This window comes from Poromitra crassiceps (assembly GCF_964638095.1).
Source record: "Poromitra crassiceps genome assembly, contig: HAP1_SCAFFOLD_492, whole genome shotgun sequence".
In the NCBI taxonomy this organism is placed as follows: domain Eukaryota; kingdom Metazoa; phylum Chordata; class Actinopteri; order Beryciformes; family Melamphaidae; genus Poromitra; species Poromitra crassiceps.
In genome coordinates this window covers 16,634-88,722 of record NW_028151916.1, presented here as the reverse complement: position 1 = coordinate 88,722, position 72,089 = coordinate 16,634, and the positions used below count along the sequence as shown (strand labels likewise).

At 45.9% G+C, this 72,089-nt stretch overlaps 2 protein-coding genes across 4 annotated transcripts; one reads left to right on the top strand and one right to left on the bottom strand.

Moving 5' to 3' along the window:
* Positions 1–23,231: 23,231 nt before the first annotated feature.
* Positions 23,232–64,102, bottom strand: LOC310771273 (H(+)/Cl(-) exchange transporter 5-like). Of its 3 annotated transcripts, XM_083663923.1 has the most exons (7): positions 64,027–64,102; positions 63,789–63,944; positions 41,669–41,840; positions 33,103–33,175; positions 32,863–32,947; positions 23,450–23,660; positions 23,232–23,331 (listed from the first exon to the last, which is right to left on the bottom strand). In XM_083663923.1, the coding sequence occupies exons 1-4, from the start codon at positions 64,076–64,078 to the stop codon at positions 33,142–33,144; spliced, it is 414 nt and encodes a 137-aa protein (XP_083520049.1). In that variant the 5' UTR covers positions 64,079–64,102; the 3' UTR covers positions 23,232–23,331; positions 23,450–23,660; positions 32,863–32,947; positions 33,103–33,141. The 3 variants fall into 3 exon arrangements, with proteins under 3 accessions (XP_083520049.1, XP_083520050.1, XP_083520048.1); XM_083663924.1 differs by lacking the exon at positions 23,450–23,660 and having other exon boundaries at positions 23,233–23,331; XM_083663922.1 differs by lacking the exon at positions 23,232–23,331 and having other exon boundaries at positions 23,391–23,660.
* Positions 64,103–67,773: 3,671 nt separating this feature from the next.
* On the top strand, positions 67,774–71,542 carry LOC310771275 (cell division cycle protein 20 homolog; the record flags this gene model as incomplete). The annotated part of the gene is made up of 10 exons (XM_083663925.1): positions 67,774–67,870; positions 68,028–68,164; positions 68,254–68,350; positions 68,448–68,597; positions 69,049–69,248; positions 69,510–69,604; positions 69,732–69,951; positions 70,397–70,522; positions 70,648–70,765; positions 71,361–71,542. The coding sequence occupies 10 exons, from the start codon at positions 67,774–67,776 to the stop codon at positions 71,540–71,542; spliced, it is 1,422 nt and encodes a 473-aa protein (XP_083520051.1).
* Positions 71,543–72,089: the final 547 nt, after the last annotated feature.

Sequence of the window (72,089 nt, the reverse complement as noted above, 5' to 3'; positions counted from 1 at the left end):
TTGTTCTCTCTGTTTCAATTTTTGTGCCACTGATGATGTCATCAGTGATGTCATAAGGGGGCACACACACACACATAAGGAGGTATTGTGACATCGATGACGATGTCATCAGTGATGTCATAAGACTGATGACATTAGGGCTGGGCGATATGACGATATATTTCGTCTGGACGATAGAAAATGTATTTCGTCTCATATGATGCTCTATCATTTATATCGTGTTGCAAATCACACTCACGGCAATATTTTCCGTCATTTGGATGACGCTGTGCTTGCTTCATTCGGTTTTCTTTTTTACTCACGTCCACAGTCCACACACGCACCAGACTCTGTGTCAACAAGCCCCATTGCGTCCCTTTATAAGTGGGTGAGTAGGCTAAAGAGCAGGGAGATGTTACCTCCACTCCGTCCGCCTAGTCTACCCAGGCATTTGCGCTGTGTTAAGTGCGCGTTTGATCCATATATGAGTGTGTCCTCCTGACGTTAAACCTGGCAAAACATCTCCTTCCATCCTCATCATCCCAAGAAAATCCCTTGAGGGCCGACAACAAAACGTCTATCGTTAGCTTTAGCTTTCCCTGGGTGAGTTGTGTTGGTTGGATAACCGTGAAATCCCGGAGTGGAGTACTTTTGTTGAGTGAACTGAACTGGTAACATGGAAATCCCGAAATGGAGCATTTTTGTTCCTTTATAAACGAACTGAGAACTGGACTAACTATTCACCTTATGTAGCCACGCCCATTTGACCTGGTTGTGTGGCCGTATCAAAACTTCCGGCTAAAATAATAATAAAATAAAATAAAAAATGGCTGCGCTGCTCCAATATCATCTAACTCTGAATAAACTAATAATTTAGCCAATTGTATGTAACATACCAAATAAAAGCAAACGGCAATGTCTAAGAATGCAACGCCATGTAACTGGCTCGTTAAGTCTCGCATTCCAGGGAATTACGTTAACGTCTGCGGGTCTTTATTGACCTTAGTGGCTCGCGCTGCCTCTGAGGAGAGAAAACTATCTGAAGCTTTCTTTGTTGGAGTCCAGGTATGTTTTACAAGAAAGTGCTCGTCATTGTCGACGATAACGTTATCTGACCTGGCTAACAGTGGATACTCGCTTGCTTGCTGTGTACCGGCTCAAAGTAGTAGGCTACGTAATTTATTTTACCCCTTCACTGTCCGCTCCAAAAACAACTCTTATTTTGCGCCGTGACCGCTGGAAGTGTTAAAAGGACCCGGAAGAATTTGGTCCACTGTAAGGTCTGAACATAAGGTGAATAGGCTAAATAACTTTTATTTTACCCATTTTGCTCTAATGTAATCTTTGAAAATCGAACTGGTGGTGTGGTTCAGTTTGTGTTTCATTCTACTGCCCCGCAACTAATTATTATTATTTGTGTTGTAAAGAATAGCCATGCTTATCTGTATTCTGAATGCATGTATCCTTTGTGAGGTTTGACAACATTTTAACTGGTTTAACTGCTACATAAATAAATGGCCGTGTGGTTATTTTATATAAACTATAAATTGAATTTACAGAAAATATGATATATCGTGATATATATCGGTATCGGGATATGAAATTACCTATATCGGGATATGAGATTTGGGTCATATCGCCCAGCCCTAGATGACGTCATCAGTGATGTCATAATGGGGCGCACCCCCCCCCCCCACTGATGATGTCATCAGTGATGTCATAAGGGGGGGCACACAGACACACTGAGGCATTGTGACATCACTGATGATGTCCGGTAGGTTACTTGTACATGCAACGGACATACATTTTATAAGCCTTTTGTGATTTATATCTCACCTGTACAAATCATTTCTTTATCTTCTTTCTATGATCCCTGAGGTCTGGCATATTAAGGAGCCAAAGTCAAACAGAGTGTGTGTGTGTGTGTGTGTGTGAGATGCAGCCTTCCGACCTGTTCCCATGACGCTGTGCTCTCTGTTGTCACGGTGATAGGTGTTGCTGTTCTGGTTCTCCTTCCTCCTCTCTGACAGAAAGTCCCGCCCCTCGGAAGATGACCGCTTCCTCCTACAACAACCAATCACAGTAGGAAGCATTTGGTTTCCTCTAGTGCAAGACAATTGAACCAGTGACATCCTGTGCCTCCTGTTCTGTGGGAATTGAACCGGCAACCGGCCAACATGTGGAGGGGAGTTTGACCTTCTGCTGTGGGATTGAACTGTCAACCGAACCTACCACGGTGTCTCCTGCTCGCCACCCGGCTCCTCGGGTCGCCGGTCAAAGTGGTAGTAATTGATGTGTGAGTGCAGCAGGCTCCACTTCCTGAAGGACTTGGTACAGTCCAGTGCCGGGCATTTAAACGGGTTGTGGTCCAACTCAATAGACAGAGACTGGGTGGAGGCTGATTCTTGATCACTCTGTACACTAGAGAGAGAGAGAGATTTAGTTGTATACTTCCTTCTGAACTGCACCAGGTATGAATAAGTAATAAGTACAGTGTGTGTGTGTGTGTCTAAGTAAGTAATTCTTTATTTCTATATCACTTTTCACAGCACGAGGTCACAAAGTGCTTTACAGAGAAACAGAGTCGAAGTTACAATGAAACAGTGAGGTAAAAAGCATAAGAAGCAACGATGAACAAGAAACACACATGATAAAAGACACAGGGAACATAAACAATAATAACCGGTTATCCGAAGGCTTGCCGGAACAGAAAGGTCTTTAGCTGTCTCTTAAAAATATCCACAGAGGCAGAGGCTCTTAGGTCCAGGGGGAGAGCGTTCCAAAGCTTTGGAGCTACGTTTTAAAAGCGCGGTCACCTTTTGTTTTGAGCCTGGTCTGGGGTACGACCAGGAGCCCCTGGTCGGAGGACCTCAGTGACAATGTACGAGGGAGCTTCCCCATGCAAGGCCCTAAAAGTGGTCACCAGAACCTTGAAATGAAACCTGAAGGCCACAGGGAGCCAGTGCAGTGAGAACAGGATGGGAGTGATGTGACAGGATTTACGTGAGCGGGTTAACAGCCTGGCAGCAGCGTTCTGTATCAGTTCAGTTGTAGACGGTCCAGAGATGATTTATTGAGGCAGGTGAAAAGCGAGTTACAATAGTCCAGTCGGGATGAAATAAAAGCATGAACAGCCAATTCCAGTTCTGAGTGGGAGACAATGGATCTGAGTTTGGCAGTGTTTCTGAGGTGGAAAAAGCAGGTGCGGGTGAGGGATTTTACATGACTGTCCAGGAGCATGGTCTGATCAAAAATGACACCGAGGTTTCTTAGGCTGGAGCGAATGTTCATCTTGTCTGCATTTAGTTGTAGAAAGTTATTTGCCATCCAGTTTTTAATGGCAGACAGGCACTCATGAAGGATGTTAATTTTTTCTATTTCTTCTGGTTTAAAAGACAGATACAGCTGGATATCGTCTGCATAACAGTGATAAGAGATGCCCTTAAAACTGTTGATGAGGAGGCCTAGAGGCAGCATATACAGAGCCCATAAAATGGGGGCTAAAACAGAACCCTGGGGCAGGCCACATGGTAGAGGGGCAGGGTCAGATGTAAAAGGGCCGACGGCCACAGAGAAGCTTCTCTCAGAGAGATAGGATGAGAACCATTTCAGTGCACTCCCAGAGTCACCCACCCAATCACTGAGTGGGTCCAACATGATGCAGTGGTCTACAGTGTCAAAGGCTGCACTTAAGTCTAATAGTACCAGGACTGAACATTCATCAGCATCTGAAGCCATCATGATGTCGTTTGAGACTCGGAGCAGGGCTGTCTCTGCAGAGTGCTTCTGACCAAAACCAGATTGGAATTTGTCCAAAATGTCATTATTTGTCACGAAAGAGGTCAGTTGATTAGTGACAACTTTCTCAAGCACTTTAGAAATAAAAGGCAGTTTAGAAATGGGCCTGTAGTTTTTGGGGAGGGACGGATCCAGATTGGGTTTTTTGAGGAGGGGTTTGACAACAGCCTGCTTAAAGGAGGATGGAACACAGCCAGACTGCAGTGAGGTGTTGATGATGGAAACCATGCTAGGGCCAACAGAGCCGGAGACTTCCTTGAGCAGGGAAGTTGGTAAGGGATCTGAAGGGCTGGAGGAGGATTTCATCCAGCTGACTAACTTGGTGAGGTTTTGCAGGGTGACACAGGTGAAGTTGCTAAAAGAGACCAGGTGGGAAGGGGGGTGGGGGAGGTTGAGGTGGTGATACTGGCCCTCACATCAGAGACTTTGTTCACAATTGTATTTTCCAGTCCTGATTGGAAAAAACCGGGGGTGAGGGGAGAGGTGAGCTAACAATATTATGAATAGTTTGAAAGAGTACCCTAGGGTTACGCCTACTAGCTGTGACTAGGGTTGCAAAATAAGAAGCCCTTGCATTCTTTACCGAGTCATTAAGATCAGTTAACAGCTCCTTCAAATAAAAGCGATGGACCTGGAGGTTTGTGGATTTCCACAGCCGCTCAGTTTTGCGGCATTTGCGCCTGAGGCTGCGGATCTCATCTGTTATCCAGGGCGAGGAGTTTACAGATGGGATGCTACGCGTTACTATGGGGGCAATGTCATCTAGGCGTGATTTCTAACCCCACATAGGATAAGCAATAACCACGCCCTGTGGCGCCGGGATTGGCCAGGAGCAACACTGGAGGGCACGCAGCCCAGCGATTTCATGAACCAACTGAATAGCTCTGGAGAACGGACAGCGATTTCGAGAGCATAATAATTGTAATCTACACAATGTACACTATCTACAAAAACATGCAATAAACGGTGTTGTGTTCACGTTCATAGCTCATATAATATAATGTATCACCTTAGGTTAAGATTTCCCTTAGGGTCCAAGTTCAGGTGTCCATAAAATCGAATCGGCTGCACAAAACACCCTTAAGAAGTAATCTCTCCCATTTTTTATTCGCAATAAAGTAAGTTGGAAGACAGATGAGTGACAAACACATCGGAGGTTAATTCCCCCTCGAGTCTTACCAAAGGATGTTTTAAAAAAGGAAGAAAACAAAAATGAGTTATCACAGTTTGTGTCGTGTCTTACCCACCGACTAGAGGGCGCTGGCATCTCCAAGCCAATCACCTGGGAAAGGAAAGGAAGCAAGGACACATTGTAGGAAACCACATTTCGGAATGGAATGCCCCCGAAATAATTCAGGTCCTCTGAAGCAGAGGCACTGTACTACATTCTCAGAAAATGCTATAATTAGAATGAGATTTCATTACTGGCACACAGAGAAAAAAAACACGTCACAGACAGCTGATCGAGCTAAATTTAAAATAAAGCCACTATAAAGCAGACGAACAGCACAGGCTGAAGAATGAAGGAAGAGGGAGGACTGCCAAATAATTTGACACGTCTGGTCTTGCAAAGAGGTGCGCTCACCGAGTCGGGACAAAGTTGGTGTGTGTGCGTGTGTGTGTGCATGTGTGTGTGCATGTCCATCTGCCAGGCTTTCTCCGTGTCTCTCGTGTTAGTGGGAGTGGCCTCATGGCAGGGACACTGGACAGGGACACTGGACAAACCTTTCTGGGATTGGTGTTTCTCGGTTTTGCCTTGGTAATCAAAGCCCAGTGCGCTCTGGTCCACGCGATCTGCCTGTACGCCGTATCGCCCCCCAAACCCAGTGGAGTAGTCTACACAGCAAAGCAGGGGGCAAGGGTCAAAGTTCAAGGACAAGCCGCAGCAGAGCAGCAATGATCAAGAAGCAGCCCAATTCCAAAGCGCCCGTCAACACAAACCCAAGGGGAGGGACAAACACTTGGGCAAAGAGCTAAAAATCAGAATCAATTCACTCAATGTAGTTGTTTAATTCAGTTCCTTTTCAGGATTAATCAGTGCATCAATTTGGAAAAACTACACATTAAAAACTACAATGTCCTGCTGGTGGTGCAGAAAAGAAAAGGCATCTGTACCACTGTTAAATAGTTATTTAAAGGAACACTGCAGCAATTTTCAACCAGCTTTGTATCATTACATCAATAGTTTATCAGAAAACCAGTGATGTCATTCATGCACAAATGACATAACCGCTCCACAACTTTACTCAAATCAACTGTCAAACTAAATGAACGACTGCAAAACTGTTAACAGTTTTCTGATAAACTACTGATGTTGTAATGATAAAAAGCTGGTTGAAAATCACCGCAGTGTTCCTTTAACCCATTGATGCAGCATTTGCGTGTATATCCCTCATTTGTGTGTGTATCCCTTTAAGACCGTGAACTGCGTGACGCAGTTCACGGTCTTAAAGGGATACACACACAAATGCTGCATCAGGTATCAATGGATTAAGAACAGAATTGGAATTGGGCAAGTCTTCTGCTCTCCTGTGCAACACAAGGATGGTGACAATATATGTCGTCATGGGAAGCAGGCAAGCAGCTAATGAGCACTGAGAGCTAAGGGACTGGAGTGGACTCCCACAGCACTGAGAGCACCCTTCTTCCCATCCATATACATTATAATACACCAAAAAGCAAACGGCAAAAAAACAGCTAGCCTTTTCTGGCTCTACAGTAGCCACCAGGCAGAACAGAGATCAAAGAATTCCACTCTGGGACCTGTTTTCACTTGTTTGCGTTTTTAGGCCCCAAGAACGCCGTTCCTGTGTAAAAGGAAGGCACTAACGCTAAAAAAAAGTTTGTCGTTTTATGCAGGGAGCGTTGCCGCGTAAACAGGGCCTATGTCTGTCTGGCAAGTTTCTCTACTACAAATTTTCCACTCTCAAAATCCAAGTGGCAAAATAGTGAAACTTGATGGTGAATTTTGGAATGTACAGAAGGATGCCTTCAGTCAGTGAATTAAAAAATATATATATTTTAATTTCCTTTTCCTGAGTAGGGTGCACATTACTGTCGAACTGTATGTGTAAAAAGGGAGTCCCGCACACCGTCCAAACTTGCAAATAAGAATTTATTCTGTGACGTTTCGGTCACCGACCTTTTTCAAACAAACTGTTGGAACTGTACGTGGAAAAGACAACCAGGCTATTTACTTGAAACAGAGGAGTGGAAAGAAAGCACATTGCGACATCACCTTTCTGCGAAGCGTGTTTCTCTGTCTTCCCAGCGTACTCAAACCCTACAGCAGACTGGCATGAGAGAAAGGCAGAGGCAAAACAATGATTATTACAACGCCTCATCCCTCTGTGTGTGTGTGTGTGTGTGTGTGTGTGTGTGTGCATGCGTGCGTGACTTAGAACTATCTTAGTTCAAATTTTTAATCTCTCAACAGAACAAAAATATGGAAAATTTCAATTTTGTCATTCCTGTCCCACCCGACAATCAGATTTTCAATGTCATTTTGAAATACACCATCTGCACATTTTTCTTAATTAATCCAATGCAGAACCAGTTCTACTTTCAGATGAGTGTGAACCGTAGTGGTGCACAACAGTTGTGCATTTAAGAGCAGGAGTTATTGCGCTGTTTTAAACAGCATCAGTATTTTTTATTTATTATGTATTGATTTTATTTTTTCAGAATGTTTTGTGATTGATTCTTCTTTAGGACTGTTGATTTACAAGATGCATTACAGTTTAAGTGGGGCTGCTCTGCAAGCATACAATGAATTAAATAATTGGGGGCGGGGCTAGAGTTCAAACACTACTTTTATGACAAGAAATAAGAAAGAAAGTTCTCGCATAGTTTTTGTTCAGATTCAGTTTTGGGAGAAAGTCTCATCCCAGTGTTGTGTCGAGAGAACTGACATTTTAGATTGTTGTACACAGCCAAATCATAAAAAATAATGCCATTTGAAATCATAAGAGATTAATTATATGATTATCTATGGTATCAAAAAAAACACGAATTTCCCCAAGGGGATCAATAAAGTATCTATCTAATTTAATCCATTTAGGTGTTTAAATGTGTCTGAACAGAGTGGTCCAGTCACAAACGGCAGGGTCGGGGAGGGAATACCTGGTCGACGCGGTCAGCCTGCACGCCAAACTTCCCCCCGAAGCCCTTGGACGTGTCTGTCTGGGAGCAGTGCTTGGACAGCTTGCTCTGGTAGTCGTGGCCCACCGCAGACTGTGGACACACACACAGAGACAAGGGACACACACACAGACAAGGGACACACACACACAGAGACAAGGGACAGAGACACACACACAGAGACAAGGGACACACACACAGACAAGGGACACAGACAGACACAAGGGACACACACAGAGACAAGGGACACACATACAGAGACAAGGGACACACACACAGAGACAAGGGACACAGACAGACACAAGGGACACAGACAGACACAAGGGACACAGACAGACACAAGGGACACAGACAGACACAAGGGACACAGACAGACACAAGGGACACAGACAGACACAAGGGACACAGACAGACACAAGGGACACAGACAGACACAATGGACACACACACAGAGACAAGGGACACACACACAGACACAAGGGACACACACAGACATAAGGGACACACACAGACACAAGGGACACAGACAGAGACAAGGGACACAGACAGACACAAGGGACACAGACAGACACAAGGGACACAGACAGAGACAAGGGACACAGACAGACACAAGGGACACAGACAGACACAAGGGACACAGACAGACACAAGGGACACACACAGAGACAAGGGACACACACAGAGACAAGGGACACAGACAGACACAAGGGACACAGACAGAGACAAGGGACACACACAGACACAAGGGACACACACACAGACACAAGGGACACACACACAGACACAAGGGACACACACAGACACAAGGGACACAGACAGACACAAGGGACACAGACAGACACAAGGGACACAGACAGACACAAGGGACACAGACAGAGACAAGGGACACAGACAGACACAAGGGACACACAGAGACAAGGGACACACAGAGACAAGGGACACACACAGAGACAAGGGACACAGACAGACACAAGGGACAAAGACAGAGACAAGGGACACACACAGACCAGGGACACAGACAGAGACAAGGGGCTGAGATAAGAGGGAGGGACAGAAAAAGACATGGAGGTAGCACTTCTACTAGAAACCCAGTCAGCGGTTTGGAGTGCTGACTGTAAACAGTGTTTGGTCATCACATTCATGCTGCGCTGACCGCACAAGAGAGAGAGAGGGGGTGGGGGGAGAGAGAGGGAGAGAGGGAGAAAGAGAGGGAGAGAGAAAGCAAGGGAGAGCGAGAGAGAGGCAGAGCAAGGGAGAGAGAGAGGGAGAGGGAGAGAGAAAGCAAGGGAGAGAGAGAGGGAGAGGGAGAGAAAGCAAGGGAGAGCGAGAGGGAGAGAGAGGCAGAGCAAGGGAGAGAGAGAGGGAGAGGGAGAAAGCAAAGGAGAGCGAGAGGGAGAGGGAGAGAAAGCGAGGGAGAGGGAGAGGGAGAGAGGAAGGAAAGATTATCAAGTGTGAAATACCCACTACTGATTCGCCCTGTTCACACTGATAAGCACATTACAGAAAGTGCAGCACAGGTTGAAAAGACTTTCTGGGATCATTTAGAACAACATTTGTGAAAATGTGCATTTTCACATTTTCAAACAGAGCTCATCTTCAAACAGGGCTGTCTGTCTTTGAAATACAGGTACTCTTCTTTGTATTGCAAACCAGCAGGGATGTATCTAGCAGACATCAAATTTAGCTTCAGCTACAGCAAAACATGTATTCATTTTATATATATATATATATATATATATATATATATATATATATATATATATACACACACACATACATATACATACATACAGGAGAGAAAGTTCTGGTGGTATTCGATCACAGACCAGCAGCTATGCTTCTGTAGCTCCAGAGTAATGGATAGATTAGAACAGCTCAGAGCACAGACTGAGGCAGGGGATTTTAAATGTAATAAAGAGCAGAATGATTTGTAACATTAGATCAATCGTTGTTGTAGGGACTGATCATACACACACCACAGATCCTGTAACAGCGGAGCATAGCCTGAACAACATCACTGAAACCAGAGATAAAACGTCTGACCACACAGCTATCACTCACATACCCCTAAACTGAACCGAACCGATGGTGATAATGACACAAAGTAGGGTTGTCACGATAATAAAATGTCTAACTTCAATACGATAAAACCTTTTGCACTTACAGCAGATTAGCCCTGCTCTAGTCATCAGCCTATCAGAACACTTTGAGCTTGTTGAAGCAACAGATAGCCACCAATGACAGGGAGGGAAAAATCTGTAGTATTTTAGATTTCTCAATCGGAGAAAGCACTGCTGGTATCGATACTGTTGCAAATGAGTATTGTATCCATTTAAATGTATCAGTATCAATACTTATCGATACTGTCGATAACCTTAACCGAGAGCTACGATGAAACAACTCCCTGGTGGACATGAATCATAATTATGATGATAAAATGCTGCTGTGGTGCAGCTGAGGCTGGATGGTCATAACGGCTTTCTTCAGCAGGCACCTCTTGCTGACCATGCGTCAACATGGAGTTGACACATGACTACTGCACTCTTCACTCCTCTCCTAAATTAATTTAATAATTCCTACACTTCCTATTATTTATGGCAACTCACTCTATCACCACTCCAGCAGGCACGGTGTAATAAATTAATCTGACATATTGTGCATTCGTGTTCTATCGGATTAACACATTTCCCACATAGAAATTTCACATAAACTCAGAGGATGAAACTAATCATAGTTTTACTGGTGAGTTTCCAAGTTATGACACGACGACGGTGACCTTTAACCTTCTCAACAAGCCAAAAAACCTCAATTTCAGTCAACAGAAACCTTCATTTGTTTGAATTAAATGTGTCAGATTAGCTTGTTAAACTACAGGAGGTCCAGGTCTGATGTTCGGACAAAACTGCGCATGAACAATGCTGTTTCGCAGCCAACTTGGAAGTCCGTTAGGCCAGACTTTCCCACCAGCACATGAAGACAGAAACAACTCTTTGAAAGTTACAAAATAATATATATATACAAACGGCCTGATCCAGTTGAACTGAGCACAACAGCTGTAAAAGGCTCCAGGGTCTCGCTCACCTTGTCCATGCGGCCCTGCTCCACTCCAAACTTGCCCCCGTAGCCATGCGAGGCCTTGGGCACGTCGTCCATCTCCTTCTGCTTCTGGGAGGTGTGCTCAGTCGACACGTTCTCACGCAGCTGGTGGATACTGAGCAGGAGGAGGGACAGCGTTAAGATGACACCTTTGGGGGCTTTTCACATTACAGATCCCATTATGAAATAAAGAAGAAAATCCCTGCTTATTGTAGTGAAAATCGATATCTAAAAAAAAAAAAACACTAGTCTCATAGTTGCTCACTTTATGTGCTCCTGATGGCCTGAGCCAGCCACCGTCTTCGCCCCCCCAGCGCTGCTCTTTCTCCGACACGTCATTCTAGAAAACGAAACCAAAAAAACAGGACAGAATGATCAGAGATGGTGGACGCATGAAGAACGAATAGAGACATGTGAGGATTAGATGGAGAGGGGGAGGAAGAGTGACGGGAGAGGGGGAGGAAGAGTGACGGGTTTATGGAGGGAGGAGTGATGGTGTCTTCCTAATAGTTTCACAGCCACCTCAAAGTCGGGGTCGGTCTCCCAGTCGTCCCCTCCGTCGTCCACAGTCACCTTGACCGTCTGTCGAGCCTGTGCCACACACACTGAAACACACAAAACAAATAAAAAAATGTATGTAACGTGGCTCACTTTACATTAACTCATTCATGGCCAGTTTAGGACTGCCAATATTTAGCACAGGCCAAAGATTTTCATAATTGTTGGTCATCTTTCAAGACCCACAGTAAATTATCTATTAGCATCAAAGTGATTTGCAATACCTCAAAATGAAGATGTACGTCTCTGGGTTCACCAGGGAAAAAAAAGTGAGCTTTTAGCATGTTCTGTACTCTACTTATAGCCATTTATATACACCCTGTTTTCACCAAAAAGGTCTCTCTTGAGAAGACAAATAGGAGAAAAGGCCATTTGTGTAAAATACACAATCTCAGGCAGAACTCGCTCTCAATTCTTTTATTTTGAACTGTATTGACATCAGACATGTAAATATTATTCGTTATGACACAAATGACAAAAAATATATATGAAGTGCTTTTTTTAGATTCAACAATACAGTACACACACACACACACACACACACACACAGAGAGTTCTGTCCACAGCTGCTGCTGGATCGCACCTCTTCCCAGGGAATACTACTGATCGCCCCGCAAATTAGCATAGGAGGGGAGAACACCAAACTGCTCTGAGATCAGCGTCTAGCCTCCTCTGCACTGCATCGTTTTCCTCCTCTCCTTCGGGCTGGGACGAATGCTGCGACACAGGAACGGGGTCGGCTTGGCTTTGGGACAAGGCGCTGGAACCGGATCGATCATGTTGGTTTGACTTCCGCGAAGAACTCAATCCAGGTTCGCCCTGCAGCAGAGGCAACCAGCGCAGCGCGCCGAGGGGTGTTTCAATGGCGTTTCTCCTCTATGCAACAGGCAGCGTTTCTCCGTTTTCTCCTCCTCTTCCATTTCAAAACAACAGCTGCGGTATGCGTTTGATAACGTGTTGTCGGCTTGTCTTTGTTTGGACCTGATAACATGTCACAGGCTGGGGAAGTCTTTGAACTACGCGCTGTACTAATAAAAACAAAAACACGTCAAACACGTCATTGGCGGGGAGGGCTATTTCTGATAACACGTCAAAGACGTCTTTGGCGGTGAATGAGTTACAACTGTTCAAGGGTGTCCAACCAACAAAAGTGTTGTCCGACAACGCCACCTAGGTTGTTTGGTAGAGCCTAGGACTCAAATAAAAAAGCTGCACAGGTTCTTTAAAAATCAGGAGTGAGCAGAGTTAAAGTTGACCACCAAGGTAAAAAGGAATAACAATGTTTATTACTACAAGAATATTAAAATGTTGTCGCGGCCCAGCCCCAAGTCCACTGCTGGAATCAGAGTCCGCTAGTCCTGTCCTCCCGCTTTGGTCCTCCGGTTTTCTTTAGGGGACCAAGACAGCGTCAGCCACCGCCACTCACTTGACACAAAATCCACTGCAACAAATATCCACTGCAACAAATATCCACTGCACTGCAGACTGGTCACTGCACCCTTTTGGCCCATTTCCACCGCTGGTATCAGCGCTGCCCCACCCAGCTCGTCTCGCGTTTTTGTCTCATTCCACCGATCAAAAACCTGGCCAGCCCGGGTTGAGTCGGCGTTGAGTCATGCTAGTTTTGGTCCCTGCTCTGTTGAGGTTCTAACGCTGTGGACCCGGTACCATACGGTGACGTGAAAACACTGCAGACGACTGATTGGTCAGGCAGAATCGTGTCTACTCTATCTACTGTCAATGCTGGATACCAGTTTAGTGGGGATTACCTTCTCTTCTGTTATTTCCATCAGTCTTTTGTGTTGCTGCCTTCGGCTCTGGTGAAATAAAAGCGATCTCCTTACTCAGCTTAACACATTCACTGCCAGACGTTTTTTTTTTACTGTAGTTAGCTTCTGCCAGAGGGGTTTTTTGAGGATTCTGGCTCATCTTTCAAGACCAGAGGATTCTTTTCTGCTAAGATTTTGTGAACACACAATATCTCAAAAGAACTAATAGAATGTGTGCTTTCTCTGTCTAAAAGAGTTAGTTTGTAGAGTTAGTAGTTATGTAAGCATTAGCAGTTGAATACAGCATGGTTTCAGCGTCAGAAAAACGGCTTTTTGTGAAATTCGATAGAACAGTCACTTTAACCATTCATTTTTGGCATCAGTAAGACGTCAGACATCTAAACAATAGTTTTGAACAGTAATTTCCTCCATAACAGCAGGAAACCCCCCTCTGCTTCCAACTCCTCCCTCCGTGGGCGTTCTTCTTGGCTGCAGCGGCCGTCACAAGCTTGTCACCAGTCTCACTGCTTTGCTGCTGCTGCTGCCTGTCTGCGCGGCCGCTGTTTGAGGAAGTCTGGATGGACTCGCTCGCATCTTGGAGTTTTGGTTGAGAGAAGCTTTTGCGATTCTGGTCATATTTATGCTGCGTGTTTCAAAGTGTGTTCCACCTGTAATCTATTATGCAAATTTGCAATCCCGCATCGCCAGCAATCAGCGCGAAAACGAAAGCGTTTTCCTCCATCCATTTTCATGAGAATGGCTGCTTTTTGCTCAGTATGAGCCAGAAGCGTCCGGCGAGCGGGGTAAGCCTTCCTCTAGTCAGGAGAGCACTGTCGCCACTTAGTGGCTCGGTGGAATGGGTTGTAAATGTTCGGTGGCTCCAATAATTATATAAGAGATGTAAAAGGGTTAGATGCACATCCCACGGTCAAAAAAAAAAAAATCATTTTTTTGACATATTAATACGTCATTGGCAGTCAACCGTTGGATTATTTTTGACGTATTAATACGTCATTGGCAGTGAACGTGTTAACATGACGGTGCTTTTCAATTGTTTTGAGAGAAAAAAAAATCCGCTCCTCAGGAAGCCCTTTGTAGCTGTCTGCAGCATCGGCTCCGCTAGGCCGCAGGCGGGGCTTTGGTGAAGCCGCGGTCTTACCTGGTGAGAGGCCGCCGGGGTAGAGGCTTCACTCTGTAGCGCAACCCCGTCCCTCACTCCCGTCCCTCGCGCATGCATGCATGTGAGTTTGACTAACAACAAAGAGATATCCATTCTCCTGGCCGATTGTCACATTTGCCCATGTACACTGTAGGTCATTTAGAGGCACCAGTATTTCATAAACAGTTTAAAAGTTCTGTGGATGGATTTAATTGTAACGTTATATGTTATAGCCTACTTCGGAATATGGGCGGAGGGCAGATATGCGGTCGCTATGACGACCAGGTGTGGGCGGGGGCAGATGACCAGCGGTGGAAGCAAAACGTCCATCGGGTTAAAACAAGTAGAGCCGAGTGGTGACGAGCTGTGCAGGGCTGTAAAATGTGGTGGAAATGAGCCATAAGTGCACAATGAACTCGTAGGTAGTAAGCTCGAAAACACATGCAGTCAAACACAGCACTCTGATCGAGATTAGGGGGTGATCTGCTGTTAGCAGCCCAACAAAAGTCCCGGCGGCCTTGGCAAGGGGGTAACAAAATAAAATAGGAAGGTGGGACAATTAAAAGTGGCTGAGGATAAAAGGGCCCATTAACACATTGAGTGCCACAGCGCTTCAGTAAAATTGTCTGCAGCCTGTGCCAGATTCACTTCCATTCAGTTGAAAACAGCTATAGAATTTTTTCTATTAGGGCTATATTGACGGGGCTGGACTTTAATGAAACATTGAACACTCCTGCTTCTTCCAAAGAAGAAATTTTGTTTCTAGACAGTTCCATTATGAAATGACAGCCTCTGAAAAAAGTGCACTTTCAAGGGTTTTCTGTCGGGTTTTTTTACTTTCCAAGATATAGTCACTTTTATGAATACCTTTTGCACTCTAATTTCGAGCACATTCACTGACTCTGGCTGGTGTTTTCTGATGTGGTGGCGTGGTGTGGTTTCTGTGCAGCCTGCGTGCCCCCCCCTCTCCCCCCCTTCTCCACCTCTGAGCTGTGGGCTCCTCCCCACACGCACAGAGTTTGTTTTCTCGACTCCGTTTTTGCCCCGGACGGATCCCAGCGCGCATCAAGGAAATGCAAAACGCGACTGAACGAAAAGGCTTGGCCGTTCGGCTTCGGATGCTGGCTTTCTGGCAGGGAAGCGTGTGGAGATAGATAGAAGCATAAGAGCTCAGTTGTGAGCGCGGATGCAGCCGAGCCCACTCTCCGCTGCAGACAGAGCAATCTATAGGCTCTGGCTGAAGCATGCATCGGTTTCCTCTTTGATCACGTCTTTCCCTGCTGTCTCATGCACAAAGTAAAGGATCTGAGGTGGGTGGCGCAGCTTCCCTGTCGATGTTTAAGGTGGCGCCGTGTGATCCCTTGAAGGGATTCATGCTCACTGGCTAGGTACGACCTTAAACAGCAGAATTATGGAATAATATGAATTATGATTTTAGGACGTCCACAGACGTCCTTGGCACTCCTCGTTACATTTTTTTAGGACGTCCAGAGACGTCCTTGGCACTCAATGTGTTAAGATAAAAACAAGGAAAAAATGTCTAAGATGAAAACGTTAAAAGGGGATTAAAATCTGGCAATCGTCGTATTCAAACAGTATGCTGGAAGGAGGAGGAAGGAGCCAGGGGTAAAAAAACGTGTACTTAACTCGAGAGAGGGGCTCGTCGAGACGCCTCCCCTCTGCTGTGGTTCAATGGCTTCCCCCTGGCTTTCACCGATGATTAGACGCTCCGCTCCACCGACACCTCGCCCGGATCCAAGGTCGTCACGGTGCCACACACCTCGCCTGTCTCCTGATCGTTGGGATGCTGCTGCTGGCTCCTCCGTCTTGGACTGCGTCGAGCCGTCTGTTCTGTCGGCCTCCTCTGTCTCACTGGTCTCTCTCTGTGAAACAGGTGTGTTATATTCCCCACCAGCGCTGCCCACACAGGTTTGCAGGTGAGGCCAGTTCCACTGATTGCAGTGTGGCCTTCGAGTGTGATCGGGAATCTGGTGTGTCCCACAGTCCATTAAAATACAAAAAGTGCCCCTGTCACATCCCCACAACGGACTGGGGGGACTCCTCGGTTTGGTCTACCAGAGCGCCGCACTGATTGCTCCTCTGGCTGTGCGGGCACGTTCCTATGCGGGGCTGGGACACAATAAAACATGGGCAGGCCTTCAAGTCCTTCCCCAGTGGCTTGTGGGGCTGCCGGTTTTTGTTGCAATGGGGGACCTGTACACAGTTTCAGAGAATTCCTATGTAAAACTTTGTCCTTCCCTCCCCTCTCTGGTTTCACCCTGTACACCAAGCCTGTGTCTCCCACAGTTTCCAGAACAAGGTGAGATTCAGGATCCCACCCACCATGCAACTTCCCTTGTCCTTGCCTGTTCCTGTCTCGAACCCATACTTGCTCGCCAATCAGCAACGGGGTTGCGTTGGCTCTTTGGTCATTTAGTCTGTCCGGCGGCTTTAGACATTTTGTTGCGTGCCACATCATAAGCGTAGGTCAATCTTCTGTGGTGTTCACGAACCAACCCGGCCAAATCACCATTTGCTTTCTCTTGCCCGACCCCGAGACCAACGTCCACCGGGAGCCTAAGGTGTCGGCCGAACATTAGGTAAGATGGAGCAAACCCAGTGGCACTGTGCACGGTGTTGTTATCCGCTTGCAACAGCTCAGGTAAGTGGTCTGGCCACCTACTTTGTTTATCAGCTCCCAACGTCCGGAGCAGATTCAGTAGGGTTTGGTTCATCCTTTCAACGTGCCCATTACCTGCCGGATGGTATGGTGTAGTTCTAGGGCTGGGCGATAAAACGATGTCAAAAAATTTCACGAAAAAAAACGGCCACGATAACGATGATAAATTTATGAGCTGTAATTTCAATAAAATATTTTCAGTGTTGCGTTCAAAACCCCTCAGAAACATGACCGCAGCTTAGCACAGCAATGCTTATTGTGAATAATGTGTCGTTTTGGGGGGGTATTTGAAGGCAACACTGAGTGAAACCAATGGCATCAATGGAAAATAAACCATGTGATGCACGCGTTTGCGGAAGAATCCCTTTTTCTGCAGAGCCTCGCAGTCGGCTCGGCTGGCTGAGTGGCTCCTAATCAGTTAGAGCCTGGCCCAGCAAAACAAGAGTAACATAAACAGATGCAATTAAAATATATGTCAGGCCGTGGATTTGTAGCGTGTAGCGGTAGCTGGCTGTCATGAATGGTATCAAATTAGCATCTACATCGCATTAGCTAACGCTAACGTTAATATCTTCATACTTGACAATCTTGCTAACGTTATGCTATCTGTTAGATAGACCATCTATAGCAGCTATCCGAACAACATTACACATCTATGGTTTAAACAGTCTTTGCTTCCTTTATCAAACCAACAGCAGCTAACTATAGCTGCATAATCAACACCTAGCCTTGGACCAAGACGTTCATTGCATTGAAACAACATAATGCAATACACACAACAGAATAAGCACACCAAAGACCAGTGGTATAAGGGAAAACAAGTAACAAGCATAGGACAATTATAATAAGCTGAAAATGCAAATGGATCAAGTTACATTAAAAAGCCATAAGTGAATAGTATGGACAAACAGATGACTAAATAAAGAGCTATCATTTAATGACAACAATAGCCAATGAGCTGCATTGAGCCTCTCTCATGAGAATACTTTGAATTGAATTCAACTTCATTGTAACCGGTCAGAGATTAATAGAGTCCTATCGAATAGATTCTATATCGCTCTGCATTGAATTTTAATTGTGCCCTTAAAATTCTTCATGTGCTTTTTATGTGCAATTAGTATTATTGATAAATTTATATCGTGATAAATATCGACATCGATCGATATAAGAAAACATATCGTGATAAAAAAAATTGCCATATTGCCCAGGCCTACGTAGTTCTACTTTTAGCAATACCATACATGTCACAGAGTTGCTTCATTAGCTCAGATTCAAAGTTCGGGCCCTGGTCTGAGTGAAACCGAACAGGGCATCCGAAAGTGTGGATGATTTGGGACCAAATCGCTCGCACTGTGGTTTTGGCAGTCTGGTTGCGAGTGGCCACAGCCCAGGCATAGCGAGTAAACATATGGGTCATGACCAAAACATTTTGGTACGAGTGGCCAGGCCTACCGAGAGACAGGAAATCTAAGGCCATTACCTCTAAAGGGTACGTGACAGTGACTGGGTTCAAGGGAGCCCTTTGTTCCGCCCTGTCCTTCTGCAGGCTGCATACAACACAACCGGACTGGAAACCCCTCACCTCTTGCTCCATGTCGACCCAGAAGAAATGGCGTCTCAAGGTGGCCAGAGTCCTTCCTGCTCCTGCATGTGCTGCAGCCTCATGGTACAGCCACCACACTTCTTGACGCTTGGGACCTGGGCACACAATCTGAAACAGCTGCTCATGGGTGTTTGGGTCAACAGTTTTGCGGCACAGGATCCCCTCATGGACACAGAGCCTCTTGAATCGTTTCAGCAGTATAACAGTGCCCTCAGTGAGTGTTCTCTGCTCAGGCCCAACAGGGCATAACCCTTGCTCCACATACCTTCTCATAGCCTGCAGGTCAGGGTCGGCCTGTTGTTCTACCGCCCAATCATTTTGTTGTAGAGAGCCTTCATCCTGTTCTACTGCTGCTGAGGTGATGCCGTCTGTAGGGGGAGCAGTAGTCTGTGCTGGTGGGTTCCTAACTGCAGGGAATCGAGAGAGCGCATCTGCATTTGCGTTTTCCCTCCCGGCGCGGTACTTCACTTCAAAGTCAAAGGATGCCAGCTGTGCCACCCAGCGCTGCTCCACCGCACCCAACTTTGCTGACTGCAGATGAGCAACGGGATTATTATCCGTATACACTGTGAACTTTGCTCCAGTCAAGTAATCTCTGAATTTCTCGGTAATGGCCCACTTTAGTGCTAGGAGTTCCAGTTTGAAAGAACTATAATTTGCATCATTACGCTCTGTGGGGTGCAAACTCCGACTTGCATAAGCAATTACTCGCTCCTTACCCTCCTGGACCTGGGCCAACATCGCTCCTAACCCATGGTTGCTGGTCCAAAGTGGAAAACCACTTTGCTTGGGTCATGGAGGTCAAGGTCTCCTCAATCCTAGGGAGCGGAAAGGCATCCTTACGAGTGACAGAATTGAACTTTCTATAATCAACACAGAATCGCCAGCTGCCATCTTTCTTTTTCACCATAACAATGGGTGCGGCCCAGGGGCTGGAACTTTCTGTTATGACGCCATTTTGCAACATACCTGCTAGCAGGACCCACATGTCTTGGTAAAGCAGGGGTGGTAGAGGTCGGAAGCGCTCTCTCACGGGGGCCGCATCGCCTGTGGGTATGCAGTGCTTCACAGCATCTGTCCTCCCAAAGTCCTCCTCATGGGCTGAAAAGACTCTCCCATTTGTTTATCAGGGCTGTTAACTGACCTTGCTCCTCCAGGTTCAGGTCCGGCCGGTCGGCCAGTTTGAGCGCCTCAAACACCTGGTCTTGCTCTGTCCCGTCACAGACGTCAACCACACTGACTTCGACCACGCCATCCGCATCAGGCCTCAGGCTGATATCCCGCGTTCCATGGATGTCCGTGTCGTTAACCTGAAACAGCCTTGCCAGCTTTGTGTAGCGGCCTAGAGAGACAGGAAGAGGCAGGTTATGCACACTGACAGGTACTCAACCCTGCTTGACTACAGATATTGTTCGTGCCGCTGCAACTGCACCAGGTTCTGGGAGTGCCTCGACCAGCCCATGGTAGTCACGCCCTCGCATCCCAGGTCTGGCACGCCCCCAGACCACCACTTCACTCCTTGCTGGTATGGTAACTCGGTGGGCTGGCCGGATGTGACCCAGGGACCCATCTCCAGAGGTCTCCACGGTGCTGCAGCATACTGTAAAGGCCATCCTCCAGGCATTCTGAAACTTGGCATTCTGGCAAGAGAAAGACCTTGGACCATCTGGGTTTTTAAACACGACATCAAAGACTGCTTGTATGACATTCATGCCAATGAGGAAGGGGTTAGACAAACAATCATCTTTTACAATAAAGACTCCTCGCTGGCCAATATTGTGGCCCTCAACCACAAAGTCAAACATTGCATAGCCCAGAGAGGGGATATGGAGACGGTTGGCAGCTTTAAGCTTAATCATAGAGGGGAGCTCTTTGACCGCATAGTCTGGAAAGTACTGAGTGAAAAGGCTATGTCGGATTAATGTGATTTGTGAGCCCATGTGGAAAAGTCCAGTCAGTTTAATTCCTCCCATCACCACCTCAGCCTGTGGGCATTGTCCAATCAATGCCTCCATTGGCGGCCCTTGTAACACCTCCTCCTGTCCTACCCCCACCACCCAAGCCTCAGTAGTGGGGTTAGTTAGTTTCAATATTGTGTGGGCTGGTTAGAGCTCAGTAGTGGGGTTAGTTAGTTTCAATGTAGACTCAGCCCTCAGTCTTAATCCGTTTCACTCCTGTAAGACTGAGAATATTACTATTTAAATCTTTGCATAACGTTAGGTGGCGCTGTTGGAAGCCTTGCATCGGAGAACCAATCATGAGTGTTGTGGGCGGGCCTGCTTTCTGGGGGCAGTGACGCTCATGCAGAACCAGTGTCTCGCAAAACATCGCCGCGTTTGCGGAGAAACATATTAATCACTTAGAAACAAACATAACCTGTTAATAGGACGTGTTTCATCCGGCCCCGGCGGCTAGAGGTCTTTTCCCCAGCGATAAACCCGACTCCCGAGGCTAACGTTACAGAGCCTGCTGATGACTCACAGTAGCAAGCGGACCACTTCCGGGTAGGAAAAATGATTGTAAAATAAACAACAGGTATAAACTCTCTTTGCAGCACATCGGTGTCTTGCTCTATATTGGAACTATGATAAATGGCATTGCCGCTACCAAATAAAATTCTAATAATAAATGTAGGCGTGTCTGCTGCCGGCCGTTCTCGCCGGGCTCTGACAGACAGTTTCTGACAGTGAAATTCCCAGACGTTTGGTGGCGCAGCTCACCAAACGTCTGGGAGCCGAGACTAGTTTCAATGTTGTGTGGGCTGGTTAGAGTTTGGACAGAAACCAGCTATATGGCCCGCTTGGCGGCAGCGCCTACAGATAGGCTTACCATCTGCTGCCCACGTGTTGGAGGATGCAGGTGCTTCCCAGCGGTGTTCTGGGTTACGGCGTGGGGCATAGCTGCTCTGCCTTGTCGGGGCGGGCTTCTCGGCCTGGCTTCTTGGAGGAACTCTTGTGTCCATTCCTTCAATTGGTCTTTCAACTCTGACATAATCTCTTGTTTAAATTCCGCCTTCCAATCGGTTTTCTGGGGGTGAGAATGAAAGTTATTTGCCCCCCCAACCGCTGTGCATGTTACCTCAGACCAGCCATGTCCCCGTCTATCCTCCTCAAGCAATAGGGCTTCTTGGTGAAGGGCATCAAATGTTCGCTGTGGGTTTTGGCGGGCATGTCTCCTCAAGGTTTGTGTCATCGGGCCCTCCTCCAGACCTAAGAGGAACTGTTCTTTCAGGTGTTCATCCGTGGGGGCTCCATCCGGGTCATGCTGCAGCAGCCTGTTAAAGAGCTCCCTTAACCTGAGGGCATAAGACTGTATGGGTTCGTCAGATTTCTGTCGACACCCATAAAACTGTGATCTAACCACCGAGACTGGGATCCGTACTTTATAGATCCTATCAAGTGCAGTAAATATTTTAGCTACAGTGTTACGCTCGTCTTCTACAAATACACTAATGTGTCTCTTAGCTTCCCCAGTCAATGCTCCCATCACAACGCCCACTTTTTGTGGTTCAGCTTGCCCAGCATATTGTGCCAGCACCTGTAACTGTTCTTTCCAGTCATTGTATTTCAGTTCTGAATCAGTTCCGCCAAACTTAGGCACCCATGGTGCGCCCAGGAAAACAGGGGTCATCATCATTGTATACGTTTAACAGCAAAAAGTAAAAGAATAAAACAAAACTCTTAGGTTTCAACTCTGCTCAGGTCCTGATCCTGCCGACGGACGCCAAATGTAACGTGGCCAACTTTTACACGTTAAAAAATGCTTAAAAGGGTCCTTAATAAAATGTTGCCCGACAACGCCACCTAGGGTTGCAGCAGAGCCTAGGACTCTAGTTCTAAAAGATTAAAAGCTGCACAGGTTCGTTTAAAATCAGGAGTAAGCAGAGTTAAAACTACAACCAAGGTAAAAAGGGAATAACAATGTTTATTTATAAAAATAGGTGACCCAGCCCAGCTCCACTGACTGAAGATCCAGGTCCACTTGTCTCAGTCCTCCCGCTTGCTCTCCGGTATCCTTTAAAGATCAAACACAGCGTCAGCCACCACTGCCACTCAAGTTAACTTTAAGGCAAATATCCACTGCAAAACGTACTGCAAATTAATAGCCACTCTGCATGCTAATCACTCGTAATAGGAACCCGTAGGTATTATTAGGCTCGACAAATCTCACAGTAATTGGGTCGAGGCTAGGGGGATGTGCTGCAATAGCAGTCAAAAGTCCTGGCAAGGGGTAGTGACAGCAAGTGGAACTACGGAATATTTTAAAAGTGGCTGGGGGTAAAAGGGCCCATTAAAGATCAACACTATAAATAAAAATGTCCCAGATAAAACGGTAAAAACAGGTCTAAAATATGGCAATCGCTGTGTTCTTATAAAATGCTGGACAGGAGGAAGGGAGCAAGGGGTACTTAACTCGAGAGCGGGGCACGTCGCAACGCCACCCCTCTGCTGCGGTCCAATGGCTTCCCCCTTGCTTTCACAGATGACGCTTGCTTCTCCGACGCAGCTCGCCCAATCACAGGCCTCGTCCCAGTGCCACACAGCTTGTTCTGTTGGAGGACAGGAAACCCACAGCTAATCTTCTGTACACAAGCACAATGCTCTCCCCACCCTGCCTGGCCCCGCAGCCGGCCTCAATGTGTCCGCCACAATTCAGTGAGTACTGACTCTTGTCCCGGGCAATAACAGGTCCTGTTATTGGCCCAGGCTGGAGTAGTAAAGCAGAACGGACACTGGCTGCTGCGCTTCAGGTTCCAGAGTGGTCCTAGGCTCGTCTGGATAGGTGCTGTGTTGGCTCTCCACTCTCCTGGGTCTGTCCTGGTGCGCTGTGTCGCCTCACTGCATCGGCTGTCTTCTCCCTCGTCTCACTGGTCTCTCTCTGTGAAACAGGTGTGTTATATTCCCCACCAGCTGCCCACACAGGTTTGCAGGTGAGGCAAGATCCACTGATTGCAGTGTGGCCTTCGAGTGTGATCGGGAATCTGGTGTTTCCCACAGTCCATTAAAATACAAAAAGTGTCGCTGTCACAGTAACATCACTGACTAACGTTGGAATTTGAATGTCTTGGGTCCCTAGATTTTTGTGACATCAAAGTTGGGTCACAAGCAAAAAAGGTTGGGAGCCCCTGGTCTTATTCCTTGTAAAGATTGCCATGTCCATGTTCTCGGTAAAATGACTTGACTTTCTGATGTCTGTGTTCGTTATTCTTCTTGGTTGGGTTGTGTGTGTGTGTGTGTGTGTGTGTGTGTGTGTGTGTGTGTGTGTGTGTGTGTGGGGGGGGGGTAGGGGGGGTTCAAGTCTATGCATTTCTGGTCTTGGAACATTTGTTGTGCAGCTGATGTGGGATCTACTCCACTATTTACACGTGGTTGCATCAAACATTTGTTTCATTCAGTACAATGTAGCCTACATTTTTTATGGTAAATGTATGGTAAATATAACGTAAGTTATGAATGTAACTATGGATCTGTGAGACCGAAGGATGACCGTCACTACGGTCAAATAGGATGATAGCCCTCGTTCCGCCTACTCTCGAGACCAATATATCAACAAAGTCATGCCCATGACCCACGGAGGCGGAACCTCCCCCACTATAAAAGGGGGGGCAATTTCCGGCCCGACCTCTTACCTTGAACGCCTCAGAGTGTTCCGAGCGACAAGGACTAGTGACGGTCATCCTTCGGTCTCACAGATCCATAGTTACATTCATAACTTACGATCTGTTTCGACCTCACTCTGACCGTCACTACGGTCAAATAGGATGACTCATACCAAAAGGGTCGCGAGGAACAGGACAACCTAATCCTCCCCATCTCGCTGGGCAACCGACATCAAAGCAGCCGTGCTCACTGGTGCTGCCCAAGTAACGTCTACTCTGTAAAATCTTGCAAACGTACATGGTGTAGACCATGACGCTGCAGCACAAATGTCCCCCAAAGGAACTCCTTTCAGTGCAGCCCATGAAGTCGCCACACCTCTGGTTGAGTGGGCTCGTATCCCTGTAGGAACCAGAGACCCCTGTTCCACATAAGCATGGGAAATTACATCGACTAACCAGTGGGACAAACGCTGCTTAGACAGCGGTAACCCCAGTCTTGCCTTCCCATAGCAGACAAAAAGTTGAGTTTGAGACCCCCTTAGAAGCTGAGTACGAGCCACATAGGCACGCAATGTCCTCACTGGACACAGTGTAAGCAACTCCTCCTGTTCTGCCTGCGAGGAGGAGGAGGGTTGAAATTGACCCAGCTCCAGAACCTGGTTTCTAGATTGAGGTGTAAGTACCTTTGGCAAAAAGGCCGGGTTAGGCCAGAGTGACACTCCTGTGCCATCCAGCCTCCACCGTAAACAGTCCTCGCTAACAGAGAGAGCACACAGCTCTCCCACCCGTTTAGCCGAACAAATAGCCAAAAGAAAGGCTGTCTTACCCGACAGAGCTCTCAAGTCCGCATCAGCAAGCGGCTCATATGGTGCCTTAGTGAGAGATTGTAACACCAGGGGTAAGTCCCAGCTTGGTGGCCGCACAGTCCGACTTAGGCACAAGCGACGGGCCCCCTTCAGGAAATCACACACCCAAGGATGCCGCCCCAAAGGCAGGCCATCGGCTCCTCCATGGAATGCTGAAATAGCTGAGGCATAGACCTTAATTGTACTGGCTGCCTTGCCTTGACTCAACTGCAACTGCAGGAAACGGAGAACCAGCGGCACCGAGCAGGTTACTGGCTCGACATTCGTGTCTTTACACCAATCTGAAAAGATCCTCCATCTCATGGAGTAACTAGCTCGAGTGGACGGAGCTCGAGCATTACCCAACGTCTCACGGACAGTCTCGTCTAACTGTTGAGAGATGGACTCTGCAGAGGCCACACCCACAATCGCAGCGCGGTTGGGTTTGGGTGCCAAATCTGCCCGCCTACTTGCGACAGAAGGTCCGCTCTGGATGGCAACTGTTCTGGATGACCCCACTTCAGCTGAAGCAGCTCCGGAAACCACGGCCTCCCCGGCCAACGTGGAGCCACCAGCAGAACTCTGTAACGACCCTCCCTGACCCTTCGGAGGACCTGAGGAATCAGAGGGAGAGGGGGAAAAGCATATAACAAGCCTGTCGGCCATTCTTGTGACAGTGCATCCAGGCCCAAACTGCCCCCCTGGCCTGTGAGTGAGTACCATTCCTGGCAATGTGTTGTCTCCCTGGTTGCGAAGAGATCGACTTGGGCCACGCCGTATCTCTGCCAGATTTGGGTCACAACCTCTGGGTGTAACCGCCACTCCCCCGGGAGGGGTCCTGTCCTGGACAGCATGTCCGCTGCCAGGTTTTCTACCCCCGGGATGTGGACTGCCCTCAAAGAGGCCAGCCGAGGCCATGCCCAAACCAGTAGCTCCTTCGCTACCTGCAGACAGCGTAGTGACCTCGTCCCACCTTGGTGGTTGACATGGTAAACCGCAGAGGTGCTGTCCGTTCTCACCAGCACATGCCTCCCTTGTATGGCCGGCAACAAACCTTTGAGGCCAAGATGTACTGCCCTCAATTCGAGCACATTTATATGCTCCAATGACCACGGGGGCTCCCACATGCCCCTCACTGTTCTGCCCTCCCAGACGGCTCCCCAACCCGTCAGAGAGGCATCTGTCGTGACCACCGACCTCCTGTGAGGCAGATTCCCCAATGCTGTCCCGCTGTGGAGGAGGTCCCCGTCCCTCCAGGGGAGCAAGGCCTGCATGCAGGCCCGTGTGACAAGCAGTGTCCTCCTCCTGTCCCTTTTCGGATGAAAATGAAAGGAGTTCAACCACCGCTGCATAGACCTTGCTTTCAACAGGCCCAGGGGAATCACCACTGAAGCTGCTGCCATCAATCCCAGCAGTTTCTGGACTCTGTGCACAGTCACCAGCTTCCCCAGCTGAAACTGTTGTAATGCTCCCACCAGACTTTCCACCCTCTGAGGAGTGAGACGTGCATTCATAGTCACAGAGTCGAACTGGAGGCCCAGAAAGCTCACCTGTTGCGAAGGCTGCAGATTGCTCTTCTTCCAGTTCACCACGAACCCCAGAGACTGCACATGCACCAACACCCTCTCCATGTCCCGGACCACCTGGTCCCGAGAGGGGGCACATACCAACCAGTCGTCCAGGTATGGCAGGATCTTGAGACCTCTCAATTGGAGGGGGGCTAGGGCTGCCGAGACCACCCGAGTAAAGATTCTCGGTGAGAGTGACAGGCCGAATGGCAGAACTTGAAATTGGTAAACTCTGCCCTTGAAAGCAAAGCGGAGGAAAGGTCTGTGCTCTGGCCAAATCGGAACGTGGAAATATGCATCCTTCAGATCGATGGACGTAAACCACTCCCCTGCATTGATCGCCTGCATGACGATTCTTGTATGCATCATTTTGAATGGTAGGACCTTCAGGTAACGGTTGAGTCGCCTGAGGTCGAGAATAGGCCGATGACCACCGTCCTTTTTTGGAACTAAGAAGTAGGTGGAGTAAAACCCAGTCCGCTGTGCGCTGAGCGGCACCTCTGAAACAGCACCTTTCTGCAGTAGACCCCGCACCTCCTCCACCAGTACGGGCTCTAATAATGGGTCCTTGACGATGGTATGATGGACCTCTGAAAAGGGGGGGGGGCCGCCGCCGAAACTGCAGCCAATACCCATGAGCTACTGTTGACAACACCCATGGGTCCGACACTGCTCCCTCCCAACTGGCCCTTTCTCGAGACAGCTGGAAGGGACACTTGACGGCTGGCCCCTGACCCCTATGCAGGACCGCCGTTGCGGCCTGCACCTCTGCCTGAGCCCCTCTGCTTACCACCCCCCCGGAACTGAGATCTCCTCTGGGGGTTAGTGGCAGGGTTTTGAGTGTGGCCACGAAAACTCTGACCCTGAGGCCCAGCCGGGCCCCCACTAGCTTGTCTATGCCAAGCAGATTGTTGTGCTTTCTGTGGCACCCTAAACCCCTGTGGCACCTTAAACCCCTGTTTAAAGGCCGGGGCTGGCTGACGACACGCCCGTTGGACCGTGTCCCTCAAATTGATAGAGCGCTCCGCCCTGTCCAGCACGTCTTGAGACCCTGGATGAAACACTTGACCAGACACCACTGGCAGCTCCATTAGCTCACCCTTTATGGCCTCAGGCAATGAAGTTTGTGCCAGCCATACTTGCCTACGACACAACACTGCTGATGACATCGCCTCCCCCACATCGCGTGTCAGTTGCGAGTGAGCCGACAAAGCCGAATCAATCAGAGCCCTGGAATCTTGATCTTCCACAGGCATTGTCTTACGCAATGCTGCCAGGAGCAGAGCCAAGGCATTGCCCATACGAGCTGCCCGTGCATTAGCATTAAACGAGCGCGATATCAGCCGATCAGTTTTGGCACACTCCTTCCTGGGGCAGCGAGGATTATGAGAAACACGGGCTGGGCCCAGCGTTGTCCATGACGCTATCGCCTGCTCCACTGGTGGCATATCCCCTAACCCAGTCTCCGCTGGGTAACAGGCATTAGCCAGCCGTCTACAGCCCGCATTGAATTGTGGCTTCTGCGACGGCTTCGACCATGCTGTCCTCAGCATCGAGGCATAGTCGTCTGCCACCGGAATGTCCGGAGGGGCACTAACATGAGATATGCCCTCCCAAACACCTCCTACAGGGGCTGGGTTGGGCACGGGAGGCTGTAAGCCGACAATTCTTGCTGCACTTAGTACTCTATCCATCAGAGACTTAGTGGCAGACCCGTCCTCCACCAACGCTGACTGGTCATCCACCTCAGCGGAATCTGAATGGGGACCCGCTACATGGCTTCCGCTTTCTGAACGCCGTTCACTATCCAGTATCGAGTGGGGCGCGTAAAGCGACAGCACGTCTGCCTCCTCCCTGGCGGCCCCCCCAACATGGCTCTGTGGCCCCCGTGAAGGAACAGTGTCCCGGCTAGCGGAATGACGAGCCTCTAATCTGTCCATCCTCTGAGCCAAACTCTGGATGGCAGTCAACACTTGCATCTGTGTGTCTGCGCTGCCGTTCCCCGCTACTGAAGCTGGGGCTGGCCGCTTAGCAGGTCTAGGGGTCTGCTCCCGGTCCGACCTGTCTCTGGAATCCTGACGACGTTCATGCGAGCGTTTGCGAGAGCTCTTATAATGACCAGACCTGTCCGAACCGCGGTCCTTCCTCCTCCCACGTTCGGACGTAGAGTTACGGACCTCGTCCAATCTACGCAGTCTCTCCCTTCTTGACAGGTCAACCGCTGCACTGCAGGGATTGTCCACGTCTTCTGAGATATGGTCCATACCCAAGCATGATGGGCATTCCCGGTGCCCATCCTGGGGGTCCATCCTCGACCGACAAAGTCGACAGCATAAAGCCATGATGTAACAGCAGGATTCGGCCAGAGCAAGACCAACCCCACTAGCTGCGAACAGCAGTAAAGGGCAATTAATTAAGTAGTGGCCCGCACCGGTACGCGTACGCACCTAGCGAGACTCACATAAATCCCCCCACTGCGTACAGTGGTCTGGGGTATCAAACTTTCTTTAATTGAAGTGTCACTGATGGGTAACCTGCAAGACACAGAATTCCCAGCACACAGTAAAGCCCAAGCTAGCCTGTTAGCAACTAGCCTGTGGCTACAAACAATCAATAGCTCAGCAGCTAAGCTACCAAGCCAAGCTACCCTAGGCTTAGCAGCTAAGCTACCCAGCCAAGCTAAGCCTTAGCTTAACACTAGCATGTAGCAAGCAATCTAACAATGCAGCTTAGCATAACACACTAGCACATACAAGCAATATTAAGCAGCAAACCAACACAATTCACAGGGACACTAGGCACCTGCACCCACAGGTGAAGAATTGAAAGGTGGTTTACCCAGTGTAATTCAGTACACTACCTGTCCCGGTCTTCTGAGGCGAGAAAGGCAAAGAGGTCGGGCCGGAAATTGCCCCCCCTTTTATAGTGGGGGAGGTTCCGCCTCCGTGGGTCATGGGCATGACTTTGTTGATATATTGGTCTCGAGAGTAGGCGGAACGAGGGCTATCATCCTATTTGACCGTAGTGACGGTCAGAGTGAGGTCGAAACAGATCTGCCATTTACCCAATGGCATTTGGCATTTACCCCATAAAGAGCCAATGTTTACCATTGTGTATTTGCTGGTAGAACAACTTGTTATACCAGCAAATACACAATGGTAAACATTGGCTCTTTACAGTCCAGATTCTGAAGGGAAGAAAATATTTGAGGAAAATGTTTAAACGGTCGCTTAGTGTCATTCAGCATATACAGTAATTGATCAACAAGTAGGCTGCTATAACTTCATTGACAGAAGTAAAAGAATGCAACAAGAAATTAACACATAAGCCTGCTACAGTAACTACAGGCATTACAATCTTTAAATCTTTACAAATAGTTTGGATGGCTTTGCTGTTCTTGGGACAGATGGTCTCCAAATTTGACTTTGACTTGTATGTGTGGCTTCTTGGTCGCCCATTTCCTTTTGTGAGTGATATTTTCCATCTAAAATAAAGATTCTAAATCAATGTGTTGGCATAGGTGGATTATGACATGATGGACCCCTGGGCCTGGACACATGCAGCGCACACACACATAGGTGGATTATGACATGATGGACCCCTGGGCCTGGACACATTCAGCGCACACACACATAGGTGGATTATGACATGATGGACCCCTGGGCCTGGACACATGCAGCGCACACACACATAGGTGGATTATGACATGATGGGCCCCTGGGCCTGGACACATGCAGCGCACACACACATAGGTGGATTATGACATGATGGACCCCTGGGCCTGGACACATGCAGCGCACACACACATAGGTGGATTATGACATGATGGACCCCTGGGCCTGGACACATGCAGCGCACACACAATGACAACTAAGGCATACATGCACTTGACTCAACAGGATTTACATCACAGTCAGCCACCTGAACTCAAAGCCAACAGCACAACAACAATAAATACATTCACCTGTATCTCCATAAAGGCAACAAAATTCACTTTTTTTGTCCACCAAATGGCTAGTGAATGTTCACATTTTACCAGCCACTCAATAGATTACCATTGTTCTTTTGGATGGTGAGTGAAGCAAATCTACCAGCCACTTTTACCAGCATTTGGCGGCTGGCTGTACTAATTTTGGCTCATGTCTCAATAACACAGGATTTACAGTAAACAGAAAAAAACAATAACCCTGTAATTGTTCATAAACTTATGGAACATTTGGTCAAAAATAAAGGGTTGGGGCTCTCTCTAAGGGATCATTTGAGATATGCAGTGGTCCTGTGAAGAGGCTCTGGGTTATAGGCCCCCTGAGCTCTGGGGCCTGTGATGATGCACACATATCTGCGTGTGCTATAATCTAGCACACATATCTGCTATATGACACATATCATAGATATAGCTCACTCTGTACATGGCTGACCTGAACACGGTTGCAGTCGTTAGTGTTAAGTCACCCGTTGCAGCCGAGCATGGCTGGATCGTTAGTCGTTGTTAAGTCACTCTGAACACGGCTTCATCGTTAGGTGTCAGTACTCTGAACACGGCTTCATCGTTAGGTGTCAGTACTCTGAACACGGCTTCATCGTTAGGTGTCAGTACTCTGAACACGGCTGATCGTTAGTGTCAGGTCACTTACACGGCTGATCGTTAGTGTCAGGTCACTCTGAATACGGCTGGATCGTTAGTGTTCGGTCACTCTGAACATGACTGGATCGGTTGTGTTAGGTCACTCTGTACAAGGCCGGATCGTCCGTGTTAGGTCCCTCAATGGCTGACCTACAAACGCTCAGATCATCGCTGTCAGGGAGCTGAACAAGGTTGATCGTCAGTGTCAGTCTGAACAGTGTCACTCTGAACAGTGTCACTCTGAACACGGCTGGATCTTTAGTGTCAGGTCACTCTTACACGGCTGGATGGTTCAGTGTCAGGTTAGTGTACAGAGTGAGCTATATCTATGATATGTGTCATATAGCAGATATGTGTGCTATATTATAGCACACGCAGATATGTGTGCATCTTTAATCAGATCCTTTACCGTGCAGATCAGGTGCAGATGGTTAAATCCTGGTTATGACTGAAACTGCTCCCACCTTGGTCACAGTGGTAGGGCTTCTCTCCAGTGTGAATGCGTTTGTGTGTTTTTAGGTTACCTAACAGACTGACTCTGCTCACACCTTGGTCACAGTGCTAGGGCTTCTCTCCAGTGTGAATGCGTTTGTGTGTTTTTAGGTTACCTAACAGACTGACTCTGCTCCCACATTGGTCACAGTGGTAGGGCTTCTCTCCAGTGTGAATGCGTTTGTGTGTTTTTAGGTTACCTAACAGACTGACTCTGCTCCCACATTGGTCACAGTGGTAGGGCTTCTCTCCAGTGTGAATGCGTTTGTGTGTTTTTAGGTTACCTAACAGACTGACTCTGCTCCCACATTGGTCACAGTGCTAGGGCTTCTCTCCAGTGTGAATGCGTTTGTGTGTTTTTAGGTTACCTAACAGACTGACTCTGCTCCGACATTGGTCACAGTGGTAGGGCTTCTCTCCAGTGTGAATGCGTTTGTGTGTTTTTAGGTTACCTAACAGACTGACTCTGCTCCCACATTGATCACAGTGGTAGGACTTCTCTCCAGTGTGAATGCGTTTGTGTTTTTAGGTTACCTAACAGACTGAACCTGCTCCCACCTTGGTCACAGTGGTAGGGCTTCTCTCCAGTGTGAATGCGTTTGTGTGTTTTTAGGTTACCTAACAGACTGAATATGCTCCCACATTGGTCACAGTGGTAGGGCTTCTCTCCAGTGTGAATGCATTTGTGTGTTTTTAGGTTACCTAACAGACTGAACCTGCTCCCACATTGGTCACAGTGGTAGGACTTCTCTCCAGTGTGAATGCGTTTGTGTTTTTAGGTTACCTAACAGACTGAACCTGCTCCCACCTTGGTCACAGTGGTAGGGCTTCTCTCCAGTGTGAATGCGTTTGTGTGTTTTTAGGTTACCTAACAGACTGAATATGCTCCCACATTGGTCACAGTGGTAGGGCTTCTCTCCAGTGTGAATGCATTTGTGTGTTTTTAGGTTACCTAACAGACTGAACCTGCTCCCACATTGATCACAGTGGTAGGACTTCACTCCAGTGTGAATGCGTTTGGGTCTCTTGGTGTCTCTCTGTTTGCATAAAGGAAGACATAAAGAATTAGGACAGGGGTGCACAGTGTGTGTGTGTGTGTGTGTGTGTGTGTGTGTGTGTGTGTGTGTGTGTGTGTGTGTGTGTGTGTGTGTGTGTTGCAACATCACTGACACAACAGTGATATTCTTCTCACCTCTTTTGAAGGATTCATTTGGACAATGCTCCTCCCCTCCTACGCCAGATCTCTGTCCTCCCACCAAGCAGCTCTGTAGATACAGCAGGGTTAAATTAACACATTGAGTGCCAGCGACGCCATATGGCGTCATTAGAAATTTACCGTAGAGTGCCAGCGACGCCAAATGGGGTCAATAACTCGAAATTGTTTTTTTGACGGGGGGGTGTCGATCTCAGCTTCTTACATCGCCTCTTACAATATGAGAGCTATTGAATGTGTCTAACCTATTTTACAGAACCCTTAGGTGGCGACAGCGCACTCCAGATGAGAGAAAGTGGAGTAAAACACACAGAAGAAGTCGTTGGGGAAAAGGAAATCGCATCGCATCCGTCCGTATGCAGCTGCTTCATTGAAGCATATAACGTTAGCTGTGCCCCTGCAGCAGCCAATCTGCTGTCACAATTGAGCACCTCCGTGTCGGCTGCGACAGCCCATTCGCATGATCAGCCGTTATTATTCTCAACTGGAAGCATACAGTAGTAGCCGGTGACAAACACACGCGGAAAAAGCTGGATGTCGCGCACCCTTCACAGTGCAGAGCAAACTCAGCAGAGAGCCACCTCCCATACAGGAGGAGTGTGCAGTTGAGGCGGGGCGGGGCGGGGGGGGGGGGGGGGGGGGGGGCACGCAGAGCAGCACACAACACTGACCCAGACAGACCCAGGCAGCAGGACAGGGTTGGCAAACGCAAGCCAGAATATCTGATGCCCACCAGCAGCAAATCAAGATCAGCAAGAAGCTGCAACCAGCAGCGCACGCAGGGGCCAGCGCTGCTGGTTGCAGCTAAAAATATTATTCTGCCAAACAAAATTCCCTGGCCTTCACTGTTTTATTGAAGGAAATTATTTTTGAGGTGTGACTACATCAGAAAATTAGCTTCAGAGTCAGTGATGTGTTTGAAATGTTTAATTTCACAAAAGGGCCATTATCTCAGCTTCTAGAAAAAAACTGCTCTTTTTTGTTAAATCAAGCTATCTTCTCCGGCTGATAACTAAAGAACGGAAAATGGGATCAATAAACTTTTTTTTGCAGGTGATAGAAGAGAGTCTCATCGTTATTTGTGCGTGTTCAGTGTTTACATAGTAATTATTAAAGAAATGATATTACTGTTTTAAAATGCATTGCGGCCTATGTGGCACAGTACAGCACCTTTTGCCCAAGGGTCGTGGCACTCAAAGTGTTAAGTATGCAATTTAATTACAAAGTGAGGTTTCAAACTCTTTGGGAAATTGTTCATAATTGAATTGTAATGTTGCTTAAAATGTAGGCTATAGATAATCAGAGGTTTGAAGCTATACAAATATTAGCAATCTAAAGGTTGAAGATTTGTGACTTCTTAAAATAGCAGAGGATGATTTCAATGAAAACAAGGCCAGGTCGAAACCTGGCATAGGGCCGGTGTGCTCAGTAAAGTGCAGAACTCTGCCAAGGTGTATTGAGTCATTTGTGTTCAGTCTACTTTAGTGCACATCAACTGTAGTGTGCCTGTCACCTGTGCTGTAGTGTAGCCTATGTGGGTTAATAATCCTGGGTTTAAACTTCATTAACATGAAGTGCCAGATTTATGGTTAATCTAGTAATATATATTATTTTCACACATAAATGTAGGCTATTGAAATGTAGGCTTATTATGTCTTTGAACAGGTCGGGGTGCCTGTCGGCAAGATGTTTAGCCAGGTTCGATGTGTTTGAGCCTTTCGCTTTGGTCGCGTTGAAGCACCTTTTACACACTGGTTTCGATGTGTCCACGGGCTTGCCTTCGCTGTCGGCAACGTATACAAAATATTTCCATATTTCGCTTCGTGCATCTGCTTTTTCTACAAGCGTTGGGCGGCTTGCAAGACTCAGAAGAAGCCGCTGCCATTTTCGCTGTGTCTGTCCTGTGTGTCGGGCTGCTGTGGAGGACTGAAGGACTGGCCATAGAGCGAGCAGAGAGGGAACGGGGGAAAGTCGGCACGCCCACACATGAAGCAGACAGAGTCAGAGAGAGCTTTTTTCACTTTTCACCAGTCACCATTGGTTCAAGGCAACGATGTGTTGCGTTCAAGTGAACTGGGACACAGGCTCTCAACTTTAATGCTGCAGCGTCCTCCTTGTAATGAGCTAGAGACAATATTAGCCAGAGGTGCATTACCGCCACCTACCGGACTGGAAAGTGGAAAGACATTACCTCGCCCTGGATCCGTGCTCAAATGCGGCGACTGAGTGGAATGTAAGGGCCCTGCTGTGCATGCTGCACACCGGCCCCAAAAACAGTGAGAATCAAAACAACTCAAGCATGAATTTTACAGGCTATAAATAGAAGAATAACACAATACAATGGAGTGTGATGTAGCCTAGATCAGTGTGTGTGTGTGTGTGTGTGTGTGTGTGTGTGACGTACGCCTGAGCGCAGACAGTCTCCACATCTCCATGCAGTGCAGGAAATCCTTGCTTGGATCCATTTACACACGGCATGGATGTCACTCCACTCGTGCCTGCACACACTCTTCTCTCCTCAGAATGCCATGTTGATTTTCAACTATAGCCTACATTGCAGAAAAAACACACCTTGATTTGAAAATGAGAATTACCGTAAATTCCGGACTATAAGCCGCGGCTTTTTTCCCGTTTTTTGGGCTTTTTTGGCCCCTCCGGCTTATATAACGGTGCGGCTTATCTATGGATTTTTTCAAAAAAAAAAAAAAAATCTGTCTTTTTTAGCACTCTTTCTAACTATAAATCCACTTCTGTTTTAATTTCCTCTCTTGCCCTCTTTTAACAACATAACATAACATAACATAACACAACACAGGTAAGCAGAAAGAAAAAGACGAAGCAATCACCGCCATGAATGAGGAAATGACTCACCTGCTGGAGGCTGGAGATACACGGCTTGGGCTAAACTTTTACTCCGTGAAACACTATCGATTAAGTCCGACATCGCTCAGAGGTTTGAGCAGCTTGAAAACAAGTTTGAAAACGTGCAGAAGTCCATCCACTCACTCACTAAAGAAAATAAGCGAACAGAGTTTCTAATGCGGAAAAGCGCATCAGCGCACTGGAGGACAAAAACAACACAGTGAGTCCGAAAGTGGATAAAATGCAAAGACAAATCGAAACCCTGCACACGCAGGTTGATGACTTAATCAGCAGGAGTAAAAGAAATAACATTCGCCTGATCAATGTAAAAGAGGGAGCTGAGATTGGTGACATGGACGCTTTCGTGGCAAAATCCTGTGTTACATCCTGGACCTGAAGGAAGGCGAGAAACCACCAGAGGTGGACAGGGCACACCGGGCGCCTCGGCCACGTCCAGACCCCGGCCTGCCACCGAGGGCCATCTTCATCTGCCTACTCCGCTGGCCCGACCGTCAACTCATCCTCCAGGCTGCGGGGAAGAAGCCCCTCACCTGGGAGGGTACGCGCTTTTTCGTCCGGCAGGACCTCTCCGCGTTGGTGCAACAGAAACGCGCAACATACAACAGCATAATCGAAAAGGTTAAAGTCAATGGATATCGCTTTGGCGTACTGTACCCAGCGAGACTCGTCATAACCATTGATGGACAGCGGCGGAACAAGAGCTCAAAGTGAAACTGCCGAATATCTTTTGAGTTGGACTGGTCAATAGTACTGTGAGTAACTAAAATAAAAAAATAAAAAACGGAATTCTCTCTTCTTTAGCACTCTTTCTAACTATAAATCCACTTCTGTTTTAATTTCCTCTCTTGCCCTCTTTTCACCACACCGCGGACACTGTGTGCACTGTAAAAAAAACAAAAAATACCACAATGTGTGATTTTGTCTGGGGAGTAGTGACCTGACTTTTGTTTTGTTGAAATGTTAATAAATGGGAGCTTCCCCAAACAGCGATCTCTTTCCCGACATTCCTCTCTGTGCACGAACCCTTTCATATGGTAATTAAACATCAAAACACCCGCGGCTTATAGACCGGTGCGGCTTATAGAAGAAAAAAATAGTCACCTTTGAAGGTGCGGCTTATAGACCGGTGCGTCTTATAGTCCGGAATTTACGGTAGATGTCCCCTAGACAACGGATGGCATCCCTGCTCCAGGGAGATGTTGTTACAGTTCCATTGTATTGGAGAGAAGGCAGAAATTCTGCGGCCGATATCTCCAAAACTCAGGCAACTAACACAAAACGATATACAGTAGATGGATAAATAGCACTACAGGTGAGAGGAAATATATACAGTATATTTTGGATTTTAGCGTGAGCTGATCCTTTAAGGTCACTGAAAAATAGTTTGCCAAAAGCACAGCAAAGTGAACTCTCTGGCATTTCACTATTTTAACCATAATACAAACCTTCCAGCTGGATACAGAAGAGGGTTTAGAACATGAAAATACAGAATTGTATAGTTTCAACAGCCCCCTTACTGTTTATAAACTGGCACGCACACATGAAATAAATAAAGTACCTGTATATATGTATATGTATATATATATATATATATATATATATATATATATATATATATATATATATATATATAACATACCCAGGTAAACTTCCAATGTCACAACTTGAGTGAATTCAGGCTTAGATGAAATCAAATGGACAAACCGAATGTATTTGGGGCAGATCCGGTCTCAATCAGCTAGCATTAGCTGTGTTAGTGTGTGCATGCAAGCGTAGCCAATGGTCAGAAATGTTGGCGTGTAATGCGGTTTATGCGTACACTGATCATGACCTCACTCTGATCAAGATATATACAAAAAAGTGTTTAGATGACGGTTGCTCTAGTCTGAAAATCAGTTTTAATGGTGTGGATGCCAGTGAGTGCAACAGCAGGAACAGCAGTCATCCAAATAAACAATCTGTCATTTATTTTATCATTGCAATTTGTCATATTCATCGTAAACACGAGCCCTCTTGCACGCAGCAACATACGCAGTTTTAACTTTAGTAGTGGGGAGTGACGAGTGAGCATTGATAAGAAGCGAACTAATCCGTTGCAACAGCGCACAAGAGATTGGCCATTTTGGGGCGCAACAAACCTCTCTGTGCTATTGTCCTGTTGTTTGCGGCGCCAAAATGGCCGCGGTTCTCTTGCTATTGTCACTTCTTTCCTTCCATACTCTTTGTTTAGTGTTCGAATAGCCACACATCAGAACTGATCAGAACGCGATAAAACATACAAAAACACATGTCCAACCATAACTAGATGGTCGCACAGTGGCTAAAACAGAAACAAGACGTAACGTTAGTTAGGGATCATGATTAAACTCACCTAGGAGTCGGACTAGGAAGAAAAGCCAGAAGTGCACTGCCATCAGTAAAGTTCCCATAACGAACATCTTTTTGTTGTCGGCATTCCGTCGGTCTTGTGAATAAAATCTGTCGTTCCTCCATGGTGTCAGAAGTGGCCGGACTGCACTCGTCTCACAGATAAAGTTTCAAACATTTTAAATCCACACAGACTGTCCTCAGTGTCTCCATGTTGTCTAACTTGTAAACAGAGCTGCACCGCTGCACCCCGCCCCCATTTAGCAAGCATGCTCAAGAAGAGTACCTGGCTGCAGACAGTGGAGAACCTCCATGCCTGATTCTATTGATGTGGCTCAATGGCCGAAACTCGAAACAATAGCAGACATTAGCCAGTGAAATGAAATTAGGCAGCATGCAAATGAATACTACCAGCCGTGTCCAGAGATAGCCTAGGTAATTTCTCTCTCAGAGTCAGTTTTTATCTTACAAAATATACCCATTTACTGATTCTAAAACGACTCCATTTTACTGTATGTGTTATGTGTTTTCACCATACAACCTTTCACCTCAAATTGCTAGATTTCAACATGGCGAGTTTGTAGTGAAAAAAACAGTCTGTGTCATATTTTTTATTTTGTTATTTTGTGCTGCACCATTGATAAGCTGTAAAGATATTTTATTTTGTTTACTTGGTTTAAAACCAATGCTGCACTAACTGAGTTGTGGTTGTGATAAAAGAGCCGTACAAAGATGTCATATTGGTTGGTTAAAATAAAAACACTTAAACACTTAGAAGAAAAGGGGGGAAAAGCATCCAAGTTGTCTCAACTTGTTGTCCCAACTATTTCTGCAATGCATTGTAGAAATATCGGATCGGGACTCGGTATCGGCAGATACTCAAAATCATATGACTCGGACTCGGACTCGGGGGCAAAAAAAGGTGATCGGGACATCCCTAGTCACTGGGTTTGCTCTTAATCTAGAGCCCTTTTCCCACATGCGCTTTGTACCGCAAAATGACCGGTACGTGGTCTAATGCCTGCATGTGAGAAAGCACCGTGCCGGTATAAGCGCGACCCCGTCCGTCGCGGAGATTTCACCACTTTCTAGCCTGTCAGAAGAGCGGTATGCACTTTAGCGGATACTAGTGAGAAACGGGTGCAGTAATTTTCCGCGACACTCTCATGGGCGAGGTGTACACACGTTGCGTAATGTTCCAGCGGGCATATCTAATCATTCCGCGCACATTAAGCAAACTGGCGAAATGATCTGTGATAATAAGAGCAGTAGCCTATGTCAGCTTCATGTGTGGGTGTGCTGTGCTGATTTTCCCCTCTCCTCTCTGATCGCTCTCTGGCCACAGTCCGTCCTCCTCCTTAAGTCACAGCCCGACAGGGACTAAGCAAATGCATGAAGCGAAAGTGGAAGTATTTTGCTTACGTGCAGCCAAGGGCAAGCCCGGACACATCAAAATGAAGCAGTCTGTAAAAAGTGCTTCAACGCGATGCAGTGTGAACGGATAAACAAGCAAACTTATTTCACCATCGGAGTTTTTGCCGACACGTCACTCCCACCCGCTCTGCAGTGCCGCCCCCACCCCCCCCCCCCCCCCCACATACAGGCAATTTCGCTGATAGATTCCCACATGCCAGAGGAGAGGTGTGAAGGGAAATGTCCGATATTGACTTACAGGTAATTTTCCGGTACGCATGTGGGAAAACGGCTTAGGAGATTCTCCTTGCTTGGTTGCGGTGAAGCAAACAATGCTCCTCTTTCAGCTCTATGTCACAGCCCGCACCTGTGGCCTCCCTCCTCTGAGCAATTGGTTTAAGTCAACCGGACGCAATGAGGTTTCATTCCAACACTGCCAAATCGGCCGATTCCGATCAAGTGCCGATCGATCGGAGCACCTCTAACTACTACCGTCAAGGCAGCATGCACCAAGGCACTGAAACCCAAACTGCAGTGCAGCTGCCCACAGTGCATAAATAACAGTCACAAATGAAGAAGAGCTGAACCATTTCAAAATCACAATATACAATTATGCAATTTCCAAATCGCTGAGGCTGCAATTCATTTCTTGAGAGACAGAGAGTGAGTCAGTGAGCGAGTGAGAGAGAGAGAGAGAGAGTCAGTGAGTGAGTGAGTGAGTGAGAGAGAGTGAGAGAGAGAGAGGGAGAGAGAGAGAGTCAGTGAGTGAGTGAGTGAGTGAGAGAGTGAGTGAGTGAGAGAGAGTGAGTGAGAGAGAGAGTGAGAGATAGAGAGTCAGTGAGTGAGTGAGTGAGTGAGAGAGAGTGAGTGAGAGAGAGAGAGTGAGAGATAGAGAGTCAGTGAGTGAGTGAGTGAGAGAGAGTGAGAGAGAGAGAGGGAGAGAGAGAGAGAGAGTCAGTGAGTGAGTGAGTGAGAGAGAGTGAGAGTCAGTGAGTGAGTGAGTGAGAGAGAGTGAGAGAGAGAGAGAGAGAGAGTCAGTGAGTGAGTGAGTGAGTGAGTGAGTGAGAGAGAGTGAGTGAGTGAGCGAGAGTCAGTGAGTGAGTGAGTGAGTGAGAGAGAGTGAGAGAGAGAGGGAGAGAGAGTCAGTGAGTGAGTGAGTGAGTGAGAGAGAGTGAGTGAGAGAGAGAGAGTGAGAGATAGAGAGTCAGTGAGTGAGTGAGTGAGTGAGAGTGAGAGAGAGGGAGAGAGAGAGAGTCAGTGAGTGAGTGAGTGAGTGAGTGAGAGAGAGTGAGTGAGAGAGAGTGAGAGATAGAGAGTCAGTGAGTGAGTGAGTGAGAGAGAGTGAGAGAGAGAGAGGGAGAGAGAGAGAGTCAGTGAGTGAGTGAGTGAGTGAGTGAGAGAGAGAGAGTGAGAGTCAGTGAGTGAGTGAGTGAGAGAGAGTGAGAGAGAGAGTCAGTGAGTGAGTGAGTGAGTGAGTGAGTGAGTGAGTGAGTGAGAGAGGGAGGTATTTTACAGCTGCAGGTAATCTTTGATCCATGAAATAATGCAGTTGCAATAACCTGTCTAATAATCGCCATTAGATTCTTTTTTTGTCAATATCTTTCATCACCAGTTAAATGCGGGTTGTTTGCCAAATGGTGTCCACAAATTGGAGTTTGCTAGAGTAGAGTAATACCTGCAATTTCCTTGTGTACAAAAAGCATTTTAATCTGCATTTTCAGATCTACACGGCCGTGCTGATTATAGCTTTCGTACCCGAGAAGGCTTGATTATAGGTGTGACGGCAAGGTAAACGGTGATTTGTGCTAAATAATTATGACTTAGCCAAACTTTTAATAGCGCTGCCCATCTTGGCCCAAACACAGGAGGCCTCCCTGCTCACCTCTCTGTGTCTGTCTCGGTCCTTGCTCTTCTCTCGGACCCAGTCGATGGTGTTGAAGTCTTCGTAGGTGCCCACTCGGGCACCGGGTCCTCCAGCGGGTCCACCAGCTTAGCGGGCCCGGTACCGTTCATACCGGCCGGTCTGCCGCTGCCGCCGTACTCTTCATAAGATCCTGGCAGAGAGAGAGAGGAGACACATTAAACCCACAATAACAAGCTCACACACAAAAACAAAAAACGCTCCCATAGGGTTGTCAAAATTATCAATAAGTATCAATATGATTTTTTTTTTAACGGATACAATACTCATTTGCAACAGGTATCAATAGTAATAGTATCGATATTATAATTATTGATACTTAATGAAAAATTAAACATACTACTGATTTTTCCCTCTCTCTCATAAAGAGCCGCAGGGATGACGTATTTTTGTAGGCAGAATGCGGAAGTCCCGAACTTCCTGGTTCTACACTGTTTCTGTCTATGGGATTTTTGAATGGGTTTTTGCCGCGATGCTTCAAATAAGGTCTCTGGGCAACGCAAGATTAATCAAACGCGAACCAGAGTTCCGTCGGATAATCTTCACACATGAGGACCACTTTCATGAGTTTTGTAGCGTAAATGCGAGCCCTAGAAGTAAAATGCTCGAGCTAAGCTAATCCAGAACTACACACTGTCGCATAGGCTTCCACGTCACGTCAGCACTCAACCTGGACTGTTGTTGATGTGTGCACTGATTACCCCGGGCTGAACGGGGCTGAACCAGGTGAGGGAAAGAGAATTTCCGTGTTCGCCCTTTGAAGTGGTGACGTTATTGACGTATATATCCCCATCGACTCAACAGTGTAGTCTCATTTAGCCGTTTGCTAGCTAGCCGTCCTTTTAACGGCAAGTAAAAGCTTCAAAACTCATAAAAGTGGTCCTCCTGTGTGAGTGAAGATGATATTACTAAACACTGGTTCGCGTTTGATTAAGCCAGCGTTGCCCAGAGAGATTATTAGAAGCATCGCGCCAAAAAACCATTCAAAACTCCCATAGGCGAAAACTGTGAAGAACCAGGGCTGTTAGCATCGATGATTTCCGGACTCGTTACTGCGGCTCTCTATTGTTGCGTCAAACAAGCTCAAAGTGTTCTGATAGGCTGATGACTAGAGCAGGGCTACTCTGCTGTGTTCTGATAGGCTGATGACTAAAGCAGGGCTAATCTGCTGTGTAACTTAGGTGAAAGTTGTTCATGAGTTTTATCAGGCCTATTATGGAGAAGCGTGCATGTTCTATCTGTCTTCCTTTATTTTTTGTCTCTTGATGTGTTGTCATTTCCTCACCTCATGGTATCAAAAATGGCATCGAGTATCAATATTTTTGAGGGTATCGTATCAAAGTTAGAAATTCTAGTATGTGACAACCCTACCCTCCGGCTAGCACACTTACCGTAAATTCCGGACTATAAGCCGCGGCTTTTTTCCCGTTTTTTGGCCTTTTTTGGCCCCTGCGGCTTATATAACGGTGCGGCTTATCTATGGATTTTTTCAAAAAAAAAAAAAAAAAAAAAATCTCTCTTTTTTAGCACTCTTTCTAACTATAAATCCACTTCTGTTTTAATTTCCTCTCTTGCCCTCTTTTAACAACATAACATAACATAACATAACACAACACAGGTAAGCAGAAAGAAAAAGACGAAGCAATCACCGCCATGAATGAGGAAATGACTCACCTGCTGGAGGCTGGAGATACACGGCTTGGGCTAAACTTTTACTCCGTGAAACACTATCGATTAAGTCCGACATCGCTCAGAGGTTTGAGCAGCTTGAAAACAAGTTTGAAAACGTGCAGAAGTCCATCCACTCAATCACTAAAGAAAATAAGGCAACCGTGGCGTGAACAGAGTTTCTAATGCGGAAAAGCGCATCAGCGCACTGGAGGACAAAAACAACACAGTGAGTCCGAAAGTGGATAAAATGCAAAAACAAATCGAAACCCTGCACACGCAGGTTGATGACTTAATCAGCAGGAGTAAAAGAAATAACATTCGCCTGATCAATGTAAAAGAGGGAGCTGAGATTGGTGACATGGACGCTTTCGTGGCAAAATCCTGTGTTACATCCTGGACCTGAAGGAAGGCGAGAAACCACCAGAGGTGGACAGGGCACACCGGGCGCCTCGGCCACGTCCAGACCCCGGCCTGCCACCGAGGGCCATCTTCATCTGCCTACTCCGCTGGCCCGACCGTCAACTCATCCTCCAGGCTGCGGGGAAGAAGCCCCTCACCTGGGAGGGTAGGCGCTTTTTCGTCCGGCAGGACCTCTCCGCGTTGGTGCAACAGAAACGCGCAACATACAACAGCATCATCGAAAAGGTTAAAGTCAATGGATATCGCTTTGGCGTACTGTACCCAGCGAGACTCGTCATAACCATTGATGGACAGCGGCGGAACAAGAGCTCAAAGTGAAACTGCCGAATATCTTTTGAGTTGGACTGGTCAATAGTACTGTGAGTAACTAAAATAAAAAAATAAAAAACGGAATTCTCTCTTCTTTAGCACTCTTTCTAACTATAAATCCACTTCTGTTTTAATTTCCTCTCTTGCCCTCTTTTCACCACATCGCGGACACTGTGTGCACTGTAAAAAAAAAAAAAAAAAACCATTAACACATTGAATGCCAGCCATGTTTTCATTCCTGTAGGTAAGTTGTGCCAGGGGTGTTTTTGACGATTCTGGCTCATTTTAGAAACAGCCGAGGATTCTTTTCTGTTAAAAATTCATGAACACCAATCATCTAAAAATAACTAATAGAATGTGTGCTTTCTCTGTCTAAAAGAGTTAGTTTGCAGAGTTAGTAGTTATGTAGATATTAGCCGTTGAGTACAGCATGGTTTCAGCGTCTGGAAATTTATTCAGAGATAAATGGCTTTTTGTGAAACAGTCACTTTAACCATTCATTTTTGGCATCAGTAAGACCGTCAGACATTCTAAACAATAGTTTTGAACAGTAATTTCCTCCATAACAACAGGAAACACCCCTCTCATTCAAACTCCTCCCTCCGTGTGTCTTCTCCTCCTTCCTCCTGGCTGTACAGCGGGCGTGTCAGAAGCGCTTTTGCTGCTGCCTGCCTGTGTGCCTGCCTGCCTGCTTGCCTGCGTGCAGACGCTCCTTGTGCGAGTCAAGATGGGCCGGGGAATGCGTGGGCGATGGGCAGATGTTGATTCTGGCCTTTCTGAGGTGTTTCAAAGTGTGTTTCACCTATGATCTATTTTGCAAATCGCTCTCCGCTCTCTGTGTGCTGCTGCCGGTGCGCGGCCGCTCTCAGGCAAGACAAGTCTTGGAAGGATTACTGTAAAATCGCCACGGCATTTCCTTGAACGGCTTGGTCCCGCGGCAGTTTTTTTCTTTGATTTCGGTCGTCTGGGGGAGCACTGTCAACACTTAGTGGGTCGGTAAAATAGATTATACACATTATCTTGCTCCAATAGTGATCTCGAAGATGTAAAAGTTGTTGATTGATGTACCACCGTCAAAAAAAAAAAAAATTTTATGTAAGACGAGTAAACTCGGCTCTGGCACTTAAGCGTTGGATTATGTAAGACGAATTATTTCGGCTATGGCACTTAAGGTGTTAAAACACCCGCGGCTTATAGTCCGGTGCGGCTTATATAAGAAAAAAATAGTCAACTTTGAAGGTGCGGCTTATACACCGGTGCGCCTTATAGTCCGGAATTTACGGTAATTTTATTTCTCTTGTCATTTCATCACAATTAATCAACTAAAAAATAAAAAATAAACAATGGATAAATTGATAATCGGTAATTAAAATAATAATTTGCTGCAGCCCTAGTCATCTTGATTTCATTTGTTTGTGTTTGTGAGATGTTTTTATAAGCCCATTGGCTCTGAACATACTGTGCACATGTCTGCATATAATGAAAGAATGATAGAAAAATAGAAGGAACCGTTTTTCCAACTGGTGCAGCGTCTCCCCACACATACACGTGTTTTGACAGACAACAACATGAGACAGGCCCTCTGAGGACGCATTTCAACAGAGCTGCTTCTTCAGCCTCGCACACACCGTTTTCTGTTGCTATGGTTTTAGCTAGCTAAGCGTATCCACCTCTTAGCCGCCAGATAACCTCAATCCAGTGGGAAACACACTATTGTCAGGCCAGCAGTGGGATGGTATATTTCTCTCTGACTGGGGTGGGGAAGTTTATGGTTCAATAACGTCAAACAGACATTCACACAGTGGGAGATATAGACACTCAGCCAGGGTTCAATCTATCATTTTTCAACATCTATGATTGTTGCTAATGCTTTCTCCCCAGATATCTCACTTGGGAAAGAAAGAATCATATGTGAAATGTGAGGTAAAGCAAAGTGGATGTTCTCTTCTTCTCTCAGCACACACACACGCACGCACGCACGCGCACGCACACACACACACACACACACACACACACACACACACACACACATCTTGAGAAAGGAAAGTGCTGCCACTAGCAACTACAGTATTATTGCTGACTATTGTTTCTGACCAAAACAGAGAGATAGGGAATGATCAGCCAATCAGAGAAGCAGTAGAGAATAATGTGTATTGTATTGTGACCTCATAGAGGCAGAAGAAAACACTAAAAGCTAAAAAATAAATTTACTTCAGATTTATGTTTCTCATGCGGCCCGAAACAAAAGGGCTTGTGTGCGTGGCAAGAGGCTGAGCTGCGACCAGCGAGTATAAAACACATCAGCAACCAATCAAAATACAGCTCTCGTCTGGAACAGGAAGTGATGCAGGAAGCGAAGCCGCTTCTGATTCAAGCTTTGTGCAAAACACAATAAGAGTCCTGAGCGAAACGAGCGGGCGGAGCCACCGTGGGACTCAAACAACAGTCTTTCATCTGGGCTTTAGGAAGATAAGAATGTGTGAATGAATGGTGGCTTCCTGTGTGAGAGGCCAATCAGAGATCCTCTGAACACAGAGAGCAGACTGACTTCCTGTGTGAGAGGCCAATCAGAGATCCACTGAACACAGAGAGCAGACTGACTTCCTGTGTGAGAGGCCAATCAGAGATCCACTGAACACAGAGAGCAGACTGACTTCCTGTGTGAGAGATCAAACAGAGATCCTCTGAACACAGAGAGCAGACTGACTTCCTGTGTGAGAGGCCAAACAGAGATCCTCTGAACACAGAGAGCAGACTGACTTCCTGTGTGAGAGATCAAACAGAGATCCACTGAACACAGAGAGCAGACTGACTTCCTGTGTGAGAGGCCAAACAGAGATCCACTGAACACAGAGAGCAGACTGACTTCCTGTGTGAGAGAGATCAAACAGAGATCCACTGAACACAGAGAGCAGACTGACTTCCTGTGTGAGAGGCCAAACAGAGATCCTCTGAACACAGAGAGCAGACTGACTTCCTGTGTGAGAGATCAAACAGAGATCCACTGAACACAGAGAGCAGACTGACTTCCTGTGTGAGAGATCAAACAGAGATCCACTGAACACAGAGAGCAGACTGACTTCCTGTGTGAGAGATCAATCAGAGATCCTCTGAACACAGAGAGCAGACTGACTTCCTGTGTGAGAGATCAAACAGAGATCCACTGAACACAGAGAGCAGACTGACTTCCTGTGTGAGAGGCCAAACACAGATCCTCTGAACACAGAGAGCAGACTGACTTCCTGTGTGAGAGATCAATCAGAGATCCTCTGAACACAGAGAGCAGACTGACTTCCTGTGTGAGAGATCAAACAGAGATCCACTGAACACAGAGAGCAGACTGACTTCCTGTGTGAGAGATCAATCAGAGATCCTCTGAACACAGAGAGCAGACTGACTTCCTGTGTGAGAGAGGCCAAACAGAGATCCACTGAACACAGAGAGCAGACTGACTTCCTGTGTGAGAGAGGCCAATCAGAGATCCACTGAACACAGAGAGCAGACTGAGAAAGTGAACAGATTGGGATCTAACATGTAAACAGCTGAGAGAAAGGCGGTTGGCACGCGGATATAACACAAAACATTTCATATCATCTTTCAGCCACTAAGACAATACGCCAGCTCAGTTCAGCTTAGTCTTTGTTACAGGCCTTTGCAGTAAAATAAGAGACAAGACTGCAGAATAGTGTAACAGAATAATATTCACATACAAGCAGAACATAACTATTCGTCTCCATTCAGCCAGGGCTTCTTGATTTTTAACAGAACACAGAATCACCACTCATTGTTTTATACAGTATATATCTGACTACTGTGTATGGACTGATAATATTACCCATCCTTAATATCACACATTGTGTCTCAGGTGATGGCTCTGAGACACAAAAGACAAAAAGCTCAGTATGGCCACAGGCTGTGCTTTGTGACAGACAGGAGGTTTACATACCTGAGCTGTCTAGTTAGACTGGTTTTAAACACAACATTCAACAACTTCAACAAGACATCCATCGTAGAAGAGGAGAGAGAGCGGTTTCTCCACCCACAGGAGCAGGAGAGACACCAGTTGCTCCACCCACAGGAGCAGGATAGACACCAGTTTCTCCACCCACAGTAGCAGGAGAGAGAGCAGTTTCTCCGCCCACAGCAGCAGGAGAGAGAGCAGTTTCTCCACCCACAGTAGCAGGAGAGAGAGCAGTTTCTCCACCCACAGCAGCAGGAGAGAGAGCAGTTTCTCCACCCACAGCAGCAGGAGAGAGAGCAGTTTCTCCACCCACAGTAGCAGGAGAGAGAGCAGTTTCTCCGCCCACAGCAGCAGGAGAGAGAGCAGTTTCTCCACCCACAGTAGCAGGAGAGAGAGCAGTTTCTCCGCCCACAGTAGCAGGAGAGAGAGCAGTTTCTCCACCCACAGCAGCAGGAGAGAGAGCAGTTTCTCCACCCACAGTAGCAGGAGAGAGAGCAGTTTCTCCGCCCACAGCAGCAGGAGAGAGAGCAGTTTCTCCACCCACAGTAGCAGGAGAGAGAGCAGTTTCTCCACCCACAGTAGCAGGAGAGAGAGCAGTTTCTCCGCCCACAGTAGCAGGAGAGAGAGCAGTTTCTCCGCCCACAGTAGCAGGAGAGAGAGCAGTTTCTCCACCCACAGCAGCAGGAGAGAGAGCAGTTTCTCCGCCCACAGCAGCAGGAGAGAGAGCAGTTTCTCCGCCCACAGTAGCAGGAGAGAGAGCAGTTTCTCCGCCCACAGTAGCAGGAGAGAGAGCAGTTTCTCCGCCCACAGCAGCAGGAGAGACACCAGAATCCAATGCAGCTACACAAGACAGGTTGGGGGTATGGCTGCAATTAGAGCCCAACCGATATATCGGTCCACCGATATTATCGGCCGATATTGGCCGATAACCGATATATCGGGGCATGCCCCCCCGCGCGATTTTTTGTAAAACATTTTAAAGTAAAATGCATGAATTTGGTGTACTTTGAGAAAGCTTAAAGGGATAGTTCAGTTTGTTTGAAGTGGGGTCCTATGAGGTACTCTCATACAGTCAGTGCACTGGGTAAAGCACTCTGGACGCATCGCCCACCGAGATAGGAGAACTGCACTCCAGCTGCGGCAGGCACAGAGAGCTGTCTGCTGAGTGTGATGGGGGCCAAGAGCAAAAACATACAAAACAACAGAAAGAATACATAAAGTGCTTCCATACTGCTCACCTGGCATAATGCAAGTCTCCACAAGCCCTGTGATGCCAAGTTGACTTGAAAATATGTAATTTACACCCTGTTAGCTGAAATTGTCACTAGGGCTAGCAGCTGAAAGTTCAACTAGGGTACAACCTTGCTACAGTATTGCTATAATCTTACATTTCCACAGAACTTGAAGAGATCTCAGTGTACTGTCCTAAGCCCTTACGGGAAACTCCGGAAACACAAACACACACACACACACACACACAAACACACACACACACACACACTTTCTCCAAAGAGCACACGGGTCTCAGAAATGAAAAACATTGGAAACAACTATCCAACTTTTCCCGACGTGAATATGAAGGTGGACACCTGCTCCTTTCCCCACTTAACTAGCTAGCATACATTTATTTACAGGTGAACTGCTGCTAAGGTGGTAGCCGCAGACGTACCTGTGTGTGTGTGTGTGTGTGTGTGTGTGTGTGTGTGTCCTAAGCCCTTACGGGAAACTCTGGAAACACAAACACACACACACACACACACACACACGCACAGTCCCCGTCATAGTTCCTGCCAGGAGGAGACAGTGAGGGTTTGAACTTTGACCCGCTGACGTCTGGTTGCCATGGGAACCAGCTGTGTGACCCTGGTGAGGCTTGACGAGCTTCTTGGGAACATGCAGAGCAGACACAGACTGACATGACTGACTGCCATGACTCTGCCCAGCCCAGGTTTTCAACGCTATTTATTGGGTAATAAAAGAGTCAGAGGAAATTGGATAAAGAAGGAATGTGCCTTTCTAATAGGGGTGGGGGAAAAAATCGATTCACCTAAGTATCGCGATTTTTAATGTCACGATTTTTTGGATCGATCTTTTATTCCAGAATCGATAATCACAAAAAAAAAAAAAAAAAAAAATGTGGTGCTTGCAGTCAGGCCACTCACTGAACAGCAGGCCAGGCGCCGCCTACTGGTTTACTAGTGGTTTTATTACTTTATTAGTTAGTCTGAAGTAATAATTACACTTCAGGGTTAAAGTGGGTGCATCTCATTGTAAAATTGGACTTCAAACGGCCCAAATCTGGCTTCAAACAGCCCAAATTGGGCTTCAAACGGCCCAAATTTCACACGCGTCGGCCCATATCGGCCTGGCCTGCTTGGTATCTAATGCCCGGCCTGAATTATGATCCCAGTCCGCCCCTGTTTTTAACTATATCGCCCAGCCCTACTCATGATATATAAGTCTTTAGTGTATGATTCAACTTTTCCCATGTTCTAATCTAGTGTAAAAAATCAAACAAACTGAAAAAAGAAAAGAAAAAAAGAAACAAAAATCGCAATAAATCGTAATATCGAATCGCAATAATCGTAGAATCGCAATACTTAAGAATCGCAATATAAATTGAATCGGCACCCAAGAATCGTGATAGTATCGAATCGGGAGATAAGTGAATCGCCACAGCCCTACTTTCTAACAGTACATTAGATTCACTTTGATGTCCATGAGATCAGGGATGGAACCATAACCGGTTGAATGATAACCGTGATAATCTGACCTGCATGTCCTCTCTATCTCTCCCTGCTTTCCTGTCGCTGTCCAGCACACACTATCCTATGAAATACAGGCAAAATTAAAAAAATAAACATATATATATATATATATATATATATATATATATATATATATATATATATATATATATATATTAGAGATGGGAATAGATTAATTTTTTTAATCTAGATTAATCCTGGTCATTAATCTAGATTAATCTAGATTAAAATGGGTCATTTGAAGTCTGTCGAAGCCATTCAAAATATGTGTGTGCAACATAAATAATGACGAAGTAAATCCTTGTGAACAGGTTTCTGTTTATTCAATTCAACTTGAATAGCCAGTAGGCATTTAAAGGTAAGAAACCAGCAGGTTACACACATGGTTTGTCTTCATCTGGACAAAGTTCTATCCTGAACTACCTGGAATGAACACCAGAGGGTATAAGAACAACAACCCACATTTCTGGGATCAATAATATTAAACTGGCATTAAACTGTCAGTAGCTGTGTTTCCATTACAGTTTTTCGCAAAATAATTGCGATATTTCTACAACTTCGACAATGTACAATTGCGACTTGTAGGCGTTTCCATTGAAGTTGAGTTTGGTCTGATGCGCGCACACCTGAACGCAATTCCCCATTACCAGCAGCTGCCACAGTGATTACGTACGGGGATCTGCCCATATCCCGTCCCCTGCATGCTCAAATCTAACCAATGGTCAATGCAAATCACAACATCAAGTTACAACGCATATAAACGAGCCTGATTATCAATTCAAAAGAAAATGAGTCGCAAAATGTTGCTGGCTGCAGTGAATGCGAGCGCGACAGACAGAGGAAAAAAGGTAACCTATACAACTGGTCCGATTTAGACATTTCAGAATGTTGTGTAGGCTATTATAACATTGCACCTGAAACGTGTGTAATGTATTACTCACAGTCACTGTATTCACTTCACTGAATACTGAATACTGAAGTGACTTCAGTCAGGAGCACCACACCGGTGTGTGCTTTTCAAGGAGAAGACGGGTCACATGATGTGCAAATTCGGAAAATCTGTTTCCATTACACTTTTGCGATAAACTGCTATATCGACACGTCTGAAAAACCACCTCATGAGAGCGGCAGACATAAATGTCCGCGCTTACATACCTGTTCCATTCTAAAGTGATAATCATCATGGCCTGCTCAATATAAGTGGACCCTGCTACCAGACAACTTTGAGAATAGATTAACGGCGATAATTTTTTTATCGCGCGTTAAGAGTCTCGCGTTAACGCAGCCGTTAATGGCGTTAACGATCCCATCTATTATATATATATATATATATATATATATATATATATATATATACATATATATATACAGTGTTGGGCAGTAGCTTGCTACAAGTAGCGAAGCTACATAGCTTAACTACATTTCTCAGTAGCTTGGTGGTAGCTTCACTACTTTTGAACCAACTAGCTTGTTCAGTAGCTAAGCTATTTATAGACCCAAGTAGCTTGTAGCTTCCCGCAAAAGCTACAAGCTACTCGCCAGAGAAGATCCATGAGCAAAGCACGCAGTGGAGATTTCTGCTGCGGGTTGGTTTATACAGGAGGAGACATTGCATATGTCAAGTGTGCCTGTGTAGCTAATAAAGCACTTCCAGTTCCATTATGACGGACAAGTCATCCTTGCTTTTTAGCATCCTTGCCTCTCTTGCAGCAAGACCCGGCAATACTCTGCATCTGATTGGGTTGGGTTTAGGCAATGAATACTGACGATTGGTTAAGGGTAGGGCAAAATATGTCATGTGCTGGCGAAGTCACATCAGCAACGAACTTTGAAAGATGGCAGAGCCAGAGGGAGCCACTGGCAGTGATGAAGAAGATGTTCAGGTTTTATTGTCTGTTTTTGAATATTGTGCCAGTGAGAGTTTCAGTGTGTTTTATAATATAATAAACAATCAAAATTAGATTTTTCTTTGCCTGCCTATTTGTTTGGTGGAAAGTTGTTCTTTGACATGAAGTTGATTCAATGTAGAAAAAAAGTAGCTTTGATGTAGCAAGCTGCTATTGCCATGTTGCTCGTAGCTTAGCTTGCTACATTTCTCTGGGGATAGCTTCATTGTAGTTTAGCTAGATTTAATCGAGAGTAACTGATAGCTTAGCTTACTACATTTTCCAAGTAGCTTGCCCATCACATATATATAAAAGGGGGGATGTGGGCCATGGGGGGGCTTCGTTTAGAATAGGTAGGTTTCAGAAAATGCTTCAAAAGTCATAAAAGTCACGTTTGTGAAGATTATCCTGCTGAACACAAATTACCACTCCCATAAACGTGTTACCCACAGATATTTAAGCAAAATCCCCATTCTAAAACCCTGTTGACTTTTCCCCTGAAGAGACAACATATGCGGGACTTCCGCCTTCCGCATACTAAAATATGTCATCCCTGCGGTACTTCTTTGGCGCAGAATCAGATAACGTGCGACTATTCACGAGTTTCCTGATGAGACCGTGGGAGCTTCCATGACACCCTCCCTCCCTGTTTCCAGCTGCTGTTGCCTGTTTCCGCCCAGGACCGTTGATAGCGAAAGAGACTGAAAACAATCATAATAATTGTTGTGACTTTGTACCTACTGTATGTCTTGTAATGATGTCCCCCTGCATAATAATTTCACACGTGCATAATTGTACAAAACGGAGTGACAATATCTTGAATCTTGAAAGAGAGAGACCTCTAAAGCTCCGTTCAATGACCAAATAATAAGAGTTCCGGTTTGGACGTTTAGCCTTCAAAACAAAAGCGGCCGCTATGCAATCACATACTATTTTTAGTAATTTCGGCTAAAATAAGCCCATACAGTACGAGTGAATTGACATTCACCTAGTTTTTGTAAAATATCGCCGCTATGCAAACCACACGTTTCTATTTTTCGACAACCGGCAACCGCTGAGAATCATGGGAAACGTAATTCCAGGAATAAGGTGAATACAGCAGGTCCTAATAGAACGTTAGAACGTTTGAAATAGAACACCAACCGTTCCACAGGTAGAAAAACTGACAGGCGGCGCCTTTTAAGTGCTATCCAATTACAAGAAAGCATAGAACTCAAGACAATATTTGTTTTTAATCATGCAAAATGACAACATGTCAGTTTTACTAGACTTCCATCTGGCAATGGGCCATAGTGCTGCAAGTTCCACAGCTTGTTTTGCTCAAAGGACTTCCTGGAAGAAGATGCGTGCACAGCTACTTGTTTCAACGGCTCTTGTGCAGATCATGAGCAGTCACTCTCACTTCCCCCTTCACTGTACAACGTTAAGACAAGGAGGGCTCAAGTGCGCTCAGCAGCCAGCACTTTACATGTGACCCATACGAAGATTTTCAGAAGATGAGTTGGGCAATATTAACGATGGAGAGAGGACATCAGCATGTAGGCTAGGGCTGCTCGATTATGGCAAAAATCATAATGACGATTATTTTGATTGATATTGAGATCACGATTATTTAAGACGATTATTGACCTCATTGACATTGAGAATATCATGCATTTATTGAACATTGACACTGGCTTTTCTTTTTAACATTGGATGTCTTTGGATTTTAGATATAATTGAAAATAAATAAATAAATAAATAAATAAATAAATAAATAAATAAATAATTAATAAAAGTGCAAAGATTTAGAAATAAAATAAAAACTAAAATAAATATACAGTATATGTAGGCCTACTATGTTGCAGTGAACTGCCACAACCAACTGCAACTATTAATCTACATTCAATATGTTGGTAAACATCTGAACTAGTAGTCCTTAAACCTCAAATCTAACCAAATGAGAACGCTATTGAGTAACGTTCGTTTACATTAGGCTACATTAAATTACTCATTTGGCAGATGGTTTTATCCAAAGCGACTTACGTTTAGGTTCATAATAGGCTATTGTTAATGTGTATCTGTGAGATCGTTAGCTGTTGAATGCATATTCATGCATCATATCAATGCGGTCGCATTGTAAAGAGTGTCCTGAATCGATGACTGTGTTGTGGCAGGAGTAACTAGATGGGGCTTTGTCTTTTTGTTCATTTAGCGTTATTTCTTGGTCATAGACCACTTTGTGAGTGGATTTCAAGTGATTAAACAGAGGGAGAGGTCGTGTTGCGGGGTGATGCCACGACCGCGCATATCTTGACAGGTGGGTCAAAACTCGCATCGCAATTCCATGCTGTATATTCGCATCGCTCTTGATGTGTAAGTTACACATCAGTTACACATCAAGAGCGATGTGAATATACAGCACGGAATTGCGATGCGAGTTTTGACCCACCTGTCAATCACAGGCACAGACTTGGAACAAACAGTGCAAGATATGCGCAGTGTAAGGACCTTTAAACTCGGCGAAACCATAGTGTTTCCACCCCACATACGTTGTTTCACCTCTCTTCTCGACCAGCGGCTCTCTTTCTGTGATCGGGGAGTGGGGGAGGAGAAACGTGCGACGTGCCGTGGCTCTTCACACGACAGTCATTCACAACTCGAGCTGGTGTGCTTTGGGCTTTGGGGGAGGGGCCGAGCAAAGGAAGGGGTGCGCGTGATTTAAAACACAAGACAGAACGAGAGAGACAAGAGCCGCAAAATCGTTTGATGTCAATTATCTTGTTTTCATAATCGTGGACAGCCCAAATCGTAATCTAGATTAAAATTCGATTAATCGAGCAGCCCTAATGTAGGCTATAACTTGCTAACTGCTACGTGTAGCATTTTAACATCAATAAATTAGCACCACCTTTTGCTTTCCAAGTTAATACACAACTTTATTCCATGCAGTTGTGCGATTCTATTCTATTCTACCTGCATGTTCATCTTGTGTGAGTGCATAATGTTTTTATCAAGGGTTTATGTCCATTCTTCTCCTTCAAGCTTGAAACTTGATCTTTGCATCAGGAAGCAATGGGTTTTAGAAGAATGTGGTTTACATTGTGATCAACACAAAATACTACATGTGGCACCTTCAACTTTCCTGTATAAGGAATCAAAAGTATTTCAAAAATGTGTTTGGTTTGAGTTTGTGTTTGTTTTATAAGTATTTTCAGCCAAATTAGCCTGCCTGTGTTGAATAACAGGGACTCGGTTGGCAAGTCGGCACTGCCATTTGAGCAGGTTATGTCTGTGCCTTGCTCAAGAGCACTTTGTTGGTGCAGTAGATGCTGATGGAAGGATCGGCGACGTCTTGTTCACTCATCATGTATTTGAACCAGCAACCCTCCAGGTAACAGGTAAACTCTCCTCTCTATTCACCTCATGTAGAAGAGACAGTCTGCCTTGAGAGACTAACAGGAAGTGTAAACACAATCGGAAGCGATTGTTTACACTTCCTGTGTCAGAGCTTATCCCTGCAGCCTGCTTCCAGTGAGTCACTAGTTTTGACCAGAGAGACCATCTCTGCTTTGAGGTAAAACAGCCGACGTTTTGAACAGGAAGTCGTAACACAAACGGGTCAAGTGGGTGGGGCTCCATAAGGTGAATAGCATGAGGCTGCAGTGCCACAAGGCCAGGCAGGCAAAAGGTTATACAAGTTGAAACGATGACAGCTGCAGTAAAAAACGCTGGCTCATGTGAACAGTAACGTGGCAACTTCTGTAAACAAACTCTCCACTTGTTCATGGGTGACCAAGTTCAGTGTGCAGTGGTTGTCAGTGTGCACTAATGAGCAGTTAGGAGACACACATACACACACACACACACACAGGGGGGAATAGTCGGGCGTCCATACAGGCAGATTGGCCGTGTCTGCGGGTGGGAAGGCGGATTGGGGGGTATGTGTCCTGATCGCTGCACTAGCGCCTCCTCTGGTCGGTCAGGGCGCCTGGTCGGGGGTCGGGCGGAAGGCAACTGGTGGGGATAGCGCGATCCTCCCACGTGCTACGTCCTGCCGGTGAAGCTCCCCACTGTCGGGTGAAAAGAAGCGGCTGGCAACTGCGCATGTGTCGGAGGAAGCATGGTGCTAGTCTACGGCTCTCCCCAGATCAGCAGCAGGGGGTGGAGCAGCGACCAGGGCAACAGGGGGAAATTGACCAGGTGAGTACAATTGGGGAGAAAGATGGGGGGAAATCAGAAAAGAATAAAAAAGTAATAATAATAATAATAATAATAATATTAATAATACATACATAATAAAAAAATACAGGGTTGTAAATAAAGACAAGCCTGTGTTTCTTTGTTCCTGAAAAGCCGACAGCGGAAATACAGTCAATGGTTTTCAGTCGTCAGCAGCAATATCCGTTCAGATAAAAATGTCCTGGCCTTCCCCCTCCTGGAAAGAGTCTTATCTCTCGGTTTAGACGAGTGCAAAAGACCAAACTCAGGGTGATGACATCACAGTGACATCACCAGCTCATTAACATGTGGCAGCGCTCTGTTGTAGGAAAGCCAAGTCATCTTTTAGTCATATATTTGTTCATGTACTGAACGGACCTGGAGGTCATTCTATCATGTTTTGTCTTGGATGTTGTTTTGATCGTATCAGGAAAGAGGATGCAGTTAAGTGATGTCATGGTGACTGGGCGGGCGTGAGTGACTGCTCCTTCCTTTGCCATTTACATCTTGTTCAGTCTGCTTTTAATGCAGTTGAAGTATGCTCATGTCTTCTCAGGAACCCAGGCAGATCCGTCTTGGTGAGGCTTGTGACATCAGGAGTATCCAGGACAGTCGTGGTTATTGGCAGAAGAAATAATGTAGACTTTGTGGTGTTTTAGGAGACCGAAAAGGCGTATGGGGAAATGTTCTGTTGTTGTTGTATTAGGCTTCGGTGGAGGAGGTCTCTTTCTGTTTACATGTAGATGAGGAAAGAGAGATGCATCAAAATGACAATACCAGCAGCAACCACCAGGGTGTGACATCATGAAAGACAGTAGCCCTGTTCCAAACCGGTCCCTGTTACAGAAAGGATGATGGAGGAGTTTCACCAGGCAAGATGTAGCGCACGGCAGGATCATGCTATTCCCCCCAGTTCTCCTCCCCCCCCCGGAACAAGCGCCCGCCCACCCGACCAGAGGAGGCACTCGTGCAGCGACCAGGACTCATATCCCACCGGCTTCCCACGGCCAATTGTGTCTATGACGTGTCCAGAGGCATCAGCAGATGTATGTACACAGTGTCTATAGGAACGCCGGAGGTACCGCTGTCGGGAATTGAACCCGCGTCTCCGCTGTAGTAGGCAAGTTCTTTTACCGCTACACTACCCAGACGCCCCAACATGTGAATTCTTAAAGTGGGTAGTACAACAAGTACAGCAAATATGCAGGAAGGAAGTGGTCTTGGTGCCAGGAGATATGTCACAACACAATTCATTTTGACATGGAAAATGGCTCTCTTCAAGTGCAGAACATACAATAAGTAGTAAACGACATATCACTCTACATACAGTATATACTGTAAGTCTGTATACTCTAAGTCCAGCAGTTCACTGGAATAAGAAAATATGGATTACATCATGATGACACAAGCACAAAGCGGTCAGACGCAGCTCGTCTCTAGTGACTGCAAAACCTTTTTTCTCTACTGAAAACTCCGGCCAATAGGAGTTTGACATTACGATCAGCAGGAACCGCGCAGCTCTGGTACAGAAGTCACATAAGAGTAGAGCCCGACCGATATTATCGGCCCGCCGATATTATCGGCCGATATTGGCGATTATCGATATATCGGTATCGGCCGATATTTTTTTTTTTTATCGGCCGATTTTTTTTTTTTTTTTTTTTTTTTTATATATATAAGTTATAGACAGCATGGACAGCATGTTGTGTATATTTGATATTTTTTCTTAACTATTTGTTCTATTGTGTTTTTGTATTTCTAGTTATTTATAATTATTAAATTCCCAGTTAAGTTTACTGTTTCATTGCATTGAGTTTATTAATAAGCTGTAAAATATCCTGCCTACATCACATATTTCAATTCATGTCAACTCAATCATATCTTTGTCAAGTGTTTGATATTTGAGGGTTGCTGATGTGGTGCCTCCTCTGGTCGTTAACTCATTCAGGGCCAGTTTAGGACTGCCAATATTTAGCACAGGCCAAAGATTTTCATAATTGTTGGTCATCTTTCAAGACCCACAGTAAATTATCTATTAGCACCAGAGTGATTTGCAATACCTCAAAATGAAGATGTACGTCTCTGGGTTCACCAGGAAAAAAAAAGTGAGCTTTTAGCATGTTCTGTACTCTACTTATAGCCATTTATATACACCCTGTTTTCCCCCAGAATGTCTCCCAGAGAAAATAAACAGGAGAAAAGGCAATTTTTGTAAAAGGGCACAATCTCAGGCATAACTCACTCTCAATTCTTTTATTTTGAACTGTATTGACATCAGACATGTAAATATTATTCGTTAGGACACAAATGACAAAAAAAAAATATATATATATATATATATACACACATGAAGTGCTTTTTTTTTTACATTCAACAATACAGTTTACTCGGTGTGAGTGTGCAGACAGACAGACAGACAGACAGACAGACAGACAGACACACACACACACACACACACACACACACACACGATCCTTTTAGATTTCTAACCCCACATAGGATAAGCAATAACCACGCCCTGTGGCGCTGGGATTGGCCAGGAGCAACACTGGAGGGCACGCAGCCCAGCGATTTCATGAACCAACTGAAGAGCTCTTGAGAAGGACAGCGGGCTGCTGTGACTGCCTTCTGCCCGCTGCTGCCTAGCTGTTCCTGTGTTTATTTTGATTTGTTCTGGTACACCCGTCCTCGTCCATGTCTCCCTGTCATATCTATGATCGTTCCCGTTTTCCCCTCGGCTATTCAACACGTCCTCACCGCCCTCGCAAACTGATCGATCATTTCCTCATTCCTCCGATGATCAAACACATCTCTTGATTACTTTCTCCCGTTTTCTCCTGGCTGGCACAGAGGAAGGCGACTCCAGCTCGTGCAGCGCGCCGAGGGCGTTTCAATGGCGTTTCTCCTGTCTGCACAAGGAAGCGTTACCCGTTTTGCTGCTTTTCCTCTTGCTCAATTTCAAAACAACAGCTGCGGTATGTGTTTGATCGCGTGCTGTCGGCTACCCTTTGAAGGCAGGGACCTGTGTCTGTGTCACAGGCTGGGCAAGTGTTTGCTGCAGGCGCTGCACCAATAAAAACAAAAACACGTCAAACACGTCATTGGCGGGGAGGGCTATTTCTGATAACACGTCAAAGACGTCATTGGCGGTGAATGAGTTAAGGGCGCCTGTTCGGAGGGAGGGGAACTCGTTGGAATATCGTGATCCTCCCACGTGCTATGTCCTACCGGTGAAGCTTCCCCTGTCAGGTGAAAAGAAGCGGCTGGCTAACTGCCCATGTGGAAGCATGGAGCCAGTTTTCGGCTCTCCCCAGATCGGCAGAGGGTGGAGCAGCAACCAGGATAAATAAATAAAAAATTAGCACTAATGGGGGATTAGCACTAATGGGGGATAAACATTTGATGATAAAAAAAATATATATATCGGCCGATATTATCGGTATCGGTAATTTTTTATTCCCTAAAATCGGTATCGTATCGGTTTCAAAAATCCCATATCGGTCGGGCTCTACATAAGAGGAACTTAACCAGGCTACTCATACAAATGCTACTCTATAATGCTAGTACTACCGTAAATTCCGGACTATAAGCCGCGGCTTTTTTCCCGTTTTTTGGCCTTTTTGGCCCCTGCGGCTTATATAACGGTGCGGCTTATCTATGGATTTTTTCAGCAAACGGCCACTCGGGAACCTCCAAAATCTATGGATGTTGGTATGAGGCAGAACGAGAGCAAGACAGACATTACGAGAGCGAGACCCTGATTGGATGATGTTGCAAAAAATGTGCCTCGCGACCTGATTGGAGCACTGTGCCACTACTCTCTCTCAGCCACTACAGTAAAACACCCTCCCTCCTCTCACCCTCCCTCGCTCCGGGGGGAAAATGGCAGCGATTGAGCCTGAAAGACAGTCTGAATGAAATTGAATGTAACATTCCCAATTCTATGTATTACATTCTAAAAAACTAACGGCAACATTTTGGAAGGCTAAGCCACACAACTAGCTCGTTGTAATCTAACATCATGCTTCAAAAGATGGAGAACTGGCTGTGTTACGACGATGGCGGCGAGAAGAAGAAGGAAAGAAGGAAATCGAGCAGCAGCACATAACCTTGGCATCAGGGTGTTGACACAGAGAGCAGACGGCCGAGGTGCCGTTCAGATCCGACTGAAGGCTCAAGTTTGCCAGTGGATCCTGACAGCGTGGAGGAGTGTCAAAACATCCACGATCACCAACGGGTTCCGAAAGGCTGGACTGCTGCGTGATGAAGAGGAGGACGCCGCCACAGCTGAGGGCCTTCAGAGGCTGTTCGATTCCGACAGTGACGAAGAGGAGTTCGTTGGTTTTGAGAGCGACAACGAAGGAGAGAGGAGAGTGGCTGACGAAGCCACCCTGAGCCTGTTCGTTTCCGACACTGAAGATGAGGACTTTGGTGGTTTTAGTACGCAGGAAGAAGACGAAGATGAGGATTAATGACTTGACTTTTCTGGTTACAGCCGTGTACTGCACCTTAGCCTAAAAGATGAAGACGAGGATTAATGACTTTTCTGGTAGGCTGATTACCGTATATTTTAAGCAGCCGTGTTACTGCAACTTTAGGCTTACGCGCTTACTGTCGTGTTACAGGCACTTTATTTTGCACTTTAAAAAAAACACATTTAATTTAGCGATTGATATTGCCTCGTCAAGCGCTGTAAGCTTTGTTTTTTGTTATGGTACTACTGTAGGCTATAATGTAGATCAGTGGTTTTCAACCTTTTTCATGCCAAGGACCCCTAAATTTACACAGCACAGTACATGTTCTGTAGCTACTATTGCACTAAATGGTAACACTTGAATACGTTATGCAAATATGCAACTTGTTTTGTTGAAATGTTAATAAATGGGAGCTTCCCCAAACAGCCATCTCTTTCCCGACAATCCCCTCTGTGCACGAACCCTTACATATGGTAATTAAACATCAAAACACCCGCGGCTTATAGTCCGGTGCGGCTTATATATGTAAAAAACAGTCAACTTTGCAGGTGCGGCTTATACACCGGTGCGCCTTATAGTCCGGAATTTACGGTACTCACTTTCAATGGTTGTTTTGACAGTATGTCACAGTGTAATAAGTTCCTGATTTGATGTCAGACCATGACAAAATAGTTTAAATCGGTTTGACACACGTGACAGTATGTTCCCCCAGTGTGTGTGACAGAGAGAGAGAGAAACAAAGAGAGCGAGAGAGACAGCAAGAAAGTGAGTGGAGTAACTGATGATTCAAAGATGTGTGACTGCAAGCAATTCATTGACGCATGCACACGCACACACGCACATGCACGCACGCACACACACACACACACACACACACACACACACACACACACACACACACACACACACACACACACACACACACACAGCCCTGCAATAGTGGAGATATATCTTATCAGTAGAGAACTACCTTGGACAACCAACGGACACGCATTGGACTCTGAAATTAATTAACTCAAGTTCCACCAATGCAGCGAGCCATCCTTTCCTTCCTACTCCATTTCTCATATTTAGCAATTAGCCTACGCCACAAACGCCTAGCCTGCAACAGGCCTTTCCACTAGCCTACGCCACAAACGCCTAGCCTGCAACAGGCCTTTCCACTAGCCTACGCCACAAACGCCTAGCCTGCAACAGGCCTTTCCACTAGCCTACGCCACAAACGCCTAGCCTGCAACAGGCCTTTCCACTAGCCTACGCCACAAACGCCTAGCCTGCAACAGGCCTTTCCACTAGCCTACGCCACAAACGCCTAGCCTGCAACAGGCCTTTCCACTAGCCTACACCACAAACGCCTAGCCTGCAACAGGCCTTTCCACTAGCCTACGCCACAAACGCCTAGCCTGCAACAGGCCTTTCCACTAGCCTACGCCACAAACGCCTAGCCTGCAACAGGCCTTTCCACTAGCCTACACCACAAACGCCTAGCCTGCAACAGGCCTTTCCACTAGCCTACGCCACAAACGCCTAGCCTGCAACAGGCCTTTCCACTAGCCTACGCCACAAACGCCTAGCCTGCAACAGGCCTTTCCACTAGCCTACGCCACAAACGCCTAGCCTGCAACAGGCCTTTCCACTAGAAACAACAAATAGATAGACACACTGGACCCTTTTAATTTAAGACCAATTGAAAATAAATAATCAAATAAGAAACAAGGCTGCCGTAACCACCAGCCTACTTCTTTTGAAAGTTCTGAAACTATAAATGACAAGTGGTAACTGGTCATTAGTTGTTGATGGATATGAAGTCCAATTAATTTGTGATTAGCAAAACGGATACGATGCATATTTATTGAACCCCTAACCCTGTTCTCTCTATGCTAAGAGTAGACATGCAGCTTAGGAAACCTGCCATTGCATGGTGAAAAGATAATACTGGCATGGCTGCATTTAATGCATTTTAATACTTTTTTATGCCTTAAATCTAGGTAACTTAGTACTTTATCCAACTTTTTAAGGACCTGCAGACATTCTGTCAACCTACAAAACAGCCTTTTTATGCTTGTTTTAATATGCAAATGTAGTGCAACAAAACTGTGCTACTCAATACTGAAGCTACAATGACCTTAAAGGAAATGATATGTTGTTGTTTTCTCCTATGCTGTCACTATGCTGTTATATTCCTAGGCACTGGGATCGTTTTTCTGTGACATTTTAGTCATAGGATCATTCTAAAATGGTTTTCACAATGTTACAGCATTCACACTCACTTGTTTGCACAGGTTTGATAAGAGAACCTGTTCATCCCAAAAGTCGTTCATCCCAAAAGCCCACCGCAATATTTGAATGAAGCAAATCCACGTAGTGAACCCCTGGTCGCAGCCGGCTTACCTGAGGCTGAGCTGAGGGGAGGGACGTCGTCCGTGCCGGAGAAGTCCAGCGTGGCTCCAGCAATGTCCACCATCTCATCGTCGTCATCGTCACTGGGGTGATGAAGGCCGTCAAAACTCCCCGTGCTGTATCCGGAGTTGTCCATCCTTCTGAATTCTGTTTACAAAATAAAAGGGGGGTCATTTTGTGAAGCAGCATCTGGACTTGCCTCTACACAGTAGTTTTACTGTAACGTTACCTATGATTTCAGACGTGTATTTCTGATACAAACTCGTCCAATATTTAAACATTGTCACCAAAAGGTTGTGCGGCTTCAGCAAACAGCGACTGTCTGCAGGGAAAAACTAGTTGTCTTTCCTCTGTATTGATGAAAATAATGACAGCGGGTTCTTGTGAAACAGCCTCCCCCGCCTCTTGTGAAACAGCCTCCGGACCACAGCTGGCCCAGTCACCAAAACAAGCCCCCAACTCGGCGGACAGTAATGATGAAGGCAGTTACTTCGAGGGAAGTTTAGCAACTAGTTCCGCTCTTATTCTGCAGAAGTGCTATTAATATAGTGCCTCTGTTGTAAGTAACCGGTGTCTGACAGCACCCACACCAGATGAAAACTTACTACTACTTCAAGGTGGTAGGCAGTGGTGGAAGAAGTACTTCTTCTTCTTCGATCTTGTAAAAGTAGAAACACCACAGTATAAACATACCTCTGTTACACAAGTAACAGAGGTATGCGGTAGTCTTGCATTCAAAATGCTAAGTAAACGTACAAAAGTTATTGGCATCAAAATGTACTTTAAGCAACTGCAGGCTCACGATGCAGAATTATTTCAGAATAATAATTGAATTATAATGATTGGTTTATTCGTGTGTAAGCATTTCATGTTTAGATGGAAGGTGGGCTGATTTTCCACATAACATTAACTGTATTAGCTTACAGTCATCTATAATGAAGGCATCACAACTGATTAGCTAGTTGAATTAATTTTGCACTCTAATCTGAATCTGTAAAGTAGCTAACGTTATTAAACTACGTTTTCAAACAAAGGTAGTGGAGTAAAAAAAAAAAATCACCGAGCATAAAATGGTAATGCCCAAGTAGTTAAAGAGTGGTCAAATGAATTACAAGTAACGTTACCTCAACACGTTACTTTAGTAACTCACGTTACAATATTCGAGTTTCCGCAATAAGTCACCCACACCAGCTGATGAAAACCTAACGTTAGCTGCTTCAAAGCCTATCGTTAGCTTGAATCGTTATTAGCCTAGCTACCGGTATTATTCTCGTGAGAGCAAAACGACAACGTTACCCGTCAAACAAACTCACAAAATAACCGTTGTTGTTGTTAGCTACGACGGCGGTATTGGCGTTAAAACGAGTAATAAGACAGAGAGATAAGAAAAGAAGGCCTGACGGTACCTGTGAAGAAGCAGCGGTCGCCCAGGCGTTAGCTTGCTCTGCTCAGAAGTCTATCTTGTGACTGTGATTAGCCTCAGCGTCGTCTTTACTGTAGGCTGCTGCTTGTTATGTCAACACAGAGCAGAGTTATGTCTTCGCTCCACTGAAGACTGCTCCTCGGAAATCCTGCGTCATTCTCTCCGAAAACGACGGTTTTTAAAACCCATGAGCTGCTCTAAAGCCTGCCATCATATTGTAGCATTGCGGTGTGGCTAACTAAGCTAGCCGATAGACAGAGACGGACAAGTTACACTTTTACCTCACGTGAGTGTTATTTATTCCCTGCCGCAGCTCACAGAGTAACCCGGGAGTTGGAGGTGCTCCGATAACTTGCATAGACAACAGCCAGTTTCGGTAGCCTGCATGCTACTTGTAGCGCGTCTCTCCTTTCAGACTCTACCGGAACAACAACAGAACGGTGTTACACCTAAAAGCTTCCCCCTCGTCCCACCCCGTTGACCCACCGGCATATACCCCCACCAGTCCGTCCTCCAGCGTTACACTATAAACTACTTTGTTTGGACACGTACAATGAGTAAACAGCGTAAAGTAATCCACTCCCCGCCTTGTTTTTGTCTTGTAAAGTTGCCAGCTTTTCTGTGCGGACGTCAGACTACTGTCAAGTTAGCCGAAATAACGAATGAGATTGATAATGAGAATTCCGATCAGAACTTTCAAAATAAAACCGGTATTTATGCGAATTATCTTTAACAAAAAAGAAGACGTTTATTTTAGCTTCATTTCACGTATAATCTAAACGTCCGATTAGCATCATAATATTTATCACTTTTGGTGTTCTGTGTGTACCATAGCTAATCCTTCTCCTTTTTCTAACATTGAGGTCAATGTTTTACGCGGTGAACGTTAGTTTTATTTTGAAGGCAAACGTAACTTTCGGTCTGTATAGCTGCATTGCAGGAGCTGAACGGCAGGATGTGTTTCCCATGCCAGGAAAATCAGTCGAGTCATGAGCTACGGTAATCTCTCCAGCTGGGTCAGAGGAGCAGCTCGATTTATCAGTCATCCTCTATTATAGGGATCAGTTCAATAGTCTCTCGCTTGCCAGACTCGAGTCTGGATCAAGTAGATCTACTTGATCAACGACTCTTGGCCCTACAGCATGGAAACAAAATGTATCATCAGTCTCTTATCACCTTTAATTATTAACATTGTTGAGATCACATCTAATGAAGACCTGTATGATTAAGAACCTACTAAAGCCCAGCATTTTATAAACCTAGTAGCCTATGATCGAGTTGTATTCATCATTATATTCAACCATTAACTTTTTTTGTTATGTTCATTGTAGGCTATTATTAATTATTCGCTGTTAATTTTCTTTTAATTGATTATTAATTAGACACCTTGGTGTGATTTTGCACTCAAAATAAAACTGACTGATTGATTGATTAGGCTAGGCCTAATGTTAAACACTCAGTGTCAGAAGTCTTTGATTTTATTTAGCCTATCAAATGCACATTATAGCCTACATATTATTATCAGTATTTTAAAGGTAGGCCTACATAAACACTATGCACTCTAAAGCCTCCATACAGCTATAATTTAGACTTTGGACTCCTTTATTCTTGGATTCAACTGTGTAATGCTTCTTTGACATTTTTTGATAGGCTAGTTTGAATCGGGCAAATCTGAAACTGCTATGAAAAATGAATGGGAGTCAGTGGTAGCTGCTGATTACTTGCTGAATGATGCCATGTTATTGTTGTGATTTAACTTGCCACTAGATGGCGATACAAATTTTCCCTACCCCATTTTTCGCGTCTCCATGGCCCGTCCCGAGGAGGCGAACCAACGAGGTTTTCTACGCCAATCACATACATGCATTTTCGCCGTTGTTACAGTAACCAATCACCGCACCGCTTTCGGCATTTAAAAAATAGATATAAACGCTGGCGCAAGCCTTCCCCGTCATATGATTACAAACTCTTGATATAACGTGTTGGAAATTGAGAGAGAGAGAGAGAGAGAGAGAGAGAGAGCGAGTAATCATACTATCAACAACAAACTACTGACAAACGACTTGGAGCACATTTCTTCTCAGAGAGGTTAGTGAATTCTACAAGCTAAAAGACAAAACATTGCATTTAATAGTGGATTAATGTCATCAGTAAATCTGTACAGTATGTTACTGTAAGTTGTGAGCTAACGAACGCTACATCTATGCTAACGTTAACGTTAGCATGTAGGGCTCGCTGGCGCCGCCAGACGGCGAGACGGCTCCAATTCGAGGCGGACGGACGACCATGTCTTCTTCACACAACGGTAGCATAATGTAGTTTAGCAAATTTGACATTGAGTAGTATGGTTAGCTAATGAACCTTACGGTTAACTAACGAATGTAACTGCTGCTATTTTTCATGAAATGAAACTTAAGTCAACTGGTTAAGCCCACCAGTTTACTGTTTACATTTGAGCTAAATGTGAATGAACATGTTAAATAGCGTTAACTGCTCTCCTCGTCTCTCATGCTAGCGAACGTTTACGCTACTTTCAGACTGCTGCATAACGACATGAGGATCACCAACATGGCGAGGTGGCGAAAGGAGGCCAGCGACTCAACGCCTCCAAATGTTTTGTCCCCTGCCAAAACGCGGAGGAAAACTCCAGGTAACTTGCTCACATGATTGAAATATAATTTGTATGGATGCCTTCCAGTATAATGTTTAGTCTTCAGCAGACTTGTCAAACAGATTGTGGTGTTGGATCTCTTTTAGTAAAAGTTTCTGAAAACTGTTAACCAATGAAATACTTCTCCTATGTAAAGGCAAAAAACGCACCTGTTCCAATGTTGGAGGCGACCGCTTCATTCCCACCAGAAATCCCAAACAAATGGAGGTGGCAAACTTCCTTCTGACAAAGGAGGCTGATCCTGTCGACACAAAAGATCCTATGGGAGCACTGGTCAGTTTGCTTTGATACTTTAAAGTTTACAGTATGTCTGGCCTGTATTTTATAGGCATGTTATTGACTAGGCTATGTGTCTTTTGCAGGAGAACCGGAAAGCCTGGTCTGTCGCACTCAATGGGTTCGACATTGAAGAGGCGAAGATCCTGAACCTGGAAGGGAAGCCACTGTTTGATCCAGGAGGTATAGCATTTTACATTACTGATGCTGTCGTGCAACTGTATGACGACCCGAGCAGGGAAAGTGAACGGTGTATAATTCGTTTTCCTCTCATTTACAGGCTATCAGGACAAGTTTACAGGCTATCGGCGGAACAATGTGAAAGTCCTCTCCAGTCAAGCCACGGCCCCAGCTTGTGTCAAGAAGACCAGACACATATCAACTGCTGCTGACCGAATCCTTGATTGCCCTGAGCTCAGGAATGATTTCTGTGAGTTTCTCATCTAACTTCATATTTCTATGACTGGGCGGGTGGCAAAGAGTGGTGATTTATTCCTAGTAATGTACATGCATTTCTTGGGTTTTTGGGTTTAGTTGTTGGCCTGGTGACATGGGTATTAGAGTCAATTAATGGTCTAATAATAATAATAATAATATAATAATAATAATTAGGCCATTCATTGATTTATATTACCACTCAGAAATCATTAATTAGTTCTGAGTGGTTTTGTGTATGTCACCTTTTATCACTCTGCATGAGTTTGCATCCCTGCAATTAATTGTTTTGGATGCTTGTCAAGATTTGATTGCTTTTCTCAAGTTTCATATCTTTATAAATTTCTAAATAAATAAAATAAATAAATATAAAGTTTGCATATTGGGTTGTTGGGGGGGAGCCCTTTTGTACTTAACAAGCTTTCATTTGGTCCCACTTCTCCCAGATCTGAGTCTACTTGACTGGGGCAGTCGCGACCTTCTTGCTGTGGCTCTCGGTGACAGTGTCTACGTGTGGGATCACAGTCAGGGAGACGTCACTGAGCTCATGAAGATGGATGGTGAAGGAGAGGACTACATCACTTCAGTGTCGTGGGCCAAAGAGGCTCGCTACCTGGCCATCGGCACCAGTGACTGCAAAGTTCAGGTGAGCAGGCTAACACACACACACACACACACCACTGAGTCTTGGCTTCATTACAGAGTGCACTCTAATGTACTGGAAACTTGGTTTATTCCTGCATTAACCCATTGATACCTGATGCAGCATTTGTGTGTGTATCCCTTAAGTTAACGCGGTTCGCCGTCTTAAAGGGATACGCACACAAATGAGGGATATACACGCAAATGCTGCATCAGGTATCAATGGGTTAAGAAAATAATTGTTCTTATATTTTCCTTCCCTCAGTTGTGGGATGTGGAGACCCGGAAGCGTCTACGCAGCATGGCCGGCCACGTGGGGAGAGTTGGTTGCTTATCTTGGAATGAACACGTTCTGACCAGGTACAGTCTCTGTCCGACACTTGTGTCTATAACTGTCACTGGCTACAGGGTAGGAAGTTAACGAGGGGCTCGGGGGGCAAAATGTGTTTAAATATATATATATATTTTTTTTTACACTCTCCCTCAGTGGCTCCAGCTCAGGACTCATCCACCACCATGATGTGAGGGTGGCGGACCACCACGTCTCCACGCTGAGGGGTCACACTGACGAGGTGTGCGGTCTGCAGTGGTCTCCTGACGGGAAGTACCTGGCCAGCGGCGGCGCCGACAACCTGGTGAACGTGTGGCCCGGCGTGAATCACCGCCAGTCGCTCCGCTGCTGGAACCAGCACCAAGGAGCCGTCAAGGTGAGCTGCTTCACCCTGACAACCAAACAAACCACATTGTTGTTTTTACTCTCTATTTTTCACACACACACACACACACACACAATATTGTTTTTCAGAGGCTGTGGCGGGCTCATTTAAAAAAAAAAAGCTAGAGTGATGATACTTGAAGATGAAACTAGAAGACCTAAGGAATCCATCAACTCTAAATCTAACTGATGAAATTACTGTTAAACAGAGAAAAAAAATTTTTTTTATTAGAATAGTCTACAAAAATATAACACATTTTCACTTAACGTCAGTATTAATTTTTGGCCCCGCTGCCCTCCTTCCAGATGAATTTGTGGCCCTTCATAGGAAAGCATTTGGGCACCTCTGGTTCTAAACCCTGGCAGTGGGACTTGTACATCAGATCATGCTGTGAATTCTGACAATCGTATTCATTTATTTTGCCATCTTGTCTTAGGCTTTGGCCTGGTGTCCATGGCAGCGGAACATCCTTGCTTCTGGAGGTGGGACCAGTGACCGACACATCCACGTCTGGAATGTGAACAGTGGCTCCTGCATCAGCTCACTTGACACTCAGTCTCAGGTAACCGTGCAACTTTCAGCCCATCCAGTCCCTTCGTATGATGTTGATGGTTACTGTCAGTCGATGATTCACTGTGTACTTTCTTTATTTTGTGACTTAAGCTATGTGATGTCTTTGCCTTTCAGATCTCTTCCCTGGTGTTTGCGCCCAACTACAAGGAGCTGCTTTCTACCCATGGACTCAACAGCAACAAGGTTGTTATCTGGAAGTACCCATCCCTCTCCAAAGTTGCAGAGCTCAAAGGTAAGTTCTTGTCACGACAGTGGGTGTGTCCGGGTGGTGCAGCAGTAGATTCCCTGCCTATCATCACGAAGGTTGCAGGTTTGAAGTCAAACAGGAGGGGAACTGGGGGAATAGCGTGATCCTCTCACACGCTGGTGAAACTCTGTGTCGTGTGAAAAGACTCGGCTCGTGGGGTGGAGCAATGACCGGGACAGCAGGGGAAATTGGCCAAGTACAATGTGGAGAGAAGGGGGGAGAATCTTAAAACTTGTCTGATACTCGCCCAGACATTTTCTCCCCCCAGATTCTCACGCTATTCCCACCAGTTCCCTTCCAGTCCCCTTCCGCTGTGACCAGGACACATACCGCCAATCCGGCTTCCCACCCACAGACACAGCCAATCGTGCGTGTATGAACGCCCGACCAAGCCGGAGGTAACACGTGGGCGTGAACCTGTGACCCTCGTGTTGGTGGGCAGGGAGTCTACCGCTACACTACCCGGACGCCCCATACTTGGGGCTTTTTAAAAGGGAACCACCAGCTAACATTTCAAAGCAGTCTTGTTGTTCATGCTTTTGCTGTTCTAAGATAATAAATGCACTTTCTCTTCTTTTAGGACACGATGACAGAGTTCTTCATGCCACTCTGAGCCCAGACAACTCCACATGTGCTACGATTGGGGCTGATGAGACTCTTCGTCTGTGGAACAGCTTTGTGAGGGACCCTGTAGAGAAGGCCACAGACAGGACTGGACGTGACAGGGCGAGCAGCATACTGCGGGGGATGATAATCCGATAGACTATATAATATATAGTCTATCGGATTATCATTCCCTGCTGGGGAGTCACATGTAAATACTTTTGTTATGTTGCACTTTTTTAAAATGTTTTTCTGATTGTTTTAATGTATCTGTTTTTGTGTTTTTAGATTAAAAAATAATGTTTCTACATACCTTGCCTTGCGTGTTTCATTAACACCTTCTGTGTGAATGTGTTAGTTAAGGTATTCAAGGGTAATATATGTTATGTAATGATGGTGCAAAAACCATTATGAGCTCTGAAAGCCTTTGTAACGTCTCCTGAGAACATTAGAAACCTTCCTATCATGACTGTGATGCATTGTAAACATCATTCACATGATCACTTGACATGTGGTACAGTGTATAGAAACTACCATCTCTGATTCCAGGTGATGTCACCCTGCCACTGCCAACCTGTAACATCAAGCACAACTTTAAAGACAGACACCAAAGAAGCAAACATCCTCTTGCAACAAGGCTTATGGGAAATGTAGTCTTCACTTTGAGAAACAGTCTGACCACTGACATTATGTACAGTCAATGAGT

What these genes read in the sequence shown, in the direction of transcription:
- LOC310771273 (XM_083663923.1), bottom strand. Translation starts at nt 64,078, where the DNA reads ATGTTTAAATATTGGACGAGTTTGTATCAGAAATACACGTCTGAAATC. An exon ending in ATACACGTCTGAAATCATAG is followed by an intron (nt 63,945 to 64,026) that starts GTAACGTTACAG and finishes TTTTGTAAACAG; the next exon opens with AATTCAGAAGGATGGACAAC. An exon ending in ACCGAGACAGACACAGAGAG is followed by an intron (nt 33,176 to 41,668) that starts GTGAGCAGGGAG and finishes CTGTATCTACAG; the next exon opens with AGCTGCTTGGTGGGAGGACA.